This window comes from Lactuca virosa, chromosome 8 (genome assembly GCF_052849685.1).
Source record: "Lactuca virosa cultivar CGN04683 chromosome 8, Lactuca_virosa_CGN04683_v6, whole genome shotgun sequence".
Classification (NCBI taxonomy): domain Eukaryota; kingdom Viridiplantae; phylum Streptophyta; class Magnoliopsida; order Asterales; family Asteraceae; genus Lactuca; species Lactuca virosa.
This window is the reverse complement of record NC_136433.1, coordinates 218,071,959-218,144,047: the sequence shown is the minus strand read 5'-3', so window position 1 is coordinate 218,144,047 and position 72,089 is coordinate 218,071,959. Positions and strand designations below refer to the sequence as shown.

General features: G+C 36.4%; 2 protein-coding genes across 2 annotated transcripts; both read left to right on the top strand.

Moving 5' to 3' along the window:
- Positions 1–23,357: 23,357 nt before the first annotated feature.
- On the top strand, positions 23,358–30,029 carry LOC145131253 (aspartic proteinase nepenthesin-1-like). Its single transcript, XM_079065971.1, has 3 exons — positions 23,358–23,389; positions 23,679–23,799; positions 29,583–30,029. The coding sequence occupies exons 1-3, from the start codon at positions 23,358–23,360 to the stop codon at positions 30,027–30,029; spliced, it is 600 nt and encodes a 199-aa protein (XP_078922097.1).
- Positions 30,030–64,794: 34,765 nt separating this feature from the next.
- Positions 64,795–67,109, top strand: LOC145131252 (uncharacterized). The gene is made up of 3 exons (XM_079065970.1): positions 64,795–65,815; positions 65,986–66,389; positions 66,516–67,109. Exons 1-3 carry the CDS (start codon positions 64,795–64,797, stop codon positions 67,107–67,109), a joined length of 2,019 nt encoding a protein of 672 aa, XP_078922096.1.
- The last annotated feature ends 4,980 nt before the right edge of the window (positions 67,110–72,089 follow it).

Genomic DNA, 72,089 nt, shown 5'->3' with positions numbered 1-72,089 from the left:
CTTCTAATCGAACACATCAATTTAGTCCTGGCTGGGCCCAGCACATAAGTCAACACCAAATCATCGAGGGGCCCACATATATCGCTTTTCCTGTTAGGGCAAAAGGAACGAATAAACGTTGACTCATATGCTTGTATCTTTTACTCATCAAATTATGCATGACAATACGTTTTATAACACCAAGTTACTGATGCGTTTTCGTATCACCAATGCACAACCGACTTGTAAATTACAACTCATATATCTTCGTTTCAAGATTATAAGATATTATCGTCTCAGTATTACTCGTGATGAATTCCATGAAGTAATACTCTGAGCGTGGGTTTATCCAATACTCAAAACTCAATTTCTGAGTACTCATGAACATTGCAGCAATTCTATTGCCATGTCTATCCTTAGACAATCTGCAATCCAATTCATGACAGTCTTAATTCACTACTTACTTCCAAGAGTACGAGCGACTGTGGAGTTTGAATAATCTCATTATTCAGGAAGTAAAACATGCAAAAATGAAACGCAATAATAAACAATTGACAAAAGGTAGTAGCCAAACTTATAAATAATACTTTATTATTTAATCACCAAAAGTCAATTACTTTTACTTTGTTACAAGTTTCAAAAACTAATCTAACTACTAAAACTAATATCATCTTTCAGTCCTATGCTCCGAGCATGCTGAATATGCTTAGCCCTACTCAGACCCTTTGTGAGAGGATCTGCTGGGTTATCTTCAGATGACACCCTCTTTACTATAAGATGGCCTTCTTCTACTCTATGTCTGATGAAATGGTACTTTCTGTCGATATGTCTGGTCTTACCATGATCTCTCGGTTCCTTTGTCAAGGCAACCGCTCCTTCATTATCGCAGAACAGTTCCATAGGCTCCTGGATGGTTGGAACAACTCCGAGATCCCCGATGAAGTTCCTCAACCAAGCTGCTTCTTTCGACGCTTCACTTGCTGCTATGTACTCTGATTCACAAGTAGAATCAGCCACCGTATTTTGCTTGGAACTCTTCCAAGTAACTGCTCCTCCATTCAGTAAAAACACCCAGCCCGACTGAGAACGGAAGTTATCTCTATCCGTCTGAAAGCTGGCATCACTGTAACCATCTACTCTCAAGGTATCACTGCCACCAAGCACAAGAACCCAGTCCTTTGTCCTTCGTAAATACTTGAGTATATTCTTAACTACTATCCAATGAGCTCTACCTGGGTTTCCCTGATAGCGACTGACCATGCTCAAAGCAAATGCCACATCAGGGCGAGTACATGTCATAGCGTACATGATCGATCCGACAGCGGAAGCATAAGGTACACGACTCATGTCATCTATTTCAACATCTGTACTCGGGCATTGAGTCTTACTCAATTTGGTATTGCTCTGGATAGGTAGCTCTCCCTTCTTGGAATTTTCCATACTAAACCTCTTTAGTACCTTATCCAAGTATGTGCTCTGACTAAGTCCAATTAGTCTCTTCTTTCTATCTCTCAATATTCTAATCCCAAGAATATAGGCAGCTTCTCCAAGGTCTTTCATTGCAAAACACTTTCCAAGCCAAGACTTAACCTCTTTCAAGGTTGGAACGTCGTTACCAATGAGTAATATGTCATCGACATACAACACCAGAAAAGTTACTATACTCCCACTAGCCTTGATATACACACAGAACTCATCTTCACTTCTAGAGAAACCAAATTCTTTGACTTTCTCATGGAAGCAAAGATTCCAACTGCGAGATGCTTGTTTCAATCCATAAATGGATTTCTCAAGCTTGCACACTCTATTGGGGAACTTTGCATCAACAAAACCCTCTGGCTGACTCATGTAAACATCTTCAGCCAACTTCCCATTAAGGAAAGCAGTTTTGACATCCATCTGCCAGATTTCATAATCATGAAAGGCAGCTATGGCGAGCAATATCCTAATAGATTTAATCTTAGCCACTGGCGAAAAAGTCTCATCATAGTCAACCCCTGGGGTTTGAGTAAAACCTTTTGCAACCAGTCGAGCCTTGAATGTATGCACATTACCATCCATGTCTGTCTTCTTCTTGAAGATCCATTTGCACCCAACTGTCTTGCGACCTGGTGCACTATCAACCAAATTCCAAACTTGGTTGTCATACATGGACTTAATCTCGCTGTCCATTGCCTCTTTCCACTTGGAAGCCTCTGGGCCTGCCATTGCTTCCTTATAAGTGACTGGTTCATCTAAGTTTACCAGTGTTCTGTCACTTATGAATGTGTCACCATCTGAAGTAATATGAAAACCATACAACTCAGGTGGCACACTCACCCTAGTGGATCTTCTAAGAGGTAATGAGTTATCAATTGGTTCAACAGGAACTGTTTCCTCTGGTTGAGTGCTAGTGTCATCTAAGGTTCCTTCATTGGCTGACTCTTGAATTTCTTCAAGGTCAATAGTGCTCCCACTGTCCTCTTTGAATATGAGCTCTCTTTCAAGAAAGACTCCTCTTCGTGCTACAAAGACCACGTTCTCACTAGGCCTGTAGAACAAATATCCAAAAGACTGCTTTGGGTAACCAATGAAAACACATTTCTCACTTCTAGCTGCTAGCTTGTCGTGAGTCTCTCGTCTTACGAAAGCTTCACAACCCCAGACTTTAATATGTGCTAACGAGGGAACTTTCCCTGTCCACATTTCGTGAGGTGTTTTGGCAACCTTCTTTGTAGGGACAAGATTGAGGATGTGGGCGGCTGTCTCTAAGGCATACCCCCAGAAGTGAATAGGAAGCGAACCCCGACTCATCATAGAACGAACCATGTCTAACAAGGTTCGATTGCGCCTCTCAGCTACACCATTTAACTGTGGTGTCCTAGGAGGAGTCAATTGTGAGACTATCCCACATTCTTTCAGATAGTCGTTAAACTCGATACTAAGATACTCCCTGCCTCTATCGGATCTAAGTATCTTTATCTTTCTGCCCAATTGATTTTCGACTTCATGCTTAAACTCTTTGAACTTTTCAAAAGTTTCTGACTTATGCTTGATCAAGTAGATATATCCATATCTGCTATAATCGTCAGTGAAAGTCACATAGAATCGATTAGCATCTCTTGTAGTTGATCTGAAGGGCCCACACACATCCGTGTGTATGAGATCCAACAGACCTTCACCTCTTTCACAAGACCCTGTGAATGGTGATTTTGTCATCTTTCCCAAAAGACAAGATTCACACATATCATCTGACTTTAGGTCAAATGATTCCAACACTCCATCCTTTTGGAGTTGGGCTATGCGTTTCTTGTTGATGTGTCCAAGACGACAATGCCACAAGCATGCCTTGTCTACACTATTAGACAAGTCAATATTAAGTACACTATTTCCTAAGCTATCAACACAAGTCACTGTTTCATACACACCATTACAAGGCAAAGCTTCAAACATAAAAACACCATTCTTATAAACAGAAATTGAACCATTCAAATCATTAAAAGAATATGTAAAACCTTGTCTGAACAATGCATGAAATGAAATAATGTTTCTCGTCATCTTAGACGAATAGCAACAATTTATTAAATCTAATCTAACATCATTACTAAGCAGAAGCTGATAAACTCCGATCTTGGTTACTGGTGAAGACTTTCTGTTTCCCATGATCAGGTTTATCCTTCCTCGCTCTATCTCCTCACTTTCCTTTAGACCCTGCAAATCAGAACAGATATGAAAACCACATCCTGTGTCAAGGACCCATGAACGAGAAGATAATGAGTTATTAGCAGAAATAGTGTAAATACCTGCCGAAGATGGCTTCACTTTGCCATCCTTGATATCTTGCAGATATTGTGGGCAAGATCTCTTCCAATGCCCCTTTTGGTTGCAGTAAAAGCAAACTGCCTCTTTTGGATCAGAAACATGGGGAGTGGAACCATTGGGCTTAGCCTTTGGGCCATTACTAGATGACCCAGCTTGAGCCTTGCTCTTCCAGTTTTGCTTGGGAGGACCTTTCCTCTTTTTCCCCTTTCCCTGTCCAATAGCCAAAACAGGGGCACTCGTAGGTGTGGAGGGTATACTTTTACCCTTCATCCCTGCCTCAGCTGTCTGCAACAAGTTGTGCAATTGGGCCAAGGTCTGCTCAGTATTGTTCAAATGGTAAGTTAGAATAAACTGACCATAACATTCAGGAAGTGAGTTCAAGACCATGTCAATGGCCAATTCCTCATCAAAGTGAATATTGAGCTTGACCAAACGCTCTATGTAGCGTTGCATTCTTTGCACATGTGAGACAACCGACTCCCCATCTTTCATCTTGCAAGCCATGAGTGACTTGACTACTTCGAACTTTTCTTGACGAGCTCGCTTATGGTACTTTTCCATAAGGTCCTTGTTCATCTCCAAAGGCCAGTAGTCCTCATAGTACCTCTGCAGTTCCGGGGACATAGTTGCCACCATGATGCATGCCACTTTGGTAGCATCATCGTAATGTTTCTTGTAGGCAGCAAGATCTTCAGGAGTAGCTTCATTCTCATCAAGCTCTTTGAGCTCCTTTTCAAGAACATATTCTTTGTTCTCGAAACGAAGAGCCATCTTGATGTTGCGCATCCAATCGTTATAGTTTGAGCCATCCATAACGACTTTGGAGCAAATATTGAGCAAAGAGAAGTTTTGGTTGGAGGAGGACGAAGCAGAAGTGTTTCCAGGAGTAGACATCTGAAAAGAAAGAAAGTTTTAGTTAGATTTCAAGATACCTTAATAGAATAACCCAAAGATATAATATCAAGGTTAGGATCCAACTATGAAGATTCACAACTCAGAAATGGGATGCCGAGATCCAAGTGCAAATTTCATAAAGGTAGGTGAATGACGATTCACCAATTCCACCATTAGACGAAACAAACGAAGTGAAATTCCTAATTCTTTTGAGATACATTGAAACTATTCAATGGCATGTTTTAATCTCAGATTATGCTCTTCTATTTGTGACTGGGATGCCGAGGATCACAAACAAGATGTGAATAACCATGCAAATGTGCTTGGTAACCTCATTGTCTTTATCATTAACTATTGATGTGCTGGTAAACCACACACGCTCCATCAAAATGACAATTATGAGATACCCATTACTACTCTTTATTAGTGCCTTTTAGTGTGCTGGTTAACCACACACGCTCCACTAACGACTAATAAAGCATAATGTGCAATTTCATGGATTAGCATACTTTTCACATTTTTCCTAAAGTAACTAGAGTTGGGATTTTTGAAAATAATGTTCTAGTACTTTTAATATCATTATACTTTTAATGAGAAGTAGTTGTCCTATCAAATCCGTTCTGCTAACGACCCTCCACTAATCAAGGAAGCGGTGGGTGAGAGTGGACACCCATTCAACTACCATTTTATAGGCAGTTTCCTTATACCCCCCTTATAGATTAGCTTCGTGAATGAGGCATACTAGCGATTTGACTAACCATATTCTTATACATATATAATATTAAACTTTTAATTATAATATATATATAAGGTGTGTTTTAAAACATTTTAAAACTTCAAGGGTTTATAAATTTCGAAATTTAAGCTATTAAATTTAAATTTAAATAAACCAATTAACTAGATTTAATATTTATCTTTTAATTAACTATTAATCAAATTATTAAATCTTGTAAGGATTATCTAATTAAATTAATCCATTAATTTAATCCTAATCCTTATCCCTCTAAATTTCGAAAAATAGGGTAAGGATAATTATCCAATTAATCTAATTAAGTAACAATTATCCAAAAACAAGAAACCCTAGTTATCCTCTAGCATATTTCGAAATTCATAAGGGAGGAGGCTAGGGTTTTCAAAACCCTAACCCTAATTTCGATTAGGGTTCTTTGGAGGCTAGGGTTTTCGAAAACCCTTCAATCCAAAACCCTAATTGCGAAAATTTGGCCTTTAGGGTTTAATGGCTATAAACCCTAATTTGCAATTCAACTATTATAGCAATTCAATTTAAAACAAACAATGGCTCTGATACCACTAATGGGTTTTAGGTACAACAAGTAAACTAGAAAACAATTCCTAAGTTCACATGCAACCTACTTTGGATCTATGTTTTAACTATTGAACATACAACTTTGAATTGCAATACAAGAACCCTAGAGGAGAGAGACTATTATCGAAAATAGTAAACTAGGGTTTAGGGTTTACATACCTTTCAATTGTTATAGCAAACAATTGATATTCCCTTGATCTTGATCTTGATCTTCTTGGAAGCTCAGCACCACAAATGTAATGCCTCTAATGGAATCACACCCAAGAACTAGCAAGAAGGAAAGTAGAAGAGAGAGAGAGGAGAGGGAGTATGCAATTTCGGCCAGGGTATTCTTCCAAAGAATCAGTACACTAAAATGTGAGCCAGGAGGCTCCTTAAATAGTTGAGGGAACTAGGGTTTAGGGAAAACCCTAGTTATCCTTTGCTTAGGGCCTAAGCAAGACCCAAGGCCTTATCTTGGAGCCCTTGGACGAATTCTCTAGGGTTTCCCCTAGGGTTTTCGTCCACCCCCTTCCAAGGGGGTTCTGGAACCTTCCACTCAACTATTAGTTAATTGCAAACTAGTCCCTACACTTTATAATTAATTCTTTTAACCCCAAAATTAATTCTGATTAATTTCTGGCTAACAATTAATTAAACATAATGATTTCTTATTAATATATTAATCCACTAACATATTAATAAATCATTTATATATATATATATATATATATATATATATATATATATATATATATATATATATATTAATTTATTAATCTTATAAATTAATATCTCTCCTTTCATAATTTCCTTGTCCAATTGCTAGGTTGAGGGCAACCCAAAAGGACTGTGCTGCTATCAATTCAAGTACATACCAATTATAGTTATGGGCTTAGACACCTAATCCAACAGTATGATCCATCTTCTTCATTTTAACCATTCCAACAATTCATGACCCCTCATCTTAGTCATAACAATGCACTAAGATGTCCTTAGAGTATGAATTTGTGATATGGTTTCATAATCATTAAGATGATCATAAAAACATGATACTAAAGTACTCTCCCATCTTTTCAGATTTGAGAAACTTTTTATCTCTCTGCCAAATTTGATTCTTCTCATCCGTTCTGCCATACATTGAAACTTTTCCAATGTTACAGAATTATACTTAACCTTATAAGTATAACCATATTTACTAATCTGTAGTAAATCATGACGAATCGATCTTTGTGGTGGACCTTGACCAGCACACACCCAGTGTGCCTAACTCCTTAGTCCTTCAATTGGCTCACATATGCATGTGATCAATGAATTAGTCTTAATTTTACAAAGATGAGAATTCTCATTCATCATACAATACAACTTGTATGATTCCAAGTTTCTGTCTAACTGAAGCTTGGGTGATGAGAACCTTTCCTCATTTGGTAAATTCAGACACTACCACAAATGAGAGAATCAAACTCATATTTCCAATATTGCTAGAAACATACAAACATCAATTTTCCATAAATGCCATTGTAAGGGGATATAATATAAAATAAACTAAACAAAACTTTTATTTCTTTATAAAATGCGGAAAAATATTCCTTACAATGCATCTTCAAATGAAAACTATGCTATTACATATTTCCTAGCAATCTATCACAACTTTTAAGTAGTAGCTCAAAAATCCGATCCTCGAACCATGCGATAGAAATCCATCTTCGTGATCAGATTCAGCACACTCTTATTTTAACCTTCCTTTTGCTCGATCCTGCTAAACATCAAGATGCAACCTAGTCACATCATGTCATAAGAATCAACAATTAGGAACTTTAACAAAGTTAGATAGTGGACTTACCTGAAGCCGAGTCAAACATTTTGTCTCTACTTGCTTTCAAATATTTCAGGTATTCAGGGCAGCTTCGCTTCCAATGTCCCTTCTCATGACAATAAAAACATATAGACTCTTTGGGAATGGTACACGAGACAATCACAGACTTAGCCTTTCCCTTTACCTTTTGGTCAACCGGGTTGACCAAGGCCGATCCCCTTCCATTGGGACGAGAAAGCTTTTCTGGACTTCCACTGTTACCATTGTCCATGTCCATGGAAGTTTGAGAAATAGATTTTCCATCAATATTTGCTTGACCATTGCGCCAAATAAGAAAGATCTATTAGGGTTATGTCGGGATCTGTCATATGGTAGTCTTTAATAAACTAACTATATGACTCAGGAAGTGACTGAAGAACCCAGTCAACAGCGAACTTCCTTGAAATAACAGCACCCAACATTCTCAACCTGTCTATGTGTGACTTCATTCCTAAGACATGAGTGCACACAGGTCTTCCATCTTTATGTTTCATTTCTAGTAGAGCTTGAGTGATCTTGAACCTTTCAAGTCTTCGGGCTTGTGGGTCAGGGAGAATAAATGGAGGAGGTGGGGGGAGTGAAGCATGATGTTGAGGGACATCATCTTCAGGAGGAAAGCTTGTTTCAAGCGATTTGGGAAGATCATAGTTGTCTGAACCAGACATCTACAATGGGAGAAAATCAAGTTAGTTGATTCAAGTCCTTAATATAACACCCAAAATGAAATATTAAGGCTAGGACCCAACACAATATTTTATAACTTGGAAGAGGGATGCCGTAATCCAAGCTATAAAATATTTGAAGGTAGGTGAATGACGATTCACCAATTTCCACCATGAAAAACGAAATAATTTATTAGGTTTTAATTGGATTTGAAACTCCTAGATCTTTTTGAGATTCATTGAACTTTTCAATGGCATGTTTCAATCTCGATTGTGCCCTTCAGGTTTTGTGACTGGGATGCCGAGGATCACAAAACAAGGTGTGAATAACCATGCAAACTCACTTGGTACCCTTAATATTATCACCTAATCGATGTGCCGGTTAACCACACACGCTCCACCGATCTATGATAAACATTAAGTCACCCTTCGTGATCCTTACTAGTCCAAGTTAGTGTGCCGGTTAACCACACACGCTCCACCAACGACTTGGTAAGGTACAAAGTGTGAATTTCATGGACTAGCACCAAGTTCACATTTTTCCTAAAGTAACTAAGATTGGGAATTAAAATATTTAGTTACTTTATAATAATCATTATACTTTTAATGAGGATTTAAAGTCATTGTCCTACCTGTTCGGCTAACGACCCTCCACCGATCAAGGAAGCGGTGGGTGAGAGTGGACACCCATTAAGCTGCCATTTTATAGGCAACAACCTTATACCCCCCTTATAGACCGGCTTCGTGAATGAGGCCTACTAATGGTAAAACGACTTGATCTTATACATATATATAATAATTAACCATTAATGTTATAAATAGTATAAGGGTTGAATTTTAACTTTTAAAACTCTAAGGGTTTGGAATTAAAGTTTATTAAAGTGTGTGAAACTTTACAAATTCCAAAACTTGAGGGCAAGTTTTGTAACTCTCCATAACTTTTCATTTCATAACTTATGAATTAAAGGTTCATAAAAATGAAGACTCTTCATTTTATGTAACTTATGTGTTTTAAGTGTGTGTTTAAAAGAAGTGACCTTTGGATATCCATAACTTGAGGACAAATTATGGACTCCATTAAAACATGTAAATGATCAAGAATTAATCCTAAACAATTCAGCAAATAATTCCTATCATCTTCTAAATTCATAAGAACATGAACATGATCATCAAAGTTTCAAGAATTATATGAACACATACAAAGCATGAAATTTTGATATAAGCTATTGTAAATGGATTAGAACAACCATTACACCAACTAAAACAAGTTTTAAAACACCAAAACAGTTTAGGGTAATGTTTCTAGTCCATTTCCAGCAGCAAAAGTCGAAAATCTGCATTCTGAGGCTCCTACTCGCCGAGTGCACGAACCTACTCGGCGAGTAGGATGAGTTTACACATGAACTCGGCGAGTCCCCCCATGGACTCGGCGAGCTCATCAGTCAGACAGCAAAAAATCGACTTTTTATCACTATTTTGCATCAAGTATCAAACAAACAAGCCTAGGCTCTGATACCACTGTTGGGTTTTGAGCATTCTAACACTTCCTACGTGTACATGCAACCCTAATAAACCTTGGATCTATGTTTGTCTAAGGTACATGCAAAATATAAATTTCCAAGGTTTATAACCTATCTAGCATGGCATGGGGTACTTTTAAACATAAAAGAACTAGATGAATTACATACCTCTTGTTGATTGCTGATTCCTTGGAGTTTGAGAGCCAAGTACCAATAATGTGAATGCCTCAAATGGAAATCACAAATCACCACAAACTTGGAAAATGTATGAGAGACTATACTAACACTTAGAAATCGGCCACCACTATTACACACACACTAGGGTTTTATTTCATGCAACATGAGCTTGTTTATATAGTGTGCATGGTTAGGGTGAAACCCTAATAACCCATGTCTTTTCCTTTCCAAGGATCCATGGGTTAAAAGCTCCATGGATCATCCATGGACTTCCATATAAGCTTAGCCCATTAACAAATGAGTATTAGCCCACACCATATAAATATAATAGCCCATGATTTAATTAGTCTTCCTTTTAATCACTAAATTAATTCATAATTAATTCAAGATTAAAACTAATTAAATAACATGACTTTATATTAATATATTATAACTTATAATATATTAATAAATCGTAAGTATACAATTCTCATAAGATTATCCATAAACAGTTTGGGTGAAGTGCGACCCAAATGGACCATGCCGGGTCGGGTCAAGTATATACCAAATAAGTTATGGACTTAGACACCTTATCCAACAGAGAGAACACACAATTACTAGAAACAAACAGAACGTACAAAGATACAGTACAAAACAAACAAGTTAGGTTGCTATAGCATGAGAACACACATACAGGATCTACTTATACCAATGAATCACTAACTCATTGTTTTAAACAAAAGGTGATAGTTATATTGGGTATACATGATCATATACTTTAATGTGAATTACATGGCTTGCAAGAATTTGTAGAGGTCGTGTTTAGTTCTCCTAATCTCCTGACAGGGAGAGCGTATAGTAAGGGTTCTAGCCTTCACATTATAACCGTAATAAAACAAATATGTTTTTAGGTTATTAGTACATCCGCATGTCATTATAAACGACAACTGTGTACTTACACTTCCCTTTCTTTCATAAAGTGACGGTACCACTTGAAAGTCCAACCCAAACTATTTTCGAGTCAAGATAGTTATAAACTAGGGAAAATATACATTCTTACAAATGACAAAGGAACAGTCGAGTCTAGCACATAACAGAAGATGCCTTGGTAGAAGGATACGAGTAAAAGATAGGACCATAATGCTAGCCTTATGATTCCTTAATGTATACATAACAGGATATATATATACCAATAGGGTCCAACAGGTAATAGGATGTGTGCTCTCCGCTTCATTTCCTGTTCCTTGTTTGGTTGTGGGCTTGGAACGAATTCACTCAATCTATTTTCTACCTGATTCTATATATATATATATATATATATATATATATATATGTATGCTTAGTATACATTAAGTCATCATAAGGGTACCAGGTATGGGTCAGGTTATAGGACACAGAGTCAAAACATAGTTTTTGTAGTACAAAACATACTTTCAGTACTTGTAGTATACAAAACTAGAAACTTCCCGGTAAAGGGTTTAATCCATTTTATTAAACCAGTACAATTTAAAAGACCTTAGGTGAATAACTCTATAATACCTTAGTTTATACACCATGTTTATGTATAAAACTAATATCCAATAGGTAGTTGAATGTGTGCTTTCCACCTTAATTTCTGTTCCTCGTTTGGTTGTGGAATTAGGGCAGATTCGCTCAATTAACTTTCTATCCGATATTAGATTATATATAGCAGTATAAACTGAGCTATTATAAAAGTAGTCACTGTGGTCACTATTTTACTATAAGAAATAAGGGTTTTCTTAAAGAACTTCTTCATTAGATATAAAGGAAACATTACAATTAACTCCATGAGTAACAAGTGATTACACCAGGGTTATATATGACGATGATCTAACAACCAATGGAATGTGTGCTATCCGCTTTAATTCTTGTTCCTTGTTTGGTTGTGAGCTTAGGGCAGATGCGCACAATCGATTGTTTGTTTACTCCGAGTCTTATATAACTTGTACCCACTTAGTACCCATAGAATGGGTTGTAGTGTCATTTTAATTAAACTTCCATCAAAGTAGGAAATATATGATTTTCTAGAGGAACAGGCGAACTTTTCAAAACAGGACTTACAACTTACGACATTTTACAACTACATGTTACAACTACATTTTCAACACCATTTTACATCTATATTTTTAACAACACTTTACAACTTACTTACATCACTAAACTCTTATGAACTCACCAGCGTAATTGCTGACCAACTCTTTCAAATAACTTGTATTCTCAGGAGACTATTAGACAGGTGCTCGTGCTGGGGATTCAGAAGATGAAGCATTATAACTTCAAGTCTTGTTTTGTTATTTGTTTATGAATTCTATGTTTTGTGAACACACGCATTGTAAACACTTTCTTTCGAAATGAAATGGTTGTTCACTACTTGCTTACCATATACATATCTTGTGATACTAAACATGACGTCCTCCACCCCTAAACGATTCTGCCGTTCCGGTTTTGGGGTGTGACATATCTACAAAATAGTTAATAAAAAGTTGTAAGTCAAATCTTAGTGAGTTCCCCAAGATACCATCTACACAATACACACATAGTTCATACGCATAATGACCTTCATCATAAAGTTGGTCTGCCTCTTTGGCCTTCAGCATAAAGCTGGTCCGCCCCTCTAGCCTTCAACGTAAAATTTGTCTACCCCTCTGGCCTTCAACATAAAGATGGTATGCCTGAGTATATTGGCATTCAGTACGAAGCTGGTCTGCCTCAATTGACAACATAATAATATATTAACACAAATATTATCTCACCGCGGCTGGATGCGGAAGCGCCGAGGTTGCGACTTCGAAAAATGGATCACAGTTAACAAACATACATTGAACAATATAAAACTTGAATAACATTACATGTCTTCATAGATTTGAGTAAAAGGATTACATTAATTTAAACTTTGAAAATGCAAGTTTACAAAACAAATTTAGCGAAACATGATTTAACAAAAACAAAAGGCCTGAACAGGTTGGCCAACTACAAAAGACAAGGAAAGATTGATTATTCCATAACTCATGAGGCTTGAAATCTAGCTTTTAATTTATTGAGAACACATGCGTTTGAAAATATGTCAACAAAATTGTTGGTGAGTTTTGCAGGTTTTGACTGTGCTTAATATATTAAAAGAGCAATTTAATATAAAAATGAACTGTTATCAGATTATATAAAAATGATACTTTTATAATTCAAAGTGTGAAATAACAATGAGAAGAGTTACCATCTATTATGTGTGACTGTACTTCTAACCACATACAAGTATTTATATTGATTAATTTATGAACTTTAAATTGAAGTCAACATGATTTCGTATTGTATATTGTTAAGTGTTTACTTAATTTAAATAAAACACTACACTTAAACCTGATCTAAATGTAAATCCTTATACTACATACAGTTCTATTCTAACTGTATTAGGATTTTCGAAGTGAATTATGGGTTATGTGGAGTTATAACCAAGCTATATGACTTGAACAATAAATAGGTTGCTTATATTGGGTTTTGCATACTACAACATCCTATGGTGCACATACAACCCTAAATACCTTGGATATATGTTTTCACTAATTATACATGCAATGATGTTTCCAAGGTATTAAGCCTATAACTAGCATGCACTTGTTATATACCATACAAGATACTAGTTAGGGTAACATACCTTATGTGTAGCTTGAAGTATTGATGTATTTGGCCTTAAGAGCTTAGCCCCAATAGTGTGGAAGCCTCAAATGAAGTCACAACATCATGGACAAAGGTGGCTCTTGAGAAAGAATCTCCATGCACCAAAAACACCTCCATGAACTCCAAGTACAAGTCTAGGCGTTTTTGGCTATGAATGGACATATTTATATGTAGGATTCGGGTCATGGGTATAACCCAAATCCATACCCATGGGTGTTATGATCCATGGTTCATGTGGCCCAACTCTTTATGTATCCATACATAAACTTTGTCCAACATGGATTATAAGCCCAACACATATAAATATAACTAATTACCATAATTAGTCCCCATAGATTTAATTAGTCTCTTTTGATCCCAATATTAATTCCAAATTAGATCTTGATCAATACTAATTAAAACATAAGATTTCATATTAATATATTATAACTTATAATATATTAACAAATCTTATATAACCTTCTCTCAAGAATCCATCTTAACAAATTGTCCTGATGATATGCAACCCAAATGGACCATGCTACTCTCTGGTCAAGTACATACCAATAATAGTTATGGGCTAAGACATCTAATCCAACAGTCTCCCACTTGGATAAGTCTAAAACTATTATTGCAAGTACGACTCCAAAACCCGACTAGCAATCGTAGCTCTTAAAAGCCGCTGTCGAACTCTGACCGAGTCGATGACATGTCCATTAGATAAGGGATCATATATTCCTCCATTCTAGATATCATATGGACTGAGACATGGATTATAATTATTCTCTCTGTCCATCTGTTGTTTCCCGATTTCCGATTTATGACGACCGACTAATTGAACAAATCAAATCAGTCCAGGCCCGACCGAGCACTTACGTTTGTCATCACTAAATCATCGAGGGGCCCACATATATCTCTTTTATCCACATGGGGTACAAGGAACGGATAAACTTCGACCCAAATGCTCGTTTGTACTCACTCATCAAATTACACACAACGATATGTTTTATAACATCCAAGTTACTGGTGCGTTTACATATGTCAATATGCAACTGACTCGCAACTACAACTCACACGTCTCCGTTTGAAGAATATAAGATATTATCGTCTCATGATCACTCGTGATAAAATCCATGAAGTGATTCAAATGAGCGTGGGTTTAATCCAATACTCGAATCTTATTCCAGGAGCACTCATGAATACTGCAGCTATGTCTAGGCCACCTAGACAAACTACACACCCATTCATGACAGTCTTGCCTCAATACCTACTTCCAAAGTATGATCGATTGTGGACGGTTTGAATAACCTAGTTATTCGGGAAGTCAAAACATGCAAAGTGAAACACAATAATAATACTAATCCTATATGGCCCCAATACTTGTGAGAGTAAATAAAACACCTTTTATTTAATCACCATATTGATTACTCATTATTCATTGTATAATGTTTCGAATAATCAACTTTATACTTGAATCAAAACAATAGTTGTCCTATGCTCCAAGCATGCACACTATGTTTACCTATGGTCCTTTGTTTGTGGAATAGATCAATTGACAACATTTCAAATGATACTCATTTCACAATTCCAAATCCTTATCTCAAATGTAAGAATAAAAGATTCTTTGCCATTTACTGAAATCTGTTAGACTCTAAACTTATATGAATTGATCCTTTTGTAATGACTATGCACAAAAGTCACAAAGACTCGGCAACTGACATTACAAAGTATTCCAATGGAGAGCAATTCCATGGAAACGAAGTCTCACATTCAAAGTATATTCCTTTGAACATCCTTCTTGCATTAAGTTTTCTAATCTTACACAGATTTAATGAATAACTTCCACATACGGAAACATTTCCATATTCCCATTTTGACTATCACTTCTGAACAAGAGTTGCCTCTTTTCAGAATATGTCAATATGGTTCTTCCAAATTTTACACCATACTTCCAACTGTCCATGAGCAACCAATCTTTGGTAAACCTCAGATTGTCCTCGACAATTGCTTAATCATTTTGGTCATATCCAGTTCTAGTCCTTTTCCCTCTTAATGCCCTAGGCATTTGGAAAATTTAGAACGAATGAATATTATAACACATGTAATCGATCCTATATCCAAAGCATATGGGACACGATTCATGATGTCTCACATAAAGACATGATACTAGACCGGTCTTTTGCTATAATATTTCTATTTCTATTTGCCATGTTCTTATAATTCGAATTATGAAAAGGGATGCCGTAATCATAATCGAATTTTAGAACGCAAATAATGTAATCATGACTAAATTTGATTAAAGACTCACAATCTAATCTTTTAGAATTCCAACGAAGTATAATTTCCTCTCCCTTAATTATAGCAAACCAACTTTCCAAAACCCTACAACTTTACAAATTGACACTTTTGTTTTCTATAATTAACATTGCTAACTTGCAACACCTATCATAATAATCATGCTCCCAATAACATGATAATTATTAGCATAACACTTATGCTCCCACTAGCTTTGACATGTATCCAGAAATCAGCTGGACTTCTAGAAATCAATACTTTATTGACTTTCTTACCAAAGTTCAGATTTCTGATACGAGATGCTTTGATAAGACTTTATCAAAACTTCACGATTTCATACACCTTTCCTCAGATAGCTCACATGTGTGTCTAAACAATTATGAGGAGGGATGACATAATCATAATGTTTAGACCTTTTGCCATTCTCAGTAGTCCATGTTAGTGTGTCGGTTAACCACACACGCTCCACTAACGACTTTGAGAATGCAAATATCACAATTGCTATCTACTTAAAATCTACTTAGTGAAAGCATTTCCTCACCATCATTTTCATGAATCGGAGAGAAACCTTATGACACTTAGATTTTTATGGTGTATGTGATCCTATCCATGTAAATTTGTCATAACCATAATCAAAAGACAAGATTAGTGACAAATCCAAACTCATATGGACTAAACTTGTTTAATCTTAGTTTTCTTGCCACCTGGCAGCATAAGGTCCTACCATTGCTTCCAAGTTCTTATGCAAACAATTGAGAACTCATAGAACCCATATGCATAGTCAACTTTAACTGGAATGGGCACAGAAACAAGAATATGTCAACATGATAGGCTATAAACCTCAAGTCGTGTGCTAGTGATAAACAATACCCTTAGTTAGTTCTTGAAACTTTTCACGATCTTTAAAACTCCCACTGACCTCTTGACATATATGTTTCTCATGTCAAGAACCATTCCTTGACAAAACTTATATTCAAGAGTTAGTGTTGATTCTTATCAAGAAAAACACTTCAGACATTTGGTCTTAGTTGGTCTTTGTCTTATCCAAGACATCACAACTTACCAATTTCAAATGTACAAGAGTAGAAAACATTTTACTCAACATTTGATAAGTGTTTTAAACCTTTCTTAAGATTATGTCACTCGAGTTACTATCTTGGAGTATTACTCTAAGACTCAATTTATGAACGAAGTATGATTCATCTTTTGATTTAACCATTTCAACAATTCATGATTCCTCTTCTTAGTCAAACAAATGCACTAAGATGTCCTTAGAGGATCAATTGTTATATGGTTTTTCATAATCATTAAGATGATCATAAAACATGATACTGAAGTACTCTCCCATCTTTTCAGATTGGAGAAACTTTTATCTTTCTTCCTAATTTGATTCTTCTCATTCGTCCTGCCATACATTGAAACTTTTCCAATGTTTCAGAATTATACTTAAACTTGTAAGCGCAACCATATTTACTAAACTTTAGTAAATCATGACGAATAGGCTAATCATTCTTTGTGGTGGACCTGATCAGCGCACAACCAAGTGTACCCGATCTCCTAGTCCTTTACTTGACTCACATATACATGTGAACAAGGAATTAGTCTTAATTTTCCAAAGATGAAAATTTTCATTCATCATACAATACAAGTTGGATGATTCCAAGTTTCTATCCAACTGAAACTTGGGTGATGAAAATCTTTCCTTATTTGGTAAATTATGACATTACCACAAACGAAAGAATCAAATTCATATTGCTATCAATGAAAACATATAAACAACAATTTTCAAAAATGCAATTGTAAGGAAACTTAAAAAAATAAATAAATTTCAAAAATTGTCTTTTATTTATAAAACTGCGGAAAAACTTTTCCTTACAATGCAAATACAAATGAAAACTATGTTATTATGTATTCCTAAGCAATCTGTCATAACTCTTAAGCAGCAACTCAAGATTCCGATCTTCGAATCATGCAATCGAAATCCATCTTCGCGATCAGATTCATCATACTCTTCTTCTAAGCTTCCTCTCCTTTTTCGAATCTACAAAACATCAAAATGCAACCTAGTCACTTCATGTAATAAGAATCTCCAAATATGAACTTAATAGACTTAGACAGTGGACTTTATCTGAAGCATAAGCAATTTTTTTGACTTTTACCATCCTAGTGAACTTTCAGGTAAATAGGGTAGCTTCACAACCAATGCCCCTTCCTTTGGCAATAGAAACATATGGACTCTTTAGTAATGGTACATGGGACTATCTCAGACTTAGCCTTTCTCTTTACCATTGGGTCAGATGACTTGACAATGGCCAGTCCCTTTCCATTGGGAAGATAAAGTTTTTCTGGATTTCTAATGTTACCATTGTCAATGTCCATGGAAGTTTGGGAAGTAGATCTTCCAATCAAATTTGCTTTACCAATGTCAGCAGCAACAAGCAAATAGGTAAGATCGATAAGGGTCATGTCGTGGTATGTTACATAGTAGTCCTTTAAAGAACTCACTATATGAATCGGAAAGTGATTGAAGAACCCAGTCAACAGTCAACTCCCTCGAGACTTCGACACCCAACTCTCCCAGCTTGTCAGTATGAGACTTCATCTCCAAAATGTGAGTACATATAGACACTGCTTGCCAACAGGTATTGAGTGACCTTGAACTATTGAAGAACTTGTGGGTTAGGGAGAATAATTGGAGGAGGTGGAGGAAGTGAAGTATGATTTCCAGTCCAATTAATGCACAACAAAGAGATTAATCTTTCACTTTGATCACCATTTAGGATATCATTTTCATTAGGATAGCTTTATCCAAAAGGATCAGGAAGACCATATTTGTCATAACTAGACATCTATGAGGGAGAAATTCAAGTTTAGTTGATTTAAGTCCTTAATATAACACACAATATGAAATATTAAGGCTAGGAACCAACACAATATTTTATAACTTGGAAAAGGGATGTCGTAATCCAAGCTAAGATATATTTGAAGGTAGGTAAATGACGATAAACCAATTTCCACCATGAAAAACAAAATTAAACATTAGGTTTTAAACGAATTGAAACTCCTAGATCTTTTGAGATTCATTGAACTATTCAATGACATGTTTAAATCTCGATTGTGCCCTTCAAATTTGTGACTGGGATGTCGAGGATCACAAACAAGGAGTGAATAACCATGCAAATTAAGTTGGTACACTTAATGTTACAACCACCTAATCAATGTGTCGGTTAACCACACACACTCCATTGATCTATGATTAACATCAAGCTACCCTTTGCCACACATTGTCAGTCCCAGATTAGTGTTCCAGTTAACCACACACGCTCCACTAAAGACTTAACAAGGTGCAAAGTGAAATTTCATGGGTTAGCACCAAATTCACATTTTCCTAAGTAACTAAGATTGGGAATTTATAAGTGTTTAGTTACTTAGTATTTATCATTATACTTTTAATGAAGGGAGAATTAATGTACTGTCCTGCCCGTTCGGCTAACGACCCTCTACGAGTCAAGGAAGCAGTGGGTAAGAGTGGACACGCATTAAACTGCCATTTTATGGGCAGTAACCTTATACCCCCCTTATAGACCGACTTCGTGAATGAGGCCTACTAACCGTAAGGCTGACTTACTCTTAAACACATATATATATATATATATATATATATATATATATATATTATACCTATAATATTATAATAGTATAAGGGTTGAATTTTAAACTATTAAAATTCTAAGGGTTGGAATTAAAGTATACATGGGGGTAACTTTACAAATTCCAAAACTTGAGGGCAAGTTTTGAACAATTCAAAAACTTTTGGTTTCCATAACTTATGAGTTTAAAGTAGTTTAATGAAAAAACACTTCAAGTTCCATAACTTGAGGACAAGTTATGGAAGACTTTAAAAACATTTAAAAATGAGACTCTTCATCTCCATAACTTATGGAAATTTTATGAGTTTTAAAATTAATAAATGAGACTTTTCATATAACTTGACGACAAGTTACAAAAACTCATATTATGAACAACTTTTAGATCAATTTGAATCGAAAACCAATTACCACATAATTTTTCTATTAATCCAAACTAACTCATAAGAACAAGATAATTCATATCATCAATCTTCAAGAAATTAGCATTAACATATAAACTAATACAAATCTTGAAATTATGACAATTATCTTTTAATTGGATGAGAATCATCATTACCATAACAACAAAATCAAATTTTATGAACAAAAACACTTTGTGGTAATGATTCTAATCGAAAATAGGCCAAAAACCTCGAATATATGCTGTCAGGGGCTCCAACTCGCCGAGTGCAAGAACCATCTCGACGAGTTGGATGAGTTTACACATGGACTCGTCGAGTCCCTCAATGGACTCGTCGAGTCCCCTGTCCAGACAGCAAAAAAATCGATTTTTTCAGCAAGTAGCATCAAGTATATTTTGAAAACAACCCATGGCTCTGATACCACTGTTGGGTTTTGCATACTACAACATCCTATGGTGCACATACAACCCTAAATAGCTTGGATCTATGTTTTCATTAATTATACATGCAATTATGTTTCCAAGGTATTAAGCCTATAACTAGCATGCAATTGTTATATACCATACAAGATACTAGTTAGGGTAACATAACTTATGTGTAGCTTGAAGTCTTGATGTATTTGGCCTTAAGAGCTTAGCCCCAATAGTGTGGAAGCCTCAAATGAAGTCACAACACATCATGGACAAAGGTGGCTCTTGAGAGAGAATCTCCATACACCAAAAACACCTCCATGAACTCCAAGTACAAGTCTAGGCGTTTTTGGCTATGAATGAACATATTTATATGTAGGATTCCAAGGGTCATGGGTATAACCCAAATCAATACCCATGAGTGTTATGATCCATGGTTCGTGTGGCCTAACTCTTTATGTATCCATACATAAACTTGGTCCAACATGGTCCATAAGCCCAACATATATAAATATAACTAATTACCATAATTAGTCCCCATAGATTTAATTAGTCTCTTTTGATCACAAAATTAATTCCAAACTAAATCTTGATCAATACTAATTAAAACATATGATTTCATATTAATATATTATAAATTATAATATATTAACAAATCATATATAACCTTCTCTCAAGAATCAATCCTAACAAATTGTCCTGATGATATGCAACCCAAATGGACCATGCTACTCTCGAGTCAAGTACATACCAATAATAGTTATGGGCTTAGACATCTAATCCAACGGCTTCTTGTTGTCATAATGACTCTTCATTAACGTCGTGATAAAAATAGTAAGATAAAAACAAGAAGTTATCGTCTGTTTTGTCTCGCTAAACAAAGGTTATAACTAGCAACCACAGAGAGGGTGTCAACCCGTAGAAATCTATACACAACATTCTTCTCACAATGGATTAACGATTATTACAAGGATCCTTACTAATTTTGTCTTCTTTGATTGATGAATGCAAGAACTCCCACAAAAATTCCAAGTTTAGTTACAATTCTACAACTTTTTATGTTCAGAAACTTTTGGTTGTAAGGCTTAATTAACCTTAAGTGTAAGGCTACAAAAAGTTTTCCTATCCAAATCGGGCAGCATAATGGCTGTATTTCGACTTAAACTAGATTTCAACTTAAGTGAAACCATGCAAAACCATGACAATCTAAACCTGTACAACTATAGTAGTAAAATGCTTGCGAAAAATAAAGTAATTTAAACGTGTACATACACAAAGTAAACATTTTAATGAACACATATCACATTTCCTTTTACGTTCTTTTGATATATATATATATATATATATATATATATATATATATATATATACACATATATATATATATATATATACACACACATATATATATATATATATATATATATATATATATATATATATATATATATATATATATATATATATATATATAAGTATATGGTGATCATTTTTACGTAAAACGGCGTATACTTATATACAATTATTTTTGTATATCACCTTTGATAGATATGGGAAAATACACACTTCCATGGTATCAAGCTTAATATCCTCTTAACCCTAGCTAATCCCCTTATTATCCTGCTTTTCTTACTTTCTTTCTTCCCTTCTCATCATCATGCCTACTGCACAGTCTTCTTCATCATCCAAGATTTTTGAAAAACCTACTTCTACCATCGACATCAAGAATGTTGTACCTCTTGTACTTGATCTGGATCAAATGAATTATGATATATGGAGTGAGCTCTTTGAGATTCATTATATCGGCTACGGTGTAGCTAATCATTTTCAACCACCGAATGCAGAAAAACTTGTTAAAGGTCAAACCGAATGGGATTAGCTTGACTCAATCGTCTAATCATGGATTTATGGTAGTCTTTCTCAATCTCTCCTTCACACTATACTAAAAAAGAAAGCTTCTTCTTATCAGGTTTGGAACATGATTAAGAAAGTATTTCGCGACAACAAGGAGTCGAAAATTATTTAGCATGATAATGAAATTCGTAATGTATCCATTTGTGATTCCTCTATTATTGATTATTGTAACCGAATCAATTCCATAGCTGAAAAATTAGACAACATGGGTGCTACTGATCCTATAAATAACCTTGTTGCTTACACCCTCAATGGGTTGTCTCCTAATTTCAGTACATCAAGACCACCATCTATCACAAAGATCATCTTCCTACCTTTTGGGATACTCGGTCCATGATCCTGCTGGAAGAGGCTACCATGGCTCAAGATCAGTCTCGCGAAAATCACTCCTCTCATTCTGATCATGCGTTTCCTGCAATAGTTCTTGCCACAATGGTTGTCACATCTAACATCTCTAACCGCAACAACAATAATTTCTGATAGGGAAAGAATGGTGGTCGCTAAAATCGAGGTAGAGGTGATGGTCGATTTGGGGGTGGCCAACATCAACAACATCCTCAGGTGCATCCTTCTCATGTGTTGAGTTAACCTGTAAATGGTTAGGTATATGGTTGTTACCAGCCCACTAATCAAGTGGGTCTTCTGCCAAATCCATCGCAACAGCAACAACATCATTGGGCATGTCCTTCTCCATCCCAGTATCAAGGATCACATTAGTTTTTTGGTCCTCATTTTGCCAACCCAACCTAAATGCTTTCAACTTACAACAACCTTTTCAATAAACTCCTTGGCTCAGCAACACTTTTAATCATGCCACCACTCTTCCTCAAATGTTTAACACAATGACGGTGAATGATTCGGGTCATGGGGGATGGTATATAGACACGGGTACAACATTACATCTTCACGGGGACGCATGTATACTCAATACTATTTTCGATAAAAGTAAATTTTCTTCTTCTGTTTTAGTCGGTGAAGGATCTTTAATACTTGTCACTAATGTTGGCCATACCATCATTCCCTATCCCAATCCATATCTCACCCTTCACCTTATAAACATTTTAATCACTCCACAAATTATTAAAAATCTCATTTCCGTTCGTCATTTTTTTAATGATAACTCTTGCTCTATCAAATTTGAATCGTTTGGTTTCTCTGTGAAGGATTTTTGGACCAAACAATTTCTCATCCGATATGACAGTTTTGGCGAACTCTATCGGGTTACCTCACCTACACCTCAAGCTCTCCATTATGTGGCTTCGTCTCTTTGGAATCAAGGTCTTGGTAATCCCGATCATCAAGTTTTCAAGTTATTGGCTGATATTCGTTCAATTTCGTGTTGTAGTAATAAACTTCCTAGTTTGTGTCATGCATGTCAAATGGGAAAACACGTGAAATTACCTTTTAGTCTGTCTAATTATGTTTCTACTTTTACATTTGAAATTGTTCATTCTGATGTTTGGACCTCTCTGGTTACTAGTGTTAGTGGCATTAAATATTATGTTATCTTTCTAGACAATTATTCTCAATTTTGTGGGTGTATCCGTTACGTGCTAAATCTGATTTATTCTTTAAATTCTTGCATTTTAGTGCCTATGTTTGAAATCAATTTCAAAGAGATTTTAAATAGTTTCAATGTGACAATGAGGGAGAATATAATAACCATAAATTTCACTCATTATTTACCACTCATTGAATTCAAATGTGTTTTTCATGCACGCACACATCCCAACAAAACGGAAAATTTGAACGCTTGCTTCGAACCATTAAAAATGTTGTGTGTACTCTTTTACTTCATGCACACCTCCCTCCTACTTATTGGGTTGAAGCTCTTCACATGGCCACACATCTTTTAAACATCCTTCCCACCACTACTCTCAATAATGAAACTTCATTTACAGACTCTTCAAACAACCACCTTCCTATACTCATTTACGTGTATTCGCTTGTACTTGCTTTCCCAATATTATAGCTCCTCACAAACTCTCTCTCTCTCTCTCTCTCTCTATATATATATATATATATATATATATATATATATATATATATATATATATATATCTATCTATCTATCTATCTATCCCCCCCGGTTCCACTCCGTGTGTTTTTCTTAGATATCCTACCAACCATAAAGGTTATCGTTGTCTCAATCTTTATACACAGAAAATCATAATCTCTCGTCATGTCGTGTTTGATGAAACGATTTTTCTCTATGGATCTATTATTTAACCCTCACTGCATGTAACATAACATATTCATGCGATAGCTAACTTACATCAATATGAGTCCTACAAAGCACAAAGAAAGCAGAACCGGAGCATCTAGCACTAAAAGCATCACATAAAAAAGCAGTCCTACCTCAGAAGTTCCTGAAGATCTCTAATCACTAGCATGCATCACTACCAGCTCAAACAACAGACATAAAAGCATCTCTCCTAATCAGGCATCCTACCATGCAACACTGAGCAGATCCTTAGCCATAATCTAGCATGTTGTTCTCATATACTCACATCAAACATCAATCACCTAACATGCATGGGTATTTTGGGAAATGCTTACTTGAGCTCAGTTAATTAAACGCATCGTACCCCTTTTTATTAAAAAAAACTTTCTTAGAAAATCAATTTCTTTTAGAAAATTTTACCAAATCCTCAGTTTGAGTTCAAGCACAGCCGAGAGTATGCCTAAATCCCTCAAACGAAGGATCTGATACCAACTTGTAACGCCCTAAAATTCAACACAAATTTTTTGATTAAAACTTTAAGTATTAATTGAAATCACAAATGCAAGATATTAAAACATTTATCAGAGTATCATTAAAAGTTATCAAGTACACAAGTCCCCCATTGATACGATGCAATCGAGTTGTGCCTCTCCTTTAATAAAAGAAAACCTGACACATGGAAACCAAAAATCGTAAGCATAAATCTTAGTGAGTTCCCTAAAATACCACACACAACACAACACAAATAAACAGCTACGGGTTATCAGCAACCCTGGGGACTATCAGCAGTCCCAGTAGGCAAACAGCACGCCCAATTGCTTATCAGAAACGTTGGAGACTATCAGCAGTCTTAGTGGGCAAACAGCATGCCCGGTGGGTTATCAACAACCCTGGAGACTATCAGCAGTCTCAGTAGACAAACAGCATGCCCGATGGATTATCAGCAACCCTGAAGACTATCAGCAGTCTCAGTATACAATACCACATATCACAATAATAACAGCTAGACCCAGCTGGTCATCATAGATACAACTATTCTACCACACAGGCTCATACAAACATACAAGAGTCACAAAGACAACTAGCATCCTACATACACGATTTAGTGAGCCGGCATTGGTGCCTTCGACTCACGAGCACCGGGAGAAGACTCACCTAAATCGAAGAACTATAAAACACTACAATACAATCCCTTTTCTATACTACTTTCACCCGCGAATCCACTAACACCAGAACCATATGAAATCTTAATTAATAACCCAAAACCCTCAAGTTTGACCCAAGATCCAACTTGGTCAAAAAGTCAACGATCAACGGAAGTCAAAGTCAACAAGGCAACTTTAGGTTGAGCGGGACGTGACTCCTCACGAGTACATGCAACGTACCTAATGGTACGCCCAGTGTACTCAGCCAAATAGGCACCTTTCCATTAAGTGATTAATCTCTTAAGCCGTTTCATCTAACACTTAGATCTAGTCCTACAACATCATTCTAAGTCATAAAGTTTCCACCTTTATGACTTTCCATGTCTAGAAAAGGTCCAAAAGCCAAAATCTTAACTTATTAATCCATTAAGACATCATGTAATTTTCGTGGAAGGAATAGAAGGATAAAGATCACATTTTTATGGATCATAAAAGCTCTATAATTGATAAAGTTTCCAACTTTATCCATTTGAATGGTTCACACCATCAAGATCTAGCCTTTAAGTATCAAAGGGGCCAAAAGTTCATCTTTTTCAACTTAATCCATTAAGTCCAAGTCTTCAACCTTGAGATCTGAATCACATTGATGTTAGATGGATAAAGTTTCCAAATTTATCCATAACAAGGTCAGAAACTTTAAAGATCTAAAATTTATGCACTAAAATGACCAAAAGCTCATAACATCCAAAACTAGCTAGATCTAACAAATGCATCATCAAGATTCAAACTTTATACCTCTAGATGATGGATCCAGGTGAACAAGGTCTGGATCTACATGCTCCAATGCAACCAACATTTCTTCAATGAGTTCCTTCTTCTCCAAGGTGCACTAAGAACACTCCAAAGAACTTAAAAACACATTCTTTTTGCTCACAACGGTCCATCTAGGGTTATCATTACAAGAGCGGGTGTTGGAGAGGTGGAGGATGAGAATGGAAAGGGTTTGGGGGAGTTAAAGAACTTAAATAGGGCACAAACCACGAAATAGGGTTTGGGCACTGATCGCGTACCCCCATCGTAATATACTAAGCCTAAAACCTTCCTAACTTCAAACGGTCATAACTTCTTCGTTCCAACTCCGTTTTTGATTATCTTTATATCCACGAAAAGGTATTGAGGAGCTTTACAACCCTATCTAAATACTTTTGACTTAAAACACATCAAACTAAAATCCATAATTCATAAAAGAAGTCTAAAACACTACTTTCTCATTTTACCCTTTGACTTCAAAGCATAAACCGAACTATTGGATCACATAGTTACATTACCCACATATAAATGGGCCTAAACCTCTCTTCCCCCAAACCCCGAAGCCTTATGATACTTGATCTTCGGGTCACAGCCCTGAATTGTGAAACGAATCGAAACAAAGTGTTACAATATAGAGGGAATTACCAAGAAAAAAAAATGATTACAAGTGACTTAACATATTGTATATGTAAGTGTGTGGTTTATTTGCATGTAACCTTCCATTACTAATGTTGGGATAGTAATAGTGTATTTTCTTTATTCTTTCCACCTCTTTTTTCCTTCAATTTTCATTAAATTTCGAGGTAAGTTTATGATTTTACAGTTCGAGCCAAAAAATGATGACATGTTTTCAATTAATTGTCACAATTTAATGATGTATTATTGTAATATATTTTTGTTGCATACCATTTTCGTAATTTGTTATTAAAGAAATTAAAAAAAACAAAAAAATATAGTTTTTAATTAATCAAGTTAAACATTACTTAAAAATAATATTAAATAAAAAATTACATAACTTTTAATTGCGTACAATCTACAATAAATGTAATCAAAATCGTATGGTTGAGTATAAGTTTTAGAATATAAGTTTTACTTTTTCAAACCTTCTAATAAAAATCATTTTATAATATTGCTAATTTTTAACATCATATATTTTCTGTATCTTTACAATATCATTTTATTCATGCACAACATAATTTTATTCATACAATATCATTTTATTCATGCACAACATACAGGTATTAAAGAGGTCGTTCAAATAAATATGGTTTAAGATACTTCATAAACTTACACTATATTTATTTGAATACCCCTACAAACTCTCAACTTTCAACTAATTAATAACAAGAACTCAAATTTTTTTTAACTAGTATCTTATAATTACTTAAGTAATGAATTTTTATGCTCGTAAAATTAATGGCATTTACTAATGATTTTTTATTTTCCCCTCATTTACATATTTCTAGGCATACTAGTAGTATATAAATAAGATTTTACTACAAAAAACATTCAAATGTTTGAAGTGGTTTTGTGATTCAAATGTGAAAGTTGAAGTGATATGAAGAGTTGAAGAAATAGTTTTTTTTTTCATAGAAATATGGTAATTTTATTATGTTTCTTAATTTATCAAATATATTAAGCATATATTGAGTTTATGTATTCTTTTTGTATGATTTTATGAGTGTTTAATATATTTTTTGAATACAAGTTTTAAAATATATGCTTTAGTGTTTTATGTTAGTAAAAGTTATTGTGTTTTCTTCCTATTTGTTATTTGTCATATATATATATATATATATATATATATATATATATATATATATATATATATATATATATATATAATTGAACTATTTTTATTCTCAATATTATTTTAAAACTCTTTGTTTTACAACTTTTAACCTTATTTAACTTATTCAATATAAAATACTATCGTTAATATGGTAGATTATTTCAGTTATTAATATAGCATACTTAGTTTTATTAATTTAAATATAATGTTAAAGACAATGTCTGTATTCAACTTTTAAATTATCAATACATACATTTGATTTGTTAATATAAATATGGTATTAGATTTAAAACCTAAACCAAAATATCAAACAAAGGTAAAAGCACGTTCAAAAATTTTTTTTTTTAAATAGTTTAAATGTTAAACATGTTAAATACAAACCTTAGCCGAATTGTCAAATTAAGTAAAATATCCAAAAACTATTTTTTATAGTAATAGTATATTTTTCAAAGTGATTTTGTCAATCGTTAACAATAATATGTCAAAATTAACATAAATTTATTTATATCTTTATCTATCATCGAAATTGTAAGATAGCCACAGAAGTAAAATTTTAAATTCATCGATCATAACAACTATTAAAAAATAACACCAAATTGAGAATAATATGTAGTTTTATTTATGCTCTAATAGCGGAGAGAGGTTATTGACTAATATTGTTCAAAATAGTTATATATATATATATATATATATATATATATATATATATATATATATATATATATATATATATATATATATATAGGGTTAGGTTATTTTGTTTTTGTTAAGTATTGTGTGCTTGTGTAATGGATTCTAGGCCAATCATTTTTGATAATTTTAGAAAGTGATTTTCTTTTAAAATTAAATACAATAAAAAACAATTTAATAGGGTTTCATTAATTGACTGGGCACGGAAGGGTATTATTGTACATTGCTTCTTCATTTTAATAGGAAACGATCGATAAGTATGGCAATGATCCACCGATGAACACAAATATCTCGCATAATATCAAATCAAGAACCCAGTGATTTCGGAGCTTCAAACGTGTTCTGATTTTTTGTAGATATTATTCAAAATCGGAATATTCTGTGAAGACTTTTGATATAAATATAGGCATTAAACCCTAGAAGACGGAATCGGCATTTAGGGGTTTCTGTGACCGGTGGGGTCATCATCGATCCGGGTACAACCATTACGTATCTTGAAGAATCTGCTTTCAATATGCTGAAGAAAGAATTTGTTTCACAAACGAATCTTAATGTAGATAACTCGGGTTCGACTGGTTTGGATTTATGTTTTGATTTACCTTCAGATGATGGTTCAGGGGAGATGTCGATCGAGATTCCCAAGCTGGTGTTTCATTTTGATGGTGCGAGTTTGGATTTGCCAGGGGCGAATTACATGATCGGAGATACGAATGCTGGAGTGGCGTGTTTGGCGATGGGGGTTTCAAGTGGAATTTCGATATCTGGAAATATTCAACAGCAGAATATGATGGTGGTTCATGATCTCGAGAAGGAGACCTTGTCATTCATTCCAACTAAATGCAGTCAGTTGTAGGTTTTGGTTAGATTGGTATGTTGCTTGTTCTACTTATCATATTTTATGGGTTTTCAATATGTTACTGTTTTTAGATTTATGATTTGAGAAAACTAACATTTGTTTACAAAATCATCTTCTACAAACATCATTTTGCAGTTCAAATATACATGTCAGTTTCATGCTTTTTTTTTGATGTAGATAAGGGGTTTATTAGCAGGGTATAATGATTTTATATTCTATTAGAATGAGCTTTTGTATATGATTTTACATTCTGTTAGAATCAAATTCTTAGACATGGATATACTTGTAGAATTTGTTGTAGAATGGAACGAAGTATATGAGTGTGACATGTATAGTGACTTATTTGTATTGAGCTGAAATTTATAATATTCTGATAGAATTCTAATTTGTAATATTCTATTAGAATTGAAATTATATGAAATTTTTACGTATTCTGTCATTTTGTCGACATTCTGTTTGAATGGCAACTTTTGGGTATATTATAGTGTTGTTAATGAAATAAATTTTAATTCTGTTAGAATAAAACGATTATAATATATTTAAAAAATCAAAGAACAAAAACTGAGCAATACAATAAGAGAGCAAAAATGATTACCTGGAATCGATTTTTGTGATCTGTAAGTGGAGAACGTTTCAAAGGATTATATAAAGGATTAAATTAATGATAATCACAATCAGTCATAATCATTTCCTAATATAAAGGGATAACAATCAGACTAAATAAAGAATTAATATGACAGATTACATAATTACCCTTACATATTTAATTAATCATTTAATAATTTGCTAAATTGTGATTGGTGCATCCATGTACACAATACTTGTCAAAAACATTTGAACCTAACTCTCTTTTTCTCTCTCTCTCTCTCTCTGTATATATATATATATATATATATATATATATATATATATATATATATATATATATATATATATATATATAAACTTAGAGTAAAAATTATTTTGTCAATAACCTAATCATTTTAAATAACATATGTTTTTTGAATATTTTAACTATACTTTCTTAACATGTACAACCCGCAAACATTCATCTAGTCAAAATGGCAAACAATTCCAAATATCACGCTTGATTTATATCTTTCATTTCCATTTAAAACTAAAATTGCATATGCTATACCTGTCTTTGTTGTTTATCGACTCCCTCTATTTTTGCTTCTTCTTCACGTCTGCCTCCAAGATGTCGCCTTAGTCGTTCTTGCCTCGCTTGCATTTGGTCCCGCTTCCACCAGAGATTGCATCAACGAGATACCAAACATATTGGGCCACCTAGATTTATGCGATTAGAGGTCGCACACACTCACTCAAACCATTACGCATGAACTAACTCAAAAAGGCCGAACCCTGATTCTAATTAATTGACTAAATTCTTCTAACTGAAATCAATATTTGTTCAATTTCAATCAATTTCCCATCTCATGCTTCTTTATTTCTTTCTACTGTGTGTTTATTGTTGTTAGATTTATTAACATGTTTGAGTCAGTATTTTCAAAATTTATATATGTTTAACTTATCTACTATAATAGACCACTAAAATTATTTTTTCATGTGATTGAATCATTATAATTTTTGTAAGAATGGGGATTCAATTATCCAAATTATCACATGTTTGATATTTTTGGCATATTTAATGCACTTTCTAGTGGTTGTTGCATGTAAGATGATTAAAGATTTCTTAATTTACTATGTTATGTCTGTTACTATCTACTATATGATTTTTTATGATTTAATTATATCTTGAATTAATAATATGTCACAACGCATCATGTTTCGGTTATTTGTTGTTTTCAAAAACACACGTACACTTATATCTAGAATCCATTTAATGGATTATAAGTGAGATATGCAACCATGTTTCATTATCTCTTGCATCTAGAAACAAACACACATACAAGTAAACGATTAGGCCGGTTGAGGTGTGCAACCATGTAATTGATTGGGGTTGAGAATCCATCTTTCGGTTCTTTGTTGTTGTCGGAAACAAACACACGCTAAATTATATCAAATATCCATGTAATAAGAATTTTTTTTGTAGTCATGTACGTATTCTTTTTGCATCCATTTTTCAGTTCTTTGTTTTTTGTACCTTTGATTATTTTTCTTTTCATGGTTATTTCTAGATTACACTCTTACAAACATATGTTTATTTCTGAACATTTGATATGCCTTTCCAATGTTTGTCTACTTATTTATGTTCAATTTGAAAGAATAATTGATTTGTTCATCTAATTTGTAGCTTTTTAACTCATAGGCATTCATGTTTATGAACATATGTTCATTTGTGAATAAATAATTGTTAATATGCTCATGACAATATGCTCGCTCGTGTTAAATTTTAGAGAATAATTTTTTTGTTCATTACTGAACATTTATAAACATAACCAGATTTTAAGTTTTTATATAAATGTTCATCTATAACATAAACAAATTGCATAAAAATTATCTAATTAACATACATTCAAGTGAACATGAGAAGATGCATAAATTTGACATTCATGTTTTATTGTATCATTCATATATGTTTAGTTATGAACATATATGAATATTAACAATTTCTTTGGTGATAATAAAATCTATATATATATATATATATATATATATATATATATATATATATATATATATATATATATATATATATATATATATATATATATATATCTTACACACATGCGTTCACACAATAGATGTATATCCACATTTTAACCTAACTATATATATATATATATATATATATATATATATATATATATATATATATCAACCTGTATTTTTCCATAAAAATAATATTTTTATAAAGAACAAAGAGAATGTATTTTTATAAAGGCAAAAGGGTCCATTAAAATATATTTTCACATAAAAATATTTTAAAAAAGCATAACTTTACATTGAAAAACATATTCTTAAAATAAAAAATATACCTTTATAATAAAAATATGTATTTTTAAATAATATTTATTGTGCATTTACCTATGGAAAAAGTATGTATTTATACTGTGAAGTTCCATTTTCACTACCAAAAGTTTTCATTTTTATTTAAGTAGAGCTTCCCATTTGTAAATCCATTTTTAAGAAGACAGTTTATTTCAAATACATTTGTTGAAATCAGAGTAATATTAAAGCGCAAAATCTTCATTGTCGTTGTTGAATGTGTACAGTCACACATTCGCCTTCCCATGATGACCGATGATACCTGAAACAATAAAAAATTGAGTAAGCACAAAGCTTAGTGATTTTCCCCCAAAATACACCATACGATAAACATACAAGTATGCATCGGGTCCACTCAGCCATTGGGCTGGAAAACCTAGGGTTTGTTGGCCTACCGCCTCAACCTAACCGCTCTTTCCGTGCCTCCATGCCTACGGCTTACAGCCAGCCTGCACCGGTTATCGTGGCCTATAGCACAAAGCAGGACCGCCTCAACCCACTGCTACCATGTGTCGACATATAAACAACCAGGATCGAGTAGGCACATAATACAAGAAAGCAATAATCATACAACTCACTACCGCCTACTAGTCCTCTCACAACACACAGTCCTGCATCCAAATGATCCTACTCTTGAGCTACAACTAAATGAGGAACAGGAATGAAAGCCTTGTCAAGAGTTCTCATCCTATCCTACTTGACTACATACAATCCCTAGGGAACTCCACTAGATGATAATGAGCAACTACATGTAGACATAAAGATCTACAGATCACTACCACATAGCAACATCCTAAATACCAGGATACAAATCTAACAAATCACTACAACATAGCAACATACCAACCACCAGGATACAGATCTAACACATCACTACAACATAGCAATATAACAACTACCAGGATATAGATCTAACAGGTCACTACGACATAGCAACCTACTAAATACCAAAACTGCAAGGAATGCATAACCGTATATACTCAGAGGTGAGATAGACACCCATGTAGGTGATCCTACTTTGGAACCACAACCAAACAAGGAACAGCTAAAAGAGCCTTGATCAAGAGTCCTCAGACTTTCCTACATGACTATATACAGTCCCTATGGCATCCTTCTACTAAAGATAACAACAACTAGTGGGCTGACATTGGTGCCTTCGACCCATGGGTACAGTGAGGCGAAACTCACCTGAATCGAAGAACTTTGATCACTATTATACGATCACTTTCTCTGTATTGCTTGCTCCAGCGAATCCACTAACACCGGAACCAGATAGGATCTCAATAAATAGCCCGAAATCCTTAAGTTTAACCCAAAGTCAAACTTTGTTAAAAAGTCAACAATCAACAATCAATGAAAGTCAACAGTCAGCAGGCCCTTACGACGTGACCATCTATGGCTCACGCCGTGAGTCACTATAGGACAAAATAATCGACTTTCGCGACCCTCACGACGTAACATGCATCTCCTCATGTTGTGAGACCAGTCTGGAAGCCAGTTTGACCCAAAAACTTCTTAATCCATTAAGCCACTAATTCATCTTCTCTAGGAGGCTTCCTAACACTCCAAGGATCATAAAAATCGATTCTTTAAGGTCTTGTATGTCCAATACAAGACAAAGGCTCAAACTAGGTCATTCATGGAGAAAAATAAGATAAACTCTCATGTATGAACTCCAACATCATTCAAACTTCAGATCTATAATATATAAGCACGAAGGGACCCTAAGGACCCATAAACTTGCCAACATTATGGAGTCCCAACACTCCAAATCTTAAGATATTAGATAAATATGCATAAAACCTTAGATCTAGCAAAAAGGAAACATAAATATTGGATCTAGGTTACTCACATTAGTCCAAAAGTGTAGCTAACGGCTACCATGAAGCTTCCAAGCTGTAACTATACTTTCATGATGATCTCTTCCTCTTCAAGGCACCAAAACTCCACTGAAAGTTTAAGAATCACAATAAGAGGCTAGGGTTAGGGTTTTGTTGAGTTTAGGGACGTAGGATGTTTTTAGAAACCCTAAAATGAGATTTATGGTGTTTAAATATGAAGGGAAACCCTAAAAGATCATGGGCTTGGGCTGCAACGTACCTTATGTCGTGAGCACTTTCTGCTCACGTCATGAGCCCATTTTACATCAAAATCTTCATTTAACCACTAACCACGCTGTGAGCCTTTTATGTCTTACTTTGTGAGCCTTGTTTTTACCCCAAAACCAAGCCTTGACTCCTTGAAATCCTAAATCGATCCAATACGAAAAACCATCCACACCTATGCATAGGCGATTCAAAATTCATCCCAAGGTCCTAAGTTACTACACTAGACCACTCCTAGGTGTGCTAGCACCCACTTCTCATGCGAGCTAAAACTAACTTCCTAGGATTACCCTTGCTTCCACACCACCAGTTGCTTTTGTGCATGCTTTTTGTACACAATACGGGGTCAGATAGATTGTAGAATAATCAACTCTACCCTAAATTATCGATCATTCTCGGGCTATTCAATCCCTACCATGTACAACTAATCAACATACACGTAGCAATCACCCAATCAAGTAACATATAACAAGAAACTCCCTATATTTTAAGGCAATACTGAACTCATGCATTTATATCCAATAGTTTCTAAAAGAACCTTATCCACTAGCATGCTTTTCTAACAATCTGTATGTTAGTAAAATCATAACTCAACAAACATAACAAGTATAGGTATCTTGGTAACCACTCTCCTGTCCAGGCTCTGGCTGACTGTACACACCACATCTTCCTGTAAAACCAAAGTTAGATCAAGGTCCACATTCCCGATCACAAGCCAACAATCAAACAAGAACATGACAAGAGACCGAGTCCATGTCCTTAACCCAACCCTTCTATTTTAAATTATTTTTCAAAAACATTTTGCAAAACTCTCGGATCCTAGTTTGAGACTGGATTCACACAAATGTTCCTTCGATTCGCTCAAACCAGGGCTCTGATACCAACTTGTAACATCCTATTTTCACAACCAAAAATTTTCAATTTTATTTAAGTAGAGCTTCCCATTTATAAATCCATTTTCAAGAAGACCGTTTATTTCAAATACATTTGTTGAAATCAGAGTAACATTAAAGCACGGAATCTTCATTGTTGCTGAAGAATGTGTACCGTCACGTCTTTGCCATCCCATGATGACCGATGATACCTTAAAAAATAAACAACTGAGTAAACACAAAGCTTAGTGTCTTTCCCCCAAAATACCCCATACGATAAACATACAAACATACATCGGGTCCACTCAGCCATCAGGCTGGAAAACCCAGGGTTTGTTGGCCTACCGCCTCAACTCAACCGTTCTTTCTAAGCCTCTGTGCCTACGACTTACAGCCGACCCGCACCGGGTATCTTTTCCTACAACACAAAGCAAGACCACCTCAACCTACTACTACCATATGTCGACATATAAACAATCAGGATCAAGTAGGCACATAAGACAGGAAAACATCAATCATACAACTCTTTACCGCCTACTAGTCCTCTCACAGCACACAGTCTCGCTACCAGCTAACCTCCATGGAATGCGTAACCAAAAGTACCCAGAGGTGAGATAGCCACCCGAACATATGATACTACTCTAGATCCACAACCAAACGAGGAATAGGCAAGAAAGACTAGATAAAGAGTTCTCAGGCTATCCTACTTGACTACATACAGTCCTTAGGGCACTCCACTAGATGATAACCAACAAGTACAGGTTGACATACAGATCTATAGATCACTACTGCATAGCAACATCCTAAATACCAAGATATAGATCTAACAGATCACTACCGCATAACAACATAACAATCACCAGTATACAGATCTAATAGGTCACTACAACATAGCAACATACCAACTACCAAGATATAGATCTAACATGTCACTACAACATATCAACATACTAAATACCAACAATACAAGGAATGCATAACCATATATACTCAAAGATGAGATAGACCCCCAAACAGGTGATCTTACTTTGGAACCACAACCAAATGAGGAATAGGTACAATAGCCTAGATCAAGATTTCTCAGTCTATCATACATGACGATATACAGTCCAAATGGTATCTTTCTACTAAAGATAACCAAAACAAGTGGGCCAACATTGGTGCCTTCAACCCACAGGTACAGTGAGGCGAAACTCACCTGAATCGAAGAACTCTGATTACTACGATATGATCCCTCTTTGAGAACTACTTGCTCCCGCAAACCCACTAACACCAGAACCAGATATAATCTCAATCAATAGCCCAAAATCCTCAAGTTTGACCCAAAGTCAAACTTGTTCAAAAAGTCAACGGTCAACGGTCAGCGAAAGTCAACAGTCAGTACAACCTCACGACGTGACCATCTATGGCTGACACCGTGAGTCACTATAGGGCAAAATAATCGAGTCTCACAACCATCACAACGTGAGATGCATCTCCTCAGGTCGTGGGACCAGTCTACAAGCCATTTTGACTGAAAAACTTATTAATCCATTAAGCCACTAATCCATCTTCTCTAGGAGGCTTCCTAACACTCCAAGTATCATAAAAATCGATTCTTTAAGGTCTTGTATGTCCAAAAAAAGACTTGGGCTCAAACTAGGTCATTCATGGAGAAAAAGAAGATAAACTCTCATGCATGAACTCCAAGATCATTTAAACTTTAGATCTATAGCATATAAGCACCAAGGGACCCTAAGGACCCATAAAGTTTCCAACTTTATGGAGTCCCAACACTCCAACTCTTAAGATCTTGGATAAATATGCATAAAAACATAGATCTAGAAACAAGGAAACATAAAGCATGGATCTTGGTTACTCACATTGGTCAAGAAATGTAGCTAATGGTTGCAAATGAAGCTTCCAAGTTGCAACTATACATTCATGATGATCTCTTCCTCTTCAAGGCACCAAAACTCCACTAAAAGATTAAGAATCACAATGAGAGCCTAGGGTTAGGGTTTTATTGAGTTTAGGGACGAAGCAGGTTGTTTAGAAATCCCTAAAATGGGCTTTATAGGGTTTAAATACGAAGGGAAACCCTAAAAGATCATGGGCTTGGGCTGCAACGTACCTCACGTCGTGAGCTCTTATTGCTCATGTCGTGAGCCCAATTTAAATCAGAATCTTCATTTATCCACTCCTCACGTCGGGACCTTTCTATGGCTCACGTCGTGAGCCTTGGTTGTACCCCAAATCCAAGCCTTGACTCCTTAAGAGTTTATCTTCTTTTTCTACATGTGTGACTTTCGTCTACCCGAAATGTAGGACTTTCGGCTACCCCAAATCATGCATGAGAGTTTATCTTCTTTTTCTCCATGCATGACTTCCGTGTAACTCCAAAGTTTTCATACCAAGTACACCCCAAAGATTTCATTTCTCATTTATAATTTGTAAATAACTTTGGTGTACACTGGCACTATGGTATACAAGAAGTTATTGATATGTGCATATTTGGTCATATGTTTTGTCTAATATCTTAATACTTTTTAGCTATTTTGTCTCGATTATTGAACAAAAGGTACTTAATTATGTTTAAATTGTATTTTCAGCCTAAAAGACTTGCTCTAGTTAAAAGGGAAGCGAGATTAGCAATCGGAAGCTCAGGAATTTAAGAAAGAAGAAATTAAGCTAAAAAGGTGAAGGACTCGGCAAGTTGGTCCTCAACTCGTCGAGTAGATATGAATATTCGCGAACAAATCAAGACTTGCCGTACACAAATTTTAAGTGATGGACTCGTCGAGTCGGTCTATGGACTCGACGAGTTGTCCCTGTTTTTAGAAAACTATATAAAAGGCACCAATTCCTGAGACAAGGAGGTTTTTAGAGGATTAACTGCGACTAAATTGCGATTAGAAGGATTTCTAAGGCTCTGGAATTCAAAGATCAACCCTAGAGACCAATTTGGAAGAGATCGAAAGGCAAAACACATTCTCTTTTCTTAATCTACTGTTTACATTATGTATGTATCATTGGATTTCGTTGTTGAGATGTTAGCTACTATTGATATGAGCTAAAAACTCATCACTTCTCTTTAGGGTAGATTAGCTTGTTAATATGGATTGATGTTATGGTATGGATTATTTGATTAGGTGAAATTGTTTTGATAAGCTTGTTAAAGATCCTTATGCATTGACAATAATAGTTTTTCTGTTAATTATCAAGTCTATTAAGTTGCATGAACATCCTCTTAATTTCTTGTTTCATATGATTTTTGTGAAAACAATATTATATGCCTAGTATTAGTGAATATGAACCTTAGATTAACTAGAAAATAAGTAAGTTAATATGTGAGCTTGTGTGATGAACATGTGGGTTTTGTGTACTATAACACTCCTACGGTGCACATACAACCCTAATAGCTTTGGATCTAAGTTTTTCTCTAGTTATACATGCAACAAAAATTTCCAAAGCTTGACACCTACAACTAGCATACAATATGGGTAATTGAAACATAAAAGTAAGTTAGAAGAATACCTCTTAATTGCAGCTTGTAGGAATTGGTCTTTCAAGAACCTAGCACCTCAAGTGTGATGCCTCAAATGTCTTATAACAAACCAAGAACAAGAGGAGGAATTTGAGAGAGAAGTAAGGAGACATAAAATCGGTTATGGTTCTCTTAGACTCATGGGGGGGCCGATTTTAGCAAGCTAGGGATTATATATATAGTTTGGAATCCTCAAGGTTTAAACTTGTAAACCTTAGTTCACTTGGGCTTTTAATCCAATAACTTATTAGCCTTATGGACTAACTCTTTGTGGATCCTCATAAAGATTTAGTTCATTTCTAATCAACATGGATCATTAGCCCAAACTATAAATATTACTGATTTACCTAATTAGTCCCTGGAAATTTAATTAGTCTATTTTGAACACTAAATTAATTCCAAATTTATTCTTGATCAATTCTAATTAAATCATATGATTTCTCAATTAATATATTATACTTATAATATATTAATAAATCACAAATAACCTCTCTCTCAAATATCCATCCTATCAAATTGTTCTAGAGTGTTACAACCCAAATGGACCATGTTGTATTGGGTCAAGTACATACCATGTATAGTTATGGGCTTAGACACCTAATCCAACAGTCTCCCACTTAGAATAGTCTAATAACTATAATTGCAAGTACGAATTCAAAATCCGATTGGAAATCGTAGCTCTCAGAAAGTCCGTTGTCGAACTCTGATCTTATTAGTAACGCGTCCATAAGATAAGGGATCATATATTCCTCCATTATAGATATTGTATGCACTGTGACATGGATTATAATCATTCTCTTTATTCATGTGTTGTTTCCCAATTTCCGATTTATGACGACTGACTAATTGAACAAATCAAAGCAGTCCAGGCTTAGCCAAGCGCTTAGGGTAAAAGGAACGGATATCACTATTATCCCTCTTAGGGTAAAAGGAACGGATAAACTTCGACTTATGTGCTTGATCTATTTACTCATCAAATCACACACAACAATATGTTTTATAACACCAAGTTACTGGTGCGTTTACATATGTCAATGTGCATCCGACTTGTAAACTACAAGTCACATGTCTTAGTTTCAAGAATATAAGATATTATCATCTCATGATCACCCGTGATAAAATCCATGAAGTGATTCAAATGAGCATGGGTTTAGTACAATACTCAAATCTTATTACAGGAATACTCATGAATACTGCAGCAAACTTGTGCTATGTTTAAACACCTTTAGACAATCTATAGACCCATTCATGACAGTCTAGCTTCAATACCTACTTCCAAAGTATAATAGACTACAGGTGGTTTGAATAATCTTATTATTCGGGAAGTCAAAACATGCAAAGTGAAACACAAGAATAATCGAATCCAATATGGTCTCAAAACTTTTGAATATAAATAAAACACCTTTTATTTAATCACCATATTGATTACACATTATTCATTGTATAATGTTTCGATCTATCAACTTTATACTTGAATTAAAACAATAGTTATCCCATTTTCTAAACATGCACACTATGTTTACCTATGGTCCTTTGTGAAATAGATCAATTGAATACATCTTCAATGAAACTCATTTTACAACTCCAAATCTTTGTCACAAGTGTAAGAATGCCAAATTCCTGCCACTATTAGAATGTGTCAGATTCTAAACTATTATGCAATGATTCATTTCGTAATGTCGAGGTACAGAAGTCACAGAGACTTTGCCAACGATATTACAAATTATTCCTTTGGATATCGTTACAAGGACAATTCCATGGAAATGAAGTCTCAATTTCAAAGTACATTCCTTTGAACATTCTTCTTGCATAAAAGTTTCTAACTTCCACATAGATTCCTAATATCCAACTCCCAATATGGAAACATTTCCATATTTGCCATACGACAACTCATTATTAATAGAATCCTGTCTATTCATAATAATGTCAATATGGTCCATTCGTTACTATACTTCCAGCTTCAAGCGATCAATCCTTAGCGAACCTTACATTATCCTTGATAGTTGTTTAACTAATTTAGTCATATTTGGTTCTAGTCCTATTTCCCTCTTAATACCCTTGGCATTCGGAAAATTCAGAACACATAAATATTATATCATATGCAATCGATCCTATACCCGAAGCATACAGGATACGATTCATCATGTCTTACATAAAGACATGATACTTTACCATTCTCTTGCTATAATATTTCCATATATAGAATTTCCTTATGTTGAACTATTCCAACATAACATTCATATATATCCTTGACTAAATTCGATTAAAATCTCACAATCTAAGCTTTTAGATTTGAAATGAAGTATGAGTTCCTCTCCCTTAATTATAGCAAAACAACTTTTCAAACTCTACAACTTTGCGAAATGAAACTTTTGTTTTCCATAATTAACATTGCTAACTTGCAACACTTACCATAATGATTATGCTCCCACTAGCATAACAATTATTTCTTTAATAGTATCACACTTATGCTCCCACTAGCTTTGACATGTACTCAGAAATAAGCTGGACTTCTAGAAATCAATATTTGTTGATTTTCTTACCCAAGTTCAGATTTCTGATACAAGATGCTTCAATAAGACTTTATCTAGGCATCTCAAACTCATACACCTTTCCTTAGATAGTTCACATGTGTGTCTAACCAATTTCAGAACTTACAGTTATAAGTCTAAAATGTTTGGACCTTTTACCATTTCTCACAATTCAAACTATAAAGAGGGATGATGTAATCATAATCGAATTTGAGAATGCAAATATCACAAATGCTATCTCCTTAAAATCTACTTAGTGAAAATGTTACCTCACCATCATTTTCATGAAGCGGAGAGAAACCTTTGTCACTTAGATTAATGGTGTATGTGTTCCTATCCATGTGAATTTGTCATAACCATAATCACAAGACAAGGTTAGTGACAAATCGAAACTCATATGGACTGAACTTGTTCAATCTTAATTTCTTGCCACCTGGCAGAACAAGGGCCTACCATTGCCTTCAGGTTGTTATGCAAACAATTGAGAATTCATAGAACTCACATGCGTAGTCAACTTAAATGGAATGGGCACAGAAACAAGAATATGTCAACATGATAGGTTACAAACCTTAAGTCGTGTGCTAGTGAATAATAACAGGTTTATTCTTGATTAGTTCTTGAGACCTTTTCAAGATCTTTAAGACTCCTACTGACCTCTTGACATATAAGATTCTCTTGTCAAGAAACATTCATTGACAAACAAATATTCATGAGTTAGTGTGGATTCTTATCAAGAATAGCACCTGGCACAATTGGTCTTAGTTGATCTTTGTTTTATCCAAAACATCAAAACTACCAATTTGAATGTGTAATAAACCTACTTAAGATATGTCACTCAAGTTACAATCTTGGAGAATGACTCCAAGAATCGATTTTGGAAGGAAGGATGACTCTCCTTAATTGATTTAACCATTTCAGCAATATCTGATACTTCTTCTTAGCCATGCAAATTTACTAAAGTGTCCTTAGAGGATCAATTGTGATATGGTTTTCATAATCATTAATATGATCATAAAACACGATACTAAAGTATTCTCATTTCCTTTCAGATTGGAGAAACTTTTATCTTTCTGCCTAATTTGATTCTTCTCATTCATTCTACTATACATTGAAACTTTTTCAATGATTCAGATTTACACTTAATCTTGTAAGTATAACCATATTTACTAACTTTAGTAAATCATGACGAATAGTCTTATTGTTCCTTGTGGTGGACCTGACTGGTGCACAACTAGGTGCACCCGATCCCCTAGTCCTTCACTTGACTCACATATACATGTGAACAAGGAATTAGTCCTAATTTACCAAAGATGAAGATTCTCATTCATCATACAATGCAAATCGCATGATTCCAAGTTTCTATCCAATTGAACCTCGGGTGATGAGAATCTTCCTTTATTTGGTAAATTTTGACACTACCACAAACGAAAGAATCAAATCCATTTTCCAATATTGCTAACAATAGAAATATACAAACATCAATTTTCACAAATTCCATTGCAAGGATAAATATAAAATAACACAAAAATTAATTTTTTTCTTTATTTATAAAACGCGGAAAACTTGTCCTTAAAATGAAATTACAAATGAAAACTATGTTATTACATATTCCTAAGCAACCTATCATAACTCCTAGTAGCAGCTCACAAATCTGATCATCGAACCATGCAATCGAAATCCATCTCTTCGCGACCAGACTCAGCTTACTCTTCCTTTAAGCTTCCTTTCTTTTCTTCGAGCCTACAAACACATCAAAATGCAATCTTGTCGCATCATGTATTAAGAATCTATAAACAGGAACTTAATAGAGTTAGATAATGGACTCACCTGAAGCAGAGTCTAACATTTTGACTTTACCATCCTTGTGGTCCTTCAGGTAGATACGGCAGCTTCGCAACCAATGCCCCTTCTCTTGGCAATAGAAGCAAAAAAGACTCTTTTGGAATGGTACATGGGACTATCTCAGACTTAGCCTTTCTCTTTACCTTTTGGTCAAATGACTCGACCATGGCCGATTCCTTTCCATTGGGAAGAGAAAGCTTTTCTGGGCTTCCAATGTTTCCATTGTCAATGTCCATGGAAGTTTGGGAAATTGATCTTCCAATCAAATTTACTTTACCGGTGCGCCAAATCATTTTTGATTCAGCAGCAATTAGCAAATAGGTAAGATCAATAAGGGTTATGTCGCGGTCTATCATATAGTGATCTTTAATGATTTCACGATATGACACAGGTAGTGAATTAAGAACCAAGTCAACAACCAGCTTCCTTGGGAACACGACACCCAATATTCCCAGCCTGTCAATATGCAGCTTCATGTCCAAGACGTGAGCACATACAAACTTTCACTCTTCATGTTTGCTTGCCAATAGGGCTTGAGTGATCTTGAACTTTTCAAGTCTTCGAACATGTGGGTTAGGGAGAACTATTGGAGGAGGTGTAGGAAGTGAAGTATGATTTCTGGGAACATCGTCTTCATGAGGAAAGCTTTTTCCAAAAGATTCGGGAAGACCATAGTTGTAGAACTAGACATCTAAAAGGGATAAATTCAAGTAAATTGATTTATGTCCTTAATATAACACCCAAAATGAAATATTAAGGCTAGGACCCAACAAAATATTTTACAATTCGGAAGGGGGATGCCTTAATCCAATTGAAAAATATTTGAAGGTAGGTAAGTGACGATTTACCAATTTCCACCATGAAAAAACGAAAATGAATTTTAGGTTTTAAATGAATTGAAATTCCTAGATTCTTTGAGATTTATTGAACTTTTCAATGGCATGTTTAATCTCGATTATGCCCTTCAAGTTTGTGACTGGGATGCCGAGGATCACAAACAAGGTGTGAATAACCATGCAAATTAGCTTGGTACTCTCGATGTTACATATCACCTAATCAATATGCCGGTTAACCACACACGCTCCATTGATCCATGATTAACACCAAGCTATGCTTTGCCACCCTTGCTAGTCCCAAATTAGTGTGTCGGTTAACCACACACGCTCCACTAACGACTTAGCAAGGTGCAAAGTGCAATTTCATGGGTTAGCACCAAATTCACATTTTTCCTAAGTAACTAAGACTGAGAATTTATAAGTGTTTATTTACTTAGTATTTTCATTATACTTTTAATGGAAGTTTGTGTCCTATCCTACCCATTCGGATAAAGACCCTCCACCAATCAAGGAAGTAGTGGGTGAGAGTGGACACCCATTCAACCGCCATTTTATAGGCAGTTTCCTTATACCCCCCTTACAGATTGGCTTCGTGAATGAGGTCTACTAACGGTAAGACTGACCTTTTATTATACATATATATCATATTAGACTTTTAATTGTATATAATATAAAGGGTGTATTTTAAACTTTTAAAATACTTGATGGTTTAATTTATTAATAAATTATACTCATAATTTAATTAAACTTAAACCATATGATTATGGATTTAATAATACTCTTTTAATTAAACATTTAATTAAATATTAATAAAGTCCATAAGAATTAATTGAACTATTCAAAAAAACATCAAGATGCTAAATCAAATTAAAACTATTTAATTAATTTTAAGTTATGAACCCATGAGTTACATTTTGAAAATTTTGAAATTACTAGGGTTTCTATGAATTCAATGTTTCTTAATTGAGACTTTTCAACTTTAAAACTCGAGGGCAAGTTTTGTAATTCTTGAATAACTTTTGAACTCCATAACTTAAGGAATTAATTTGTTTTATCAAGATGAGACTTTTCAAGTTCCATAACTTATGGAACTCTTCAAGAAACATTAAGATCAATTTAACTAATATTTATTTGTAACTCCTTAAAAAACTTTTTGAGTTCCAAATTTGATGATAAAATTTGTAACTCCTTAAAAAAAACTTTTATAATTCCAAAACTTAAAACCAAGTTTTGTAACTTTCCAAAAAACATTTAGATCAAATTTTAAACTTATTAATTACCCATTTTATCTTTTACCAATTTGATCATAATACAACTCTTGTAGTAAGATAATTTCAAATCAAAAAATTACAAATAATTAGCTTTATCATATAAACTAGTAATAATCTTAAAATTTGACAATTTATCTTTTAATTGGATGAGAATAATCACTACCATATCAGAAAAAACAGATTTTATGACACAAAACAGTTTGTGGTAATGATTATAGTCCAATTGAGGGCAAAAAACCTGAAAAAACTGCAAATATATGTTCCACTCGTCGAGTCGGATAATGGACTCGACGAATTCATCACTTATGAGCATAGACTCGACGAGTTCATGTATGGACTCGTCAAGTCCTCCTGTCAGAGTGCAATTTTTTGACTTTTCCAACTTTGAACAATTAGCTATGCATCTATATTGTCACACCCCCAAACCAGAACGACGGAAACGTTCGGGGGCGGAGGACGTCATGCTCAGTATCATAACCATAGTGAAGAAAGTAAACACAACCATCATAAATATAATTTAAAAGGTTACATCGTTTCAAAAGTATATGTTTCCAAATAAATTACATATGATGTCAAAATATAGCAAAAGAATCTACGCCTTAGCGTCTTGACTTTAGAAATCTTGTGATTACCTGTTTTACTGATTACCTGAGAATACAAGTTGTTTTGAAAGAGTATCAGCATAAAGCTGGTGAGTTCATAAGCAATTTATAAATAAAAAAAATGATGTTCCTTTTTGTTTGTTACGAGTTTGTTTCCAGAAAATCCAATATTTTCTAAAGGTTTGTTATAGTCTTAACTAAACCAAGACTTAGTGTATGTAACTAAACCAAGACTTAGTGTATGTAAGTAAATTGTTACACTTGTGTGTGTGTGGTTTTATATTTAAATAAAACTCCTTTAATCCCTGTGAACTGTGTGTTTTGTTAATTTCCCATGTGAGATGTTATAACCATACTAAACTCGAAGACCTCGTACTCGACGTTCTTCAGGCGTCAGAATGTTATGACACTGGTCACCCCAGACCTGGCGGTCTAGCTGTTGCAAACAGCTTAGGTGCGAGTTTGTCAGACCCAATATAGATCTATACACAACTATCACGCTCTCCCTCCAGTATATTCTGATTATAACTACAGGAATTTACTGTGGTACTTAAGAGTACCCCAAAGGAGAATGTCTCACAAATTTATTTATTAACTAGTTCATGTAGTGTGTAATGAAATACTTGTTTTGTAAGTCGATTTAGTTACTGTTTTCTTTGTCAAACGAAGTGCTCAAACTATACCTATTATAGTTTATCAAAAGTGTTGTGTGTTTGAATGAAACCTTGTTATGCATGTCTTTGTATTTCCATAAAATGACATTTAAAATACTAAGTGTAAATCGTACACACCTTGCTCAGCATGTTACAAGGTGTGAATAACTCTTAAACATGTATTTGACAGTTTTACCTTAACTATCACTGTTTTAGAATATTTATAGAAAATTCATCGTAAGTCGAAAACTGAGTCCGTAAACTATGAGTATTTGGAAAAAGAGTCTACTGTATCCATAAATTTTCTTATAATTTTTGGTGGTCTCAAACCAGGGTGAAAATGTTCATCTTCACAACCTGGTCCGACTTTGATGCTATAGTGATAGACAGTTTTGTAAAAATCACCATAAATTGTAGAAAAATCGTGTGGAGATGTGCAAGTAGTCATTTTAAAGGTATAAACCTGAACTACATGAATATTAAACAGCTTTGAAAAATATTAAGTTTAAGTTGGGTAAAACAGTTCGTGAACAGGTCACAATTTTTCTGTTGTAAGCTGTCAAGTTAAGTTTCAAATATGTTTTGGTGTTTTAACTTGTATTCCCCCCCCCCTGAAAACTAAATAAAACGGGAAAATGTAGGGGTATGAACTCACATTGAGTGATTTCTTGAAGAATGGAAGGTTGAAGACAAGGAGTATCAAGTCAAGAACACTTGATGAACACGTGGAAGCTTGGATGATCATAAGAACGATTTTTGGTGTTAAGATATGAGTCGATGATCCAAGAGTGTTATGAAATTATGGAATAACACTTGAGTTTAGATGGGATACTTAACAAAAGTGAGGTAGTATCTCAAGAACACTTTCATAAAGTGGTGGGAAGTAGAGAGAAAATGAGGCTCTTTTGGTGTTTTGAGAAGTGTAAGTGTTTGAAATGATCAAGTAAGCCAAGAAATCCTCCAGGGGTTTCTATATATATTGAAGGTTGCTAGAGCAACTTGTAAGTTTGAAGTGATGTTTGCCTTGGTTTGTGTGATGTGGATAAGGTTTGCTAATGAGAGGATGACACATGGAGGTAAGTGGGCACACTTGTCCCACTTGTGGGGTAGAATACTCCTCTTATTATAAAATAATGATTTTTAATTAATAATCCTTCAAAAATAAATAAAATATGAGTTTTGGGGGTTAAAAATGGTAAAAATATGAATTTGGTGAAAAAATCCCGTCAAAAACGGGCTTAGGAGGCGAAAGTAGTCGAAAACCGGCATTAAGGACCGAACCTGCGAGGTTCGGCTCTTAGGAGTGTGAGAACCGAGAGAAGGGGAGGAGGAGCCGAAAGGGGAAGAAGGGACCGAAGGTGGCTGGGAAGGAACCGAAGGTGGAGGCTCGGTCCGAAATTGTGAAGGAAGCGAAATAGACCGAGCCCTCGGTCTATTTCGGTTGTATCAGGGCTCGGTTCGGCTGCAGTTCGGTCCGAGATGGTTGCTCGCTTCTGACAGGATCGCTTCTGACAAGCTCGGTTCTGAGAGGGTTCAATTCTAATAGAAGGGTTCGACTCCTAAGAGGGGTTTCGGTTCCTAAGAAGGGTTTCGGCCCTAATTAGCGGTTTTTCGATATAACTCTCCGTTTCAAGCGGTTTTTGGCCAAGTTTAGCGTCGGGATGACCCGGATGACTATAAAAAGATTGAGAGAGATTTTGGGAGAGATTTCACATACTTGGAGAGATTTGGGAGAGATTTCACATACTTGGAGAGATTTCACATACTTGGAGAGATTTGGGAGAGATTTCATATACTTGGAGAGATTTGGGAGAGATTTCACATACTTGGAGAGATTTCATATACTTGGAGAGATTTGGGAGAGATTTCACATACTTGGAGAGATTTGGGAGAGATTTAATCTTAGCCATTATTATCGTATAATCTCGTAATGCAAGGTTCGTGAATCTCGTTATGCTTCGTTTATGATCGTTTTAAGTCCCCAAAAGGGTCCATAGTCGTGTTTTGATGCATTTAACTCCCTTTTTAGGGTTTTTACATTGCTAAACACATAGATTCTTCGAGACACTTTGAATACTTGACATACAAATGCACATTTTTATACATAGAATAACTTTTAACATACAAGTACTAATTAAGTTTGACCGGTTTGACTTGTTGACTTTGACTTTAATTTGACGGTTGTCACATATATAACATAAAACTACCCATGGCTCTGATACCATTGTTGGGTTTTGTGTAATATAACACTCCTATGGTGCACATACAACCCTAATAGCTTTGGATCTAAGTTTTTCTCTAGTTATACATGCAACAAAAATTTCCAAAGCTTGAAACCTACAACTAGCATACAATATGGGTAATTGAAACATAAAAGTAAGTTAGAAGAAAACCTCTGTTGAGAGAAAAAACTTTGAGATACACTTGAACAAATGTTAGAACAAGTATAATTGCGGAATAGTTTATCTCGAAGGATCTAAAAGCTCAACAATAATATTAATAAGTTAGGAGTTAGAAGGTTAGAAAGTCAGTTGCAGAAAAGTAAAGAAATGTAAATGACAACAATTGTTATATCAAGTATACACATAAGATGATTCATAACGAGGAATGCATTCAGACCAAGTTAGTAAGTGAGATCAAACTTAGTGATTAAGTCACAATTGACTTGCTTCGAAGAGAGATTGTATTCAGTTATGTTCTAGTGAATTTGGAGAGTAAGGAGAGATGCGTAATCAGATAGAAAGATAGAAATGATAGCACCAAGAGTTGTTTTGAATAAGTGAGAATGAGCTCTATTTATAGAGTCTCAAGAGTTACACTAGATTACGTCTCTAAGAGTAGCCATGCAAGGCATACTGGACAATCAAGAGAATTACATAAAAAGTAGACAAAGTAAAGTAATCTAGTAGCTAAGTGTGACTGCGGTGGATGATGACTTCGGGTAAGGCTGCTGATGAAACCTTGACTGCGGATCCTAGTGGGCTGCGGTAGCTGTAGTTCAAGAGGGTCACTTTTCATGATTTAACAATTTCCCCCTAAGTGACCTCTTTAATTTTTCTTCAATTGTCAAGTTTTAGAAACTTGATCAGTATCCACCAAAATTTCCTGATATTTTCCAACCAGGTGATCCTTCTCAAAATCTCGAACTTGACTTCGGCAGTTGTGTGTTTTGATCTTTCAACTGCGGTTCGACAAATTTCAAGTTGCTTCCTTGTGAGGCGATTCATAGTAGTCATAGGAATGAAGTTTTTGATTTTATCGACCTTCCTTTTGAAAATGACTCCAAGTTCAGGGAAGTTTGGTGCACCTAAGGATCTCTCTTGATAACCTTCGGTATGCATCGGTGCAGGATCAAGTGGTGGTAGATCGAACTTTTTAGCAATTATGGGGTAGATGTTTGCGTCAATTTTTGCAAAGTTACAGACAGTTTCCCTAAGAAACGTGCTTGCCCTTTCAAGTGCTATCTTCATCTTCGGATACTTCTCGCTTTTGTTTTTGAACACCTTTGCTATCAGGAAGACTTCTTCTGGATTCATACATGGGAAGTCAGCTTGGGTGCGGACATAGTCCTGATTCCTTCTGGTAAGCGTGTACTGAATGAAGTCAGCTTTCATGAATTTTCGGGGCTTAAAGTTCTTGAATACGGATGGTCTATCATTAGACCAGATTTTCTCTATGGAAGAAGCATGTTTGGCATAGAAACGGTTAAGTCTTTCGAATTCCATAGGCAGTCTCTTGTGGTCAGGTAGGTTACGGTCAAATGGCTCAAATACTGTGAAGTATTTAGCATTGGGAGAGATTGGAACATCCCAATAACCATCAGAGGGGGGTTCAATTTAGGTAAGGTATGGTTTGTAGTCATCATCTAGGAGTCTGCGGTGGGGATTGATCCAAGAGTTGATTAAAGATTCATCCATGGTGATGTCGAGTCCAGTTCTCTCTCCAGATGAGTTCAGCAAACTTGGCTACTTTCCAATCTGCTTTCTTCTGTTTTGTTGTGGGAGAGTCGTTGGAGTGTTTGGATGACATATTGGATGCAATATTTTTGAAGTGGGGAGGAGTCTCCGGTCGCTCAGAGGAACTTTCTTGAGTGATTTTGTGTTGCGGTGGAGACTGATGTGGTGGTATTTGATGCGGTGGTGTTTGATGAGGAGATGGTTGCAGTGAGGGAATTTTTGTAATTATGATGGGGGGGGGGGCTCCTTTGGTGAGAGACGTTGTTCGAGTGATGGTCTTCATCACCTCCCCCTCTTGAGGAATGCAACACCGGGGCTTCCTCAAGCCATTGTTTGAGACCATCAACTTTGGCACATACCTCCTGGAATTGGGCTTTAAGAACATCAGCCAGTTGCTGATTGTCTGGGATGGCAGTGTTGAAGAGTAGTCGATGAATCTCCTTTGTCAGTTGAAGAATCTCCGGGCCATGAAAATTTGAAGAGAGAGAGAGAGAGAGTTGGAGTCTGTTGATGGTATATTGGAGGACTGAGATAGTGGACTCATAAGGAGTGTGGGTCTCTGCTATCAGCTTTTGGGAGTGAGTAGATTGATCCGCAATGGCAGTTTGTAAGTCTGCCTTGATTGCGGATACGTCAGAGATGAGGCGCTCCGCAGAAGCCATGAACTGCTTATGATCAGCTTGTCTACTTGTGTCGAGAGATCGAATTCCCATTTCAACTTTCAGGGAAATGCGCTCAGCAGCCAGTCGTTCACGAGTTTCCAATCGTTCAATTCGCTCAATTAGTGACTGCGGTCCTGGCAAGTCTTCAGGTTGCGGTTGAGTGGGCTTGACCGCAGCTAGGATCTGGTCGACTTTGGCTTGCAGACTCATAAATTCTTTTCTAGTCACCACATTCTTCTTCTTCTTCTTTTTCTCTTTGGACTTGGAGGTAGAATGGTGAGAGCCACTAGATTCTTCTTCTTCACCAAACATCATTAAGTCATCATCAGAACGATTCGGTTGATTTACCTCATTGAGATCGAAATAGTCGAATCCAAAGGTAGGAGCAGAGCTAACTTCGATTGCGGTTCCGTCTTCTTGTGAATCTCTGATAGTTGGAGTTGGAGTTTGAACTGGAGGGACCTTGGATGTACCTTCACCACCATGAGTGGACTGAGCCTTACGGATCGTCTCAGCCATTTCGGTCATCAAATCTTGTACTTTCAGGATGGTGGTTACGGTATTGGAATTGTTGATTGCGTCCGCCCAATACTTGGCTACGGATTGGATTTCCTGTTGCTTTTGCTGCAGTTGCTTGGTTTGCTGATCCTTCCTTGCTTGGAATGCCCTACGGAAAGCAGCATATTTCTTGATATCGGCCTCAGACACAGGAGTGTAATGTAACCATGAATCATTCGATTCATCTCCGTCAAATCCTTGTAATCGCACCGAAGTGTCCTCCGGGTTCACGGATCCTTGCATTAGTGCTCACCGTGCCTAAACCACCTGGAACAGATGTAAGCAGAATAGGATTTCCTGAGCTTCCTCGGTCTCCTTGACCCGTGGTCAAGTCTGGCCTCGGCTCAGTTCTGGCAAGGGCGGAAGAAGTGCCCTGCGGTTGGGAAGTTGTTTGCAGTGTTTGGGTTACTGACAAGATGATGGAGTTCAACTCCTCAGGAGAAAAGAAATGAAGTCGGGAAGCCCTGGAGACCTTAGGGCGAGAACCAGTGTCATCCTCTTGGGAGTGACCTAGGGGGAGTCTCCACGATGAGGTGAAACAGACTCACTTTCTGAGTCTGAGTGGTATTCGATTGTGGTGTTGAATGGGTCTGCGGCCACCCCAAGGACTACCGGAGCCTTTTGAGAGGCTCAGGTATCAGTCCGGTCACGCATTTGGCCAGTGGGATCGATTTTCCTTTTCTTAAGGATAGCTATCGGTTGTGGATCCCCATCAGAATCACTTTTAGAGGATTCGTCATTTGAGGGTACGGTATAGGTGATTTTGCGTTTCCTTGATGGTTCAGTTGGTTTGGGAGTATCTTTCTTTGGGGTTCTTTGTTTCTTGGAGTCGTTGCGGGGGCCTTGATGGGCTGAGGCTAACTTCTTTCCTCTTTGTGGAAGATTGGATAGAGTACTGGAAGATGGGATTGCGGTACTACTAGGAATAGTAAGTGTGGTTGTGGCTTGTAGAGGCGGGGTAGAAAGGTATGGGCTAATACCTTCCGTAGCCTCCAAATGGTCTGTGACATCAGGGGTTTCAAGTCCAAGAGATGTCAGAATGTGAACTGGTAGTCGTCTTATAGGTCCGAAGATAGATTGATCTTTGGAGGGATTGTACCTTTTGAGGTCTTTGGTGATGAAGAGATTGGTGTCGTTGCCCATGCTAATTCCTGCATCCGCATGGAGATCTGAGATGCACAGAGACCAGAACCTTGTAACTGTGAGTTCGGTAGGGTTTTCTCTTGGGCTTTCCTTGGGAATGTACTGTAGGAAATCATCCCACAAGATCTGATCGTAGTTGACGTCGTGGCCAGTGAAGATGCTCCATACCAATTCCAAAAGCTTGAGACCCATATTGTTAGTGCCTCCGGTCCGGCCTGACAGGCTGCGGATGACGAAGTGGCAAACGAATTGCCACACCGAAGGCAGTTGATTCTTCTTGAATTCGCCAATTCCTTTGATCTTTTTCTGGTAACCCATTTGATAGAGAGCTGAGATAATGTCGACCATACTTGGAGGGAAAATCTTGGTTGAAGGATGAACTAGTAGATTAATGGCGTTGAGAAACTTTTCTTTGCTCAGAATGACCAAAGAATCGTTCACTAAATTCAAATGCACCTCTTGAGGATTCTAGAGGGGTCTGTAAGCTGAGAATGCACACTTGAACAAGGTTGAAAGAGGAACTACGTCGGTGAATGCATCAAAGGGGCCAAACAGGGGGTGGTTGGTCAAGAACTTGATCATTAACTTGATCGGAGCATTGTAGGAGGAATGTTCTTCGAACACAGCCCTAAAATTGCTTGAAGCAATCGCAGGCATTTAATTTCTTGTTTCAGAATCAGACCTAGTTGGGTTTGCAGAGGCAGAAGCCTTGGAGATTTTCTTCGAGATGCCTGATTTGACCATTGTTGAGTGTTTGAGAAAGGTTGCAAAAACAGAGGGTAAGAGAGATGGAGAGAAAGTTCAAGGTTCAGAGAGCGTAAACTGTTCTTGGGGAAGAAGGAAGGTTTTTATAGGATTGGATTTGAACGGTAATTGTGTTTAACCTGGGTGAAGTAAATAAGGTAAAAAAATGTTTGGGGGTTTTTTTGCGATTAGGAAGATGAAATCTCAGCCACAGATTATGAAAAGGTTTTAATTTTTTTTTTTGGATTTACTAAAAAAAAGGGTTGCAATTAATGAAGTGTCAGACGTACAACATCACGTCTGTGATCGTGTGGTGAGGGTGGAGTTAATCCGTTGTACAAAAAGAGGAGTTGTAACGGATTGGACGTGCTGGTGAAATATGAAGGGACGGGTTAAAAGGATTAGTTTATGGGAAAACGCTCTTTTTGTCATCATACCTAAAATAGGTCTGACACAAGGTTTTTCAAAAGGGAATGAGACAGTTACTCAAAGAATGTTTTTTTTTGTTAATGATTTTCTTATTTAATGAAGGATCATTAAATAGCACACCATGAATCAAGAATTAATGAAACAGTTGAGAAACTATAAATGTGGTTGCGGATTGAAACTTCATTGCGGATGGCTCGGATGTCATTGCGGATGGATCGGATGTATGATTGCAGTAGAAGAACCGAGGAGTACACTTGAACAAAAATTAGTAACAACAAACAATAAGGACGATTGAGAGATAAATATGATATATGGTTGCGGTACATAGACTGCGGTACACTGGATATACCAAAACCATCTATCATAAGTAACTTTAGTTAGGACCGCAGCAGAGACCAAGGATGGTCTGCAGTACCTATCAATTCAAGAAGAATTGCGGGTCCGGATTCATCATTCCTAACATTTGTAAGAAACTGTTGAGTTTTGTAGAGTCAAGTGCCTTTGTGAACACATCAGCAATATCTTCATGAGTATGGACAAATATAAGTTCAATGTTACCTTTCAGGATGTGGTCTTTGATGAAGTGATACCGTAGTTCAATATGCTTTGTCTTGGAGTGCTGAATTGGATTGTGTGAAATAGCTATAGCACTTTCAGAGTCACAGTAAATTGGTATCCGCAGCATTCTGTATCCGTAGTCCATAAGTTGTGTCTTCATCCATAGGACTTGTGAACAACAGTTGGCTGCGGCCACATATTCGGCTTCTGCGGTAGACAGTGATACACAGCTTTGTTTTCTAGATAACCAGCTGACGAGTCTTCCACCCAAAAATTGACATCCACCTGAGTTGCTTTTTCGATCTAGTCTGCATCCGGCATGATCCGCGTTTGTGAATGCTTGAAGGCTGAAGTCATTACCTGTGGGGTACCATAATCCAAGAGACTTGCTTCCTTTCATGTATCGTAGTATTTGTTTGGCTGCGGTCATGTGTGACACTTTTGGGTCAGCCTGGTACCTTGCGCATACACCTGTTGCAAAGACAATGTCTGGTCGGCTTGCGGTGAGGTACATCAATGAACCAATGATACCTCTATAAGTCTTGTGATCCACTGATTCGCCCGAGGGATCAGCAGATATCTTATATCCGAAGGCCATGGGGACCTTAGCCGAAGAGCAGTTGTCCATAGAATATTTCTTTAACAGTTCAGTGGTGTATTTCTCCTGATGAATGAATATCCCTTGCGGAATTTGTTTCACTTGAAGTCCTAGAAAGAAGTTGATCTCTCTATTCATGCTCATTTGGAACTTGTTGGTCATGAGCTTAGCGAATTCATTCACCATGTTTTCATCAGTTGATCCGAAGATGATATCATCCACATATATTTGTACAAGCATAAGGTGATTACCATTTGCTTTTCTAAATAAAGTGGGATCAATCACTCCTCTTTTGTAACCGGACGAGACAAGAAATTCAGAGAGAGTCTCGTACCACGCTCTTGGGGCTTTCTTCAGACCGTAGACTGCTTTTCAAGTTTGTAGCAGTAGTCTGGGAATTCAATACTTTCAAAGCCTGGAGGTTGCTGAAGATAAACCTCTTCTTTTAATTCCCCATTGAGAAAGGCACTCTTTACATCCATTTGGTGTACGTTGATGTTCTTGTGGGCTGCGTATGCTAAGAAGATTCAGATGGCTTCCATTCGTGCCACCGGAGCATACGTTTCATCATAGTCAATACCTTCAAGTTGACTATAGCCCTTTGCAACTAGCCTTGCCTTGTTTCTGACTACCGCACCAGATTCATCCAGTTTTTTTTTGAACACCCATCTAGTACCAACAATGGTATGACCTTGCGGCTTCGGGACGAGCTTCCATACTTTGTTTCTTTTGAATTCTTCTAGCTCTTCTTACATTGCAGATATCCAGTCAGGTTCTAGTAATGCTTCTTTGACCGTTCGGGGCTCGACCGAGGACATAAATGCTGCGTAGTGACAATGATCAGATAAGTCCTTGGAAGATCGAGTCTGGATACCTGCGGATGGGTTGCCAATGATTTGTCCTGGTGGGTGGTCCTTTGTCCGTACGTGTAGACGGGGTTGCAGATAATCAGCAGCTGCGGTAGAGGGAATGTCTTCGATATCGGAAGACTCTGCGGTTGCAGATGGCAGTTCCCCCTGGATTTGAGAACATCCTGCTGAATTATCTTGAACTGGGAAGGTGGGATTAAAGTTTTCTTGGGCAGATGGTGTAGGTTCCCCCTGGATTGCAGAAGGGAGTTCCCCTAGACCCTTATAAGATTCCCCCTGGATTGCAGAAGGGAGTTCCCCTAGACCCTTATAAGGTTCCCCCTGGATTGCGGATGGGAGAGTGATAATTCTTGAGTCTGTTCTTGTGTCAATGTTCTCTATTTTTTCATCATCCGAGTTGGAAGAAGTGTTGGATGGTAATGATTCTATGCGGCTGGGAACTTGAGCTTCATTAAGTACTGGAACCTTGATGGTTGTTGCCTGATCCGGAGTAGAGCTTTCCCCCTCAATCGGCGAGGTGGAAGTATTGGGAGATGCTACTTCGGATAGAGATGGACCAGATACATCAGCATGCTGCTGTTGAGATTCCTGAGACACAAGAACTTCAGATAATTTGGCTGTTTCTACAGGGTCGAAGAGATCGTCATAGTTTACTTCAACTAGGTTTAATGGACCCGAAGAGGCAGAAATATCACTTTCTAAGATTGTTGTGGTTTCAGTCGATGGAGCGGTGTTGCGGATGTGATAATCATCAAATTTCACATCGAAGCTTTCAATGATTAGCCTTGTACGTCTAATGAGAACCCTGTAAGCAACTTTGTTTGTGGAATAGCCAAGGAAGATGCCTTCATCAGACTTCGGTGCAAACTTGTTAAGATGATCTCTGTTGTTGATCACAAAACATCTACTCCCAAAGATATGAAAGAAACGGACATTTGGCTTGCGATTGTTAAGGCCCTCATACGGTGTTTTGCTGAGTCGCTTGCATACGATATTTTGATTATGCACAAAGCAGGCGGTGGCCACTGCTTCGGCCCAGAAGTAGAGAGGAAGATGTGCGAAGTTGATCATGGATCTGGCTGCTTCTACTAGAGTGTGGTTCCTTCGCTCAACTACCCCATTTTGTTGCGGTGTGTAGGGAGCGGAGAAGTTGTGAGTGATACCTTTTGAAACCAAGAAACTGTTTAGGAGATGATTAGTAAAATCGGTTCCATTATCACTTCGGATGCGTCGAACTGGCAGCTTGATATGGAGTTCTATCTCCTTGATGAAGTTGATGAGAATCTGCGGTGTTTCTGACTTGAGTCGAAGAAAGAAGACCCATGTGAAGCGTGTGTAATCATCTACTATAACCAGTATGTATTTCTTGTAATGGAGACTGGCTACGGTGGATGGACCGCAGAGATCAATGTGCAAAAGCTCCAGTGGTTCAGAAATTGAAGAGTCAATCACCATGGGGTGACTTGCTTTGGATTGCTTTCCACATTCACATGCAGGACAGAGAGTATCATTGCTGAATTTGAGAATAGGGAGTACTATGACTAGTTCTCCAGTGACCAAATTGTTGATGTATCTGAAGTTGAGATGAGCTAGCTTGCGGTGCCATAGCCAGCTGATTTCGGATACTGCTTTGGATAGGAAGCATAACTGCGGTTTGCCTATGACCAGAGAGACATCCAGAGGATACATAGTACCTTCGGATCGGGACTTGATCAGACATGTGTTCCTATCACTTGTCATTACATAGCAAAATTGATCATCAAATTCAACTCGATGGCCTGCCTTACATAGTTGGCCAACACTGATGAGATTGTGTTTAAGGCTTTCTACATAAGCAACCTTTTGAATAGAGAAGTTTCCCGTAGTAAGAACACCATAACCTCGGATTATCCCATTCGCATTGTTGCCGAATGTAATATTTCCACCGTTGCAAATTGGCCTGAAATCCCGAAGGTATTCTAACCTTCCGGTCATGTGCAAGGTGCAGGCACTGTCAATTAACCATTCATCTTCTTGTTCCTCCTTACACAAGGCCTAAAAATTACACGGTTAGTTTAGGCATCCAAACTAGTTTGGAGCCTGAGACAACATATGAGTTTCTGAATGATGCATGAACTGAGGTTGCAGGGACGGGTTTCGTGTCAATGTTTAATCCTAGTCCTGGGTGTTTGTGAGATTTTAAAGTGTTGTATTTTTTTGAAAAATTACGAGGTTTCTGAATCCAACTAGATTTGACATAGGATGAACCATTTTGACAGCTACATTGACATTGACAGGTTGGGATTTTGTCTTTTGTTCTGACACCTTGTTTGGTCAACGGTCTAAAGGATGAGTTGGACTTGTGACCGGTCCGAGGGTAGTAATATCTGACATTGGTGCTGTTGGACTTCTGAAAAGTTTGTTTTGGAAAAGGTTTAGCACGTGTAGATCTTTGGGACCTTTTTATTGGTTTTGGTAAAATATCTTCCACTTGTTAAAGTTCTGATATGATTTTAAAAGTGTTGGAGTGGGTAAAATACCCTTCCATTTTGGATCACTTGAGGAATAGATTTGGAAGCCATTGCTTCGAAAAGACATTTCTTTCATTTGGGTTGTGTCAGAAGAGTTTGGAATGACTGATGAAACTGTACATTCCTTTTTGCATGTGTTCTTGATGGGAGAGTTTTTTTGAAAAATAGTGTGAGAAAACAAATTTTTCTGGACTCTTAGGCTTTGGAAATCTGATATGCTTTTTGTTTTTCGAAAAGTTTTGTCTATTTGTGCCTCGGGATCGAATTTCTTCTTTGAAAGCCTTTTTAGCTAAGGTTTTTGGAGAACCGCAGCCAATGGTGTTCAGTTGCGGTTTCCTGGAACCCTTTGAAAATTTATGAAAACGAGGGCTTGAGTCATCCGAACTTGAAAATTCAGGGTTTTGAGAGCATTGACCTACTTCAAAGTTCTCTATGGGTAATTCATGATGAATTGGTTGGAGAGTCACAGAACTTTTTATTGAAGACTGCGGTAAAGATGATCTGACTACCACAGAGTAGGTATGAGTTTGGACTTTAGTGGGACTTCTGACTATAGTGTGAGACACTGTGGTCTGAGGGCAGAGATGGGAAGTCTTTCGAGACTTCAGGGCCCTCAATGATAATTTCTTCATCAACTACGGATGAGGTTTGAGAATTTGGATAGATTGTGCCACAGATAGGAATTTGATCACATGTGTGACCTGAAACCTCAGGCACAATTTCCTCAATGACACAATTATTGCTTAGATTGTGAAGTCTACCGAAGTGTGTTGTGATGTCTTCGGGAAAAGTCTTGTCATTGACTGGGAAATGAAATTCTCGGTCCGGAGGGACATATAGTCGATCTTTGTTAAACCGGGGTGAGTAATCCATTGCGGTAGGATATCCATTTGACAAACCCCAATTGTATGTATTGTCCACGGTTCCATTATTTACCAAATTTTCAATAGCTTCACTTTCATTGAACAATTTTTCTATTAAAAGATTTAAGTCTTTTGTTATACAATCGTCCTCACCAACCAAGTGGTCCTCCGAAGTCATACGAGGGAGAGTAGGATTGATTGTGTGGAGCTTGTGCTATAAGAGCCAGTGGTCCTCCGAAGTCAGCACAGTCTTTGAGTACGGTGGATTCTTGTGCTTGCAGTTCCCCGTAGAGCTTGTAAAGAGATAAAGAGTGAATCTTTCTATCCCCTTGAACTATCATCTTAGCAGTAGTCCAATGTCTTCCCAAACCGTTGAGGAATTGAAGATTAGTTTCATGGTTACTGCGGATGGTGCCCGCATTGGATAACTTGGTGACTATCAGGTTGAACCTTTTGAAGGAGTCTTCCAAACTTTCGCCAGTATGAGCTTTGAAATTGTTGAACTCATTGAGTGCAGTTGTGAGCTTCTTGTCTTGAGCTTGTTCTGAGCCTTCATACAGGTTTTTGAGAACCTCCCAGATCTCTTTTGCTGATTTGCAATTTATGGTAATATCGAAGTTTTCAGGAGCAACTCCACAAGAGATTTCATAAAAAGCAATCATTTTCCATTTTAACGAGATCATCCTTGGTGGGACGGTTCATGACTGGTTGACCTCCTCCTAGTCAGGTAGTAGCGCCGTCAGTTTGGACTGGTGTAAGAACTGGGACATGTGGTCCTTCTTCTACGGATCGCCATACATCTCTACCAAGTCTGCTTAAGTATCTTTCCATTCTCTGAGACCAGTGATGATATTCATTTGCCACCAATATTGGGGCTCGATTAGAACCACCAACACTGTTGGAGACATTCAGAGATAACGATTGTGCCATATTTCCTTGTTTTTTTTGAAAGTTTTTTTTAAGAAATGAGCTTCAGTGGTATAGAAGGCCCTTTGAAAATCAGAGTTATGTTTTTCAAAAAGCAACCACTATGGCTCTGATACCAATTGTTGAGAGAAAAACTTTGAGATACACTTGAACAAATGTTAGAACAAGTATAATTGCGGAATAGTTTATCTCGAAAGATCTAAAAGCTCAACAATAATATTAATAAGTTAGGAGTTAGAAGGTTAGAAAGTCAGTTGCGGAAAAGTAAAGAAATGTAAATGACAACAATTGTTATATCAAGTATACAAATAAGATGATTCATAACGAGGAATGCATTCAGACCAAGTTAGTAAGTGAGATCAAACTTAGTGATTAAGTCACAAGTGACTTGCTCCGAAGAGAGATTGTATTCAGTTATGTTCTAGTGAATTTGGAGAGTAAGGAGAGATGCATAATCAGATAGAAAGATAGAAATGATAGCACCAAGAGTTGTTTTGAATAAGTGAGAATGAGCTCTATTTATAGTCTCAAGAGTTACACTAGATTACGTCTCTAAGAGTAGCCATGCAAGGCATACTGGACAATCGAGAGAATTACATAAAAAGTAGACAAAGTAAAGTAATCTAGTAGCTAAGTGTGACTGCGGTGGATGATGACTTCGGGTAAGGCTGCTGATGAAACCTTGACTGCGGATCATAGTGGGCTGCGGTAGCTGTAGTTCAAGAGGGTTACTTTTCATGATTCAACAACCTCTTAATTGCAGCTTGTAGGAATTGGTCGTTCAAGAGCCTAGCACCTCAAGTGTGATGCCTCAAATGTCTTATAACAAACCAAGAACAAGAGGAGGAATTTGAGAGAGAAGTAAGGAGACATAAAATCGGTTGTGGTTCTCTTAGACTCATGGGGGGGGGGGGCGATATTAGCAAGCTAGGGATTATATATATAGTTTGGAATCCTTAAGCTTTAAACTTGTAAACCTTAATTCACTTGGGTTTTTAACCCAATAACTTATTAGCCTTATGGACTAACTCTTCATGGATCCTCATAAAGATTTAGTCCATTTCTAATCAACATGGATCATTAGCCCAAACTATAAATATTACTGATTTACCTAATCAGTCCCTGCAAATTTAATTAGTCTCTTTTGACCACTAAATTAATTCCAAATTAAATCTTGATCAATACTAATTAAATACTATCATTTCTCAATTAATATATTATACTTATAAGATATTAATAAATCATAAATAACCTTTCTCTCAAATATCCATCCTATCAAATTGTTCCAGAGTGTTACAACCCTAATGGACCATGCTGTATCGGGTCAGGTACATACAAATTATAGTTATGGGCTTAGACACCTAATCCAACAGAACAACCATACAAGATGTTGATTGAATTGATAAATTTAATTAGCTAAAACTACAAGTCTTACTAAACCCGAATCAAAATACTAGGAAATTCATTAGTTTAACCAATTGACAACTGTTTGAATTAATTTATTTTCTAAGGATTTGTAATAGTGAACATGAATCTAATCACATTAATCGGTTGCCAATGATAAAATAATCCATTGCACTTGCCATAAAATCAACCATAGAAACAAGTGAGTCGAACCTGAACATAACTCTCTTTTATTGTTGAATCTAATTACTTCTTATTTGCTTTAGTTGTTAGTTATCTTAGGTTGAGTGTTAGTTAATTGTTTAAGTTTCTAGTCTTGCAAAACTAGAGAACACCCTTCTTTTTATTGTTTGTTTTTAATTAGATAATTCTAGTAGTTAGTTTAATTGTTACCGTTCCCTGTGTTTGATACCTTGATTGCTTTAACTATATTGCTAAACGATAGGTACACTGTCTTTCGTGTGTTTATTTGTGTTTGAAAAAGTAGGATTAAAACTAGTGCATTTTACACACATCAAGTTTTTGGTGCCGTTGCCGGGGAATGGTTTTAAATAGTTATTTTAATTGCTAGTGTTATCGATCCTTTGTGTTAGATTTATCTCGCACAAAGTTACCATTTTCGTTAATTAGTTACCTAGTTTAAGCTCTAGTTTGTTTTAAAAAAATTTCGTTTTTAAGCTTTCTATTTTAGCCGTGAACTCGTCGAGTCTAGTTGAATCAACTCGACGAGTCCATCGCGATTTTATTTTCGTTTTTTATTTTGTTTGTTCTTTTTATGCGTGTTTTTCTATTTTCTTTCAGGTATTTTATGACCCGTGGATCAAATACATCTTTGGTCCCACCTCTTGTAGACCCGGAATCAGCTTTGAGGAAGAACAAGGATAAAACCATTGAAGAAACTAACCCGCCAAAGAAGTCACCTTTCAAGGACCTGAAATCGGTATTTGGAAAGAAGAAAGGAAAGAACGTGGGTGAGTCTAGTAGTCGAAAGAGTGAAGAAAGTAAGATAGAAAGTTTTGAACACAGTCCTAATCCAAAAGAGACCGACTACGAAACAGAAACCGAAGAAGAAAGTGACCGAGAAAGCGAACCTGATCACACCATGGCTAACATCGCACATATCACCATGGGCGAATACAAGAAAAGGATGTGTAACGATACCGGGTCGGGACTCGTGCAACCTGCGATTCCAGCAACTACTACCTTCGAGCTAAAAGGCCACATACTCGCCCAACTCAAGGACATCCCATTCTACGGGAAAGATCACAAAAATGCATACAAGCAAGTCGACGAGGTCAACGAGATAGCTGACTACTTCAACATACCTAATGTGCCTCGCGAGACTGTTTTGCTTCGTATGCTACCGGTTACATTTAAGGGAGCTGCGAAAGATTGGCTGAAATCACTCCTTCCGGGATCCATCAGCACATAGGCTAAAATGCATGAAGAATTTATTGATCAATTTTGCGCTCCCTCAAAAATAGCAAAGCTGAAGAAAGCCATTGCCAATTTCGAGCAACAACCAGGCGAATCACTCTATGAGGCGTGGGAGAGATACAAATGCTTGTTGATGAACTGCCCCCACAATGATTTAAATATTCAGCAATAAGTCTCCATTTTCTATGATGGAGTGAACGTGACAACTAGGAAGCTCCTTGACTCCCAAGGACCACTCACGAAGAAAGCACCCGCAGTCATAAAGGATCTAATTGAAGAATTCTCTAAGCATTCTAGAGAATATAATAATTCAAGGAATGACTTGACTCAAGGGGCGGTGAACTCGGTTTCCGATAATATGGCGACAGTAATGGCTAATTAGATAGTTTGGATCGAAGAATGACAAAGATGGATCAATCTTTCCATGCCATCCGGGTGGGACGTGAGAATTGTAGCGGGCTTCACCTTAGTAAAGATTGTGATATAGACGTGCATGGGAACCGAAAAGTGCAAGTATGTTACTCTAGTGGCAATAGATATGATGAAGATTGGCGAAAACCAAAAAAAGAGTGGGTACCGTACGATGAGTACAATTAGGAAAATGAGGAGAAATATAGGATGAAGACAAGAGGGTTCTATCAAAAGGAGGAGCTGGTGCAAGAAAAGAAAATGGACTTTGAAGATATTCTCACAAGATTTGCAGCCGCATCCGAGAAAAGACGCAACAAAACCGATGCTGCAATAAGAGAACAACAAGCATGATGAAAGAGCAACAAGCATTGATGAGAAACCAAGAAGCCTCTATTCTTAACATTGAAAAATAGTTGGGCCAACTTGCACTACAAATCAATCAAAAAGCACCGGATGAACTTCCAAGTAATACCGAGAAAAATCTGAGAGGCTCTCAAATTAACATCATGACGACTAGAAGTGGAAAGATAATTACCCCTCTCGTCCGTATCATGAATGAAGATCCAAAAGAGGTGCTGGAGGAACAGAAAGAAGACCCGAAACAGCAAACAGTCGACTCGACTCAACGAGTTGTGGAGAAAGACTCGACGAGTCCACATTCTGAACAAAAAATTGATCCCCCTTTAAAACCGTATCAACCTCCCTTGCCATTTCCAGGCCGAGCTAGACAAGAGAAGCATAATGAAGATTATCAAAAGTTCCTGGAACACATCAAAGCCCTCCAAATCAACATTCCTTTAATAGAAGCGGTTGCACAAATGCCTAAGTACGCAAAATTCTTAAAAGAACTACTCACAAATCAAAAGAAGCTGGAAGAGGTGTCCAAGGTGGTGCTTAATGAAAATTGTTCAGCTGCAATGTTGAACAAATTGCCAAAGAAAATGGGTGACCTAGGGATGTTGACTTTTCCATGCCAATTCGGGAACCTAGCTACTAGTTATGCATTGGCGGATTCAAGGGCAAGTGTTAATCGTATGTCATACTCTTTCTTTAGAAAGTTGAACCTTCCGGAGCCAAAACCGATTCGTATGGCAATTCATCTAGCAAACAAGATTGTGACATTTCCAAGGGAAATATGTGAGGAGTTATTGGTCAGAGTTGATAAATTTGTATTCCCCACGGATTTCATAGTGCTAGACATGGAAGAGAACCACCAAGTGTCGATCATCCTTGGAAGACCTTTCCTAAACACCGCGAGTGCCATAGTAGACATGAGAGAAGCCAAACTTACCCTTCAAGTGGGGGATGAGTTAGTCACTTTTGGATTTAATAAGGCCATGAAGCATTCTGAGTATAGTGATGACACTGCCTTTTCAGTAGACGTCTTGGAGGAGCTAATGGAAGAATGGAAAGAAGACAAGTCAAGCGAATTCACTTATGCCCTTGAAGATGACTTTGATGCTGAAAGAGACCTGAAGGAGATTGAAAGAATGCTTGAAGAAAGTGAATACGAAGAAATCATAAAAAGTACAGAAAAGACGACTCGTCGAGTTGAAGACACTAACTCGACGAGTCCATACGAAAAATCGCGATCAGACGGGAATCTTAACCTGAACTTGACGAGCCCGTCTCTGGACTCGACGTGTTCAGTGTTCAGATTTCAAAATTAGAGCTGAAAACTTTGCCAACACATCTAGAATATGCATTTTTGGAAGAGGGTAATCAAAAACATGTAATTATATCTTATGACCTCACCAAATCTGAAAAAGAGGAGTTAGTCCAAGTTTTGAAGAAAAGGAAAAATGTCATCGCGTGGAAAATTACCGATATTAAAGGAATAAGCTCTTCTTACTGCTCTCACAAGATCAACCTTGAAGAAGGCGCAAAGCCGATAGTGCAACATCAAAGGCGGTTGAACCCAAACATGCAAGAGGTGGTCAAGAAGGAGGTCGTCAAGATCTTAGATGCCTGGATTATATATTCAATTTCTGATAGTCCATCGATTAGTCCTATCCAAGTAGTTCCCAAGAAAGGAGGAATGACCGTCGTAGTAAACGAGAAGAACGATCTCATACCCACACGAACGGTAACCGGTTGGCAGGTGTGCATTGATTATCGAAAGCTAAACGATGCCACTTGCAAAGACCACTTCCCTCTCCCTTTTATTGATCAAATGCTTGAGAGATTATCGTGCCATAACTATTATTGTTTTTAGATGGGTTTTCAGGTTATTTTCAAATACCTATTGACCCAATTGATCAAGAGAAGACGACTTTCACTTGCCCAAGTGGAACATTTGCCTATCGACGCATGCCGTTTGGGATATGCAATGACGAATTTTCAAAGATGCATGACGGCGATATTCCACGACATGGTGGAAAAATTCATGGATGATTTTTCCATTTTTGGCTCTTCTTTTAATGATTGTCTTGCTAAACTTGATTTGATGCTTGCTAGGTGTGAGAAGACTAATTTAGTTCTTAATTGGGAAAAGTGTCATTTCATGGTGAAGGAGGGCATTGTGTTAGGCCATAACGTATCCAAGGCGGAGATTGAGGATGCAAAGCCAAGATTGATCCGATGGGTGCTTTTACTACAAGAATTTGACATCGAGATCAAGGACAAGAAAAGGATGGAAAATATAGCTGCTGACCACCTTTCTAGATTAGAAAATCCAGCAAGGGACGAGATGGATGACAAGGGCATTGAAGATAGCTTCCCGGAAGAGTACTTGATGGTGATTATGGGGGAAGAACCATGGTATTCCGACATTGCAAATTTCTTAGCTGCAGATCTTATTCCAAAAGGACTCACTCATTAACAAAAGAAGAAGCTCTTTTCAGAAATTAAATATTATTTCTGGGATGAGCCATATATTTTTAGGAGTTGTGCGGATGGGACAATAAGAAGATGCATTTTTGGCCAGGAAATTCGAGACATATTAGAGAATTGCCACAATGGACCGGCAGGAGGACATGATTGTTGGATTAGGTGTTTAAGCCCATAAGTATAATTGGTATGTACTTGACTCGAGAGTAGCATGGTCCATTTGGGTTGCATATCACCAGGACAATTTGATAGGATGGACTTTTGAGAAGAGGTTATATATGATTTGTTAGTATATTATAAGTTCTAATATATTAATATGAAATCATATGATTTAATTAGTATTGATCAAGAATTAATTTGGAATTAATTTTGTGATCAAAAGAGACTAATTAAATCTAAGGTGATTGATTTGGTAAATCATTCATTCTTATGGTGTGGGCCAATGATCCTTGATTCTTTAGGTTGGGCTAAACCAATGTTACAACCCATGGATGATCCATGGGGGTTTAAACCCATGGAGCCTAAGGAATATGGAAGGTCATGCACATTAGGGTTTACATGGTGTAACCCTAATTTTGCTACACTATATAAGAAGACCCTTAGCATCCAAAATTGGGGACTATATACACTACATGTTCTTGGAGTTCATGAGCCGGTTTTGAGTGCAAGAAATACTCTCTAAAAAGTCATCATTTGTCCTAGGTGTGTTGAGATTCCATTTGAGGCATTCATACTATTGGTGCTAAGTTCTTAAAGGCCAAACACAACAAGTTCTACAAGCTACATAAAGAGGTAAACTCCTAACTAGTATTTTATGTTGTTTATGTCATTTGTATGCTAGTTGTAGGCTTAATGCTTTGGAAACAATATTGCATGTACAATTATAGAAAACATAGATCCAAATCATTTAGGGTTGTATGTGCACCATAGGATGTTGTAGTATACCAAAACCCATCAGTGGTATCAAAGCCTAGGATTGTTTTCCATTATACTTGATGTTTTAATGGTTTTCAAAGCAAAAAAAAATCGAATTTTCTACATTCTGGACAGTGAACTCGCAGAGTCCACTGGGGGACTCGCCGAGTCCACTCAGAAAAGGTCCAACTCGACGAGTCCAGTTCATGTACTCGCCGAGTTGGTGCTCCATTGGTTAGTTTTCGAGTTTTTTGGCCTGTTTTGGATTAGAATCATTACCACAAAATGTTTTAGTTCATAAAATTTGATTTTGTTGTTATGGTAATGATTATTCTCATCCAAATAAAAGATAATTATCAAAGTTTCATGATTTTTATTAGTTTATATGATTAGGCTAATTTCTTGAAACTTGTTTGATATGAATTATCTTTACTTATGAATTTAATTAGATCATAAGCAAATTTCTTGATTTGGTTAGTTGGATTTTTGATCTAATTGTTTTTGATGAAATCCATAACTTGTCCTCAAGTTATGGAAAGTGAAAAGTCTAATTTTAATGTCATCATAAAATGGTTTTAAGTCTTCCATAACTTGTCCTCAGGAACATAAATGTTTTTATGAACTCCACAACTTGTCCTCAAGTTATGAAATGTCAAGAGTCTTTTCATAAAACCTATATTAAACTCATAAATTGTGGATTCCAAAAGTTTTTGAATAGTTCAAAACTTGCCCTCAAGTTTTGGAATTTGTAAATGCAAAGTCTCACTTTGAAACATTTAGTTCCAAACCCTAGAATTTTAAAAGTTTAAAATTCAACCCTTATACTATTATAATATTATAGGTTTAATATTTATATATATGTATAAGAGTAAAGTCAGTCTTACCGTTAGTAGGCCTCATTCACGAAGTCGGTCTATATAGGGGGTATAAATTTACTGCCCATAAAATGGCAGTTTAATGGGTGTCCACTATCACCCACCGCTTCCTTGATTGGCGGAGGGTCGTTAGCGGAACGGGTTTGACAGGACAATAATTCTCATTAAAAGTATAATGAAAATTATAAAGTAACTAAACTTTTATTAAATTCCCAATCTTAGTTACTTAGGAAAATGTGAATTTGGTGCTAACCCATGAAATTGCACTTTGCACCTCGTTAAGTCGTTAGTGGAGCGTGTGTGGTTAACTGGCACACTAACCTAGGACTGACAGTGCGTGGCAGAGGGTAGCTTGATGTTAATCTTAAATCAGTGGAGTGTGTGTGGTTAACCGGCACATTGATTAGGTGGTTGTAACATTGGGTGTACCAAGCTAATTTGCATGGTTATTCACACCTTGTTTGTGATCCTCAGCATCCCAGTCACAAACTTGAAGGGCACAATCGAGATTTAAACATGCCATTGAAAAAATTCAATGAATCTCAAAGGATCTAGGAATTTCAATCTATTTAAAACTTAATAATCAATTTCGTTTTTCATGGTGGAAATTGGTAAATCTTCATTTACCTACCTTCAAATATTTTGCATTCGGATTACGGCATCCCTCTTCCGAATTGTAAAATATTGTGTTGGGTCCTAGCCTTAATATTTCATGTTGGGTGTTATATTAAGGACTAAAATCAACTAAACTTGAATTTCTCCCATTGTAGATGTCTAGTTCAAACAAATATGGTCTTCCCGAATCTTTTGGAAAAAGCTTTCTTTATAAAGATGATTTTCCACAAAGCGATAAAGGTGAAAGATTAATCCCTTAAAAGAGTAAAGTTCCAATTTAACAGTCGTCACCATCCCCACTCGACCAAGAAGTGCTCTCAAGCAAGAATTTCAAGTTTACGTGATCTTCTCTTCCAATTTGTTCAAAATGTAACATTTTTCTGCCATAATCTTGTTAAGGTTTAGATCTTTAGTAGTTTAGGAGAAGTAATTTGTTAAAAACCCGACGAGTCTGTTCATGAACTCGACGAGTCCATGCTGTTTTTTCAGATTCTGATGTTTAACAAGTTATGTGGTTTGTGGTTGTTTTCCTTGTGTTTAATTTTGGAGAAGATGTTCAGAAAGGGACAAAGCTCAAGGAGAGACCAAGGGGATTTCCCTTGGTTCAACTTTCCCGAAGATGTATCAAAGTCTACTTTGACTGGATGGAAAAAGAAACTTGAGACACTTAAGAAGAAAGAGTTCTATGTGCCAAATGAACTGAATTGGACATGGATTAGGCAAGTGGGTTTGGAAGAGTCCTTAAACCCATACTTAACGAAGCTTTTCATTCAAGATGGGATTTAAATCACATGCGATGGGTGGAAGAAACTATTCCGGATTCAAGACCCGGTGTATCGGGAGTTATGTTTGGAATTCTTTTCCACGGTCTCATTTCTAGGAGGGGATGACACCTTTTGTCTTGGTGGGGAGTACCGGCAATGTAGCATGGTGGAGCTAGGATGGAGGATGGGCATTTATGACCAATCTTTGGTCATGACTGAGGCATTTGGTATATTTTTGGATTGTTGCTACAAAACTTTTCCCGAAGGAATGAACTATGCAAATTGGAGGCCCACAATAGCTAACAATGTTTATATACCTTCCGCGACTCAAGAAGGGAGCATCCAGTCACCAATCCATCGCCTTAATGCAAGCACAATAAACATGAGGAAAGATGACGACAAGGTGTCAAGCCTTGACGTGTTCTATTTATGGTCCATAATTGTCACACCCCCAAACCAAGGATGGCGGAAACGTCCGGGGGTGGAGGACTTCATGTATAGTATCATAACAACAATTGTAATAGTAATTCAAGCAAACACAACCAACATATATATAATTGAAAAAGTTACATCATTGTATGAATTACATGTTTACGAATCAATTACAATATGTTGACAAAATTATGAAATAGTAGACGCCTTAGCGTCCCATCCTCAAAAGCACTTGATTACCTGTTTAATGATTTCCTGAGAATACAAGTTGTTTGAAAAAGTGTCAACACCAAGGTTGGTGAGTTCATAAGCTTTTGTTTGGTATTATTAAAAGCCTTTCGTTTGTAAAAGTAGTATTTGTGTTAGAAAATCCAATATTTTCCTTAATGTGTAAATGTAGTCTTAAAACCCAAAGACCGAAATGTACAAGTAATTTGTCATATTTATAGTAAAACAATGCAAGTTTAAATCGACATAAACTCGTTAAATTTTAATGAAGTTCCCGTAAATTCCAATGTTTATTAATACTTTATGTGAGTTTATTATAACCATACTATGACCAAGGTTGCCTAAAACGACGTTCTTCAGGCGTCGGAAATGTTATGACATTTGTCACCCCAGACCTATCGGTCTAACTGTTGCATGCAGTTTAGGTGTGGGTTTGTCAAACCCAATATAGATCTATACACAAGTATCACGCTCTCCCTCAAGGAGACTCCGGTTACAATACAGGACTTAATGGTAATTTGAAGTAAATGTCTCACAAAGTCATTAACGGAATTACGTGTTATGAAAACTTGGTACCGTATGGCCGTACCTTGCTTAATGAAAATATCATTTGTATAAATGTACCCTTTTTAAATGTATGTGTTATGTAATGTATCATAAACTATACCTATTATAGTTTATCAACCAAGGGTAGTACGTGGTAATGTATGCAAACTATATTCAAAATAGTTTATTAAATGTTTGAATGTATCGATTGTACTTTGATTATAATCACTTGTTATTCTTTATATTTTATATGACCAAATCCATTTGTAAACTGATGTGTGTCTAAATATTAAGATAAAATGTCATATCTTGCAATAACATATAATCACATAAAGATATACACCTTGCTCAACATGTTACAAGGTGAAATGAAATTAACAGCAACTTTTCGTTGAAAACAGTTTCTGTTACTGTTCTTAGAAAATTTATAAAAAAATCATCAAAGCTCTAAATCCAAATCCGCAAATTTTGAGAGTTTGGAATATGAGTCTAGTTTGTTCGTAAATTTTATCACGATTTTTAGTGATCTCTAACAGAGGTGAAAATGTTCATAATCACAGACTGGTCCGGGTTTGCCTCTGAAATGACAGGCAGTTT

Coding starts and splice junctions, on each gene's coding strand:
- LOC145131253 (XM_079065971.1), top strand. CDS start 23,358: ATGACGGTGAATGATTCGGGTCATGGGGGATG. Junction 23,390..23,678: donor GATTCGGGTCATGGGGGATG/GTATATAGACAC, acceptor TTCTCTGTGAAG/GATTTTTGGACCAAACAATT. Junction 23,800..29,582: donor TCTTTGGAATCAAGGTCTTG/GTAATCCCGATC, acceptor ATATAAATATAG/GCATTAAACCCTAGAAGACG.
- LOC145131252 (XM_079065970.1), top strand. CDS start 64,795: ATGACGACTAGAAGTGGAAAGATAATTACCCCTCTCGTCCGTATCATG. Junction 65,816..65,985: donor ATACGAAGAAATCATAAAAA/GTACAGAAAAGA, acceptor CAACACATCTAG/AATATGCATTTTTGGAAGAG. Junction 66,390..66,515: donor GAACGGTAACCGGTTGGCAG/GTGTGCATTGAT, acceptor ATGGGTTTTCAG/GTTATTTTCAAATACCTATT.